At 37.7% G+C, this 72,089-nt stretch overlaps 1 pseudogene; it reads right to left on the bottom strand.

The window, feature by feature from the left end:
• Positions 1-47,018: 47,018 nt before the first annotated feature.
• Positions 47,019-47,893, bottom strand: LOC114495060 (annotated as a pseudogene).
• Between the last annotated feature and the right edge of the window lie 24,196 nt (positions 47,894-72,089).

Here is a 72,089-nt window from a genome sequence, read left to right as displayed (position 1 = left end):
CCAGATAAAATAACCTGAAGAACTTTCAAGAAAACCCAGGTAAATATCAAAAAGGACAGTCACAAAGATTGCCAGAATAGTCAGTAATATTTTTCAATAAACCTTTGGTAAATAAAGTCCCAGTTTGGATATACAGAGCTCTTTCATGGTAGAATTTAATAGTGGTTGACCTTTATCAAAATCACTGATGCCTTCCCAGCTCTGATTCTTGTGTTAAAGTAACCTCTTACCTGTTTCTCTCAAAATGGGTAAAGAATGATATATGTCTGTGTGTGTGTGCACCCACACACAGAGTGACAGGCTATGCCTAACATGGAGAGGTGAAGTTTCAAAAGAAAAAAAAGAGGTTACATGGCATGGGACATGAAGGAGTGAAGAAAATGTCTTCCACTTTTTAACTCTTCAGAACTTGTCACTATTACATGATTCTGTAAGTGATTTTACAAGTCAAAAGCCACAAAACAGAGCTTTTCTCCTACCCTGCCTTCCCCACAATTAGATGAACCATTTATTCAATTGACTGTGCTCTTTCTGATTCCCTAAGTGGAGACCAGGCAAGCCTTTGCTCACTTTCTCTCTTAATCCTTTTCCTTTTAAGAACCCTTTTTTTCCCCTTTGCCTTGGGGAAAGCTGAACCGATTAGTTTGAATTCTCCAGTGTTATTTGCAGATTGGAAAGGTCTCCCCAGGCCCAGAGGCAGAGTGGCAGCCAGAGCAACAGTGAGGCAGGCGGGGCGGGCTCCTGCGGTGTGAAGCTGCCAGTCCAGGCAGGCAGCAGCTGACAAAACAGCCAGCCAGGCCTGCTGGAGCTGGGGAGCAGGAGGGGAGAAGCTGTCAATCAGCATCACAGAAGGGCAGTCATGGAATATAATATCTGATGGAGCCCTGTCAGTTCCAAGACTTTAAGGTGAACCCTGTTTGGTCTCCCTGAGGCTGAAATGCTTGGTACCTCGGGGTTGTGTGCCTTCTCACTTGACAAGCATTGGATGTCTTCAATTTTTATACTTTCACACTGCTGAACCCAAGTAGCTAATTTAATGCCACTGGGAACAGCTAATGATGGTTTTTTAATGAGAACTATTTTTTCTACTTGAATCAAACTGCTGATATGCAATAATCACAGTGATGACAGCCCTCTCAGACCCATTCCTCCATGGTGTTGCCTTGTGTAAAAAGCCCTGTTCTGTGTGTTTAAATGCTTTTTGTGTGTCTCCTAAAACATAACATACAGGGAACTAGTCACATACAGTTAAAGAGCTTAACTTTCTTTAAATATGGCAGTGCATGAAATGAGGAAGTCATCACATTTATTGTTGATGGACTCGGACTCAACACTTTACCAGAGGGAGATTTTGTAGATAAATGACAAACCTTTGGGACCTGACAAAGCCCACATTACAGTGACATGTGATGTAATGAGACAATAGTTCATGCTACAAAATTAATTATTTCAATCATCAATGATTACATCTATGGTAAGGAGCAACCTACTTTGAGCAAGTCATTAAAAGCCCATTTAATCCATCTCCATGCTCATCAAAAACCTTAAACAGAGCAGTTAAACAACATCCTGCATCTCATAAGTGCCAGACAGGTGACTATAATGCTATAAATCCCTATTGCCAGGTTGCTGGTTAATGCCTCTGAGGTTATTCTACACTTCTCCTTCTATAGCATTATTGCTCTGAAGCTTTAAGTGATAGCAGCATAAATATTTCTCCAGAAAGAACCAGCTGTGTGGCTCTGGATGATAATGATTATTATTTATGATGGAAACCATTGGAGGGCAAGCTTTGTGCTCATCACTGTGTCTGATTTTGTAATGTCCTGGTTTGCATGGAGAACTGAGAAGCAGAGTGAATGGTAACAGGCAAAAAACAAACAAACAAACATGCAAATATTCAGTAATTTATTCAAGATTTGTGGCTATTTCAGTTGGAAAAGAAAACAAACTCTTAAGTGATTTGTCATTAAAATCTATTATACCTGAATATCACCTAAAGTATATGCACATTCTAGTAAACAGTTTCTTTAAAAAATGTATCTGTTTAGTTTCTAAGCTATCTTACTTTAGCTGCTTCTATAAGTTTAGTGACAGCTTTTAGTGATAGCTCATATTAAAGTTTTAATGTGATGTTTTCCATCACATTAAAGGTTATTGTATTTCAGAATCTCATGGTTTCCTTTGGTTTTAGTTAAAACCCTTACAGAGCCTGATGTGGCCCTCATTAGCATGGGGATGAAAGACATGTTCTTTTGCCTGCTTTCATCCAGAGAGGATTCATCTTCCCCAGAATGGTTACATTCTTAAAAGCTCCAGAAGGCTGCACTGTGACTTTGTCCTAGTAGATAGCTCAAGTGCTGTCCTGTGAAAGACTGATGATTAATCAAGATGAAAAGGCAGGGCTGGGTGGTTAGCTGAAGCATACATACAGGACTGATACAGTTTTCAAGAAGAGAAGTGGTTCTAATAAGGAAATGTTGCAAAACAGTGAAAGACCACTAGTTAGTGGTCTTCACACTCATTAGGATGACTATAATTTTAAAAAGACCAACCACTTTACACTTGTTAGAATGACTATTAAAAACATACCAGAAAATGGCAACTGTTTGGAAGGATGTGGAGAAATTGCAAGACTTGTACCATATTGGTGGGAGTGTGAAATGGCACAACCACTATAAAAAAACAGTATAATGGATCCTCAAAAATTAAAACAGAATTAACATATGATCCAGCAATTCTACTTCTAGGTATCTGCCCAAAAGAATGGAAAGCAGGGACTCAAACAGATATTTGTACCACCATCCTCATAGCAGCATTGTTCACAGTAGTCAAAAGGTTTAAGCAAACCTAGTGTTCATCAGTGGATGAATGAATAAACAAGATGCAATATATACATGCAATGGAATATTATTCAGCCTTAAAAATGGAGAAATTTTGACACATGCTACAACATGGATGAACCTTGAGGACATTATGCTAAGTGGAGTAAGTCAATCACAAAAGGTCAAATAGTGTGTAATTTTACTTCTGCCGTATCTAGAGTAGTCAGATTCATAGACACAGAAGGTAGAGTGGTGATGCCAGGGGCTGGGAGCAGGAGAAAATGGGGCATTGCTATTTAATGGGTACAAAGGTTCAGTCTGGATACATGGAAAAAGTTCCAAAATGAGTAATGGTGATAGTTGTACAACAGTGTGAGTGTACTTAATAGTTAAAATGGTAAATTTTATGCTATACATAGTTTACCACAATTAAAAAATACCAGTTAGGGGGTTGTGGGAAGAACTTCGTCCAGCAGAATCCTCCCATCCGCCATGGATGGCAAATAAGTCATCCCGGACACAATCTTGCTGTTCCAGCGGGAATGAGGTTGGCGATTCCCTCAAGTAGAGAAGGTCCTGAGCCCTTCTCCCAAACAGCTTTTGCTGGGAATGTTATGTGTAGGTGTATACAGCATACATACATAGCTCATCAATCAACGTCAAAAGGCTATAGTCATACAAAAACAGGTATTATCTATAGATAACAATTGAAGGAACACAGAGATTTGTCATAGGTCAGGGTCTGTTAGTCATGCCAATGCCAGAGGGTCTTTAAGATGTGGTTCATGAACTAAGGAGTTTACTCATTATGCCTTAAACTTAAACATCCGCTTTATACCGACAGGGTTATACAAAACAAAGCAGAGCAAGCTTCAAAGGATGCAACGTATTTATTAGGCCTGATTCCCACAGGAACCCTTGGTGTTAGAGCTTGGTCATGTCTACCACCTGCATTACTTGGTTTTCCAGGGAGACTTTCTAGCCCCTTTCAGAGCCTACCCTCATGGGGCTGCAGTCTCGGAAACCACGCAGAGTGGTCCTCAACAGGGGATAACCCACAGAGGGATCTATGACCACACATCGCCTTCCTGCCTTTTTTGAGGAGAAAAAGGAAGCAGTCACCTGCCAAAGTGCATGTTGCAGTTTTCCTCCTTCTTTTGGGGCTCAGTCTAGAGGGAAATATGTCTCATTCCTATGCTGTCCATGGCTGCCTGAAAGTGAGGTTTGAGGGAAATTATGAACAAGGACTTAAACTAGTCATGGCGACCTCAGTGAGCTTTCCAGAGCAAAATTTATCATTCACACCAGTGGACTCTGCCTGTTAGAAGCTGACTCTGTTGCAGTAAGAAATGGAACTTTCAGTTCTTAACCTTCATTCACTGAACAGTTACGGAATAACTACGTCCTGGCTCTATTATAGGTCCCACTTTGCTGGAGATCAAATCCCACATCCTCAGTAGTTGTGGTCCTTCCCCTCTTGCCCAGTTACTACCTACACAGATTGCCGTGACAATGGTTGATGTCTGTTGGGGGTTAGGGCTGTAACACCAACAAACCAGTGTCCTTCAGGGACATGTCACTGGTCAATGAATTCTAAGCTTTTAATTTTTTTTAAATTGCAGTTATAATTTTTGCTTTGCTGTTACAGGGAAACAAAAGCTTTATTAGTTTATGACTATTATTGAAAGATCTCGATGAATACCACTGCCTTGATACATATAGCCCCTGCAATTTAGGTAGCAGTTCTAGCCATTATCTTAAAGTGACTGTACTGTACTCCACCATTTTGAGGTTTATTTATTTTTTTCATCATTTTACTATAGAAACTTCAGGTCTAGTCTTTATACAGTGGAATTTCTTGATTTTATCCTCATTTTAAAAGTATGAACTATTTGATATATTCAAACAGGTAATATTTAATGATGTGTAAGTTATGGAGCATAATAATGAAACATGTCCATGAACCAACCATCCAGGTTAAGGAATGGAACAACACCAAGGCTGTTTAAACAACCTTCTTACTTCTCATGAATCCCATGTACCCACTCAAAGAAAAATACAAATTCAATTCTAAAAATCAGTCTTATTTTTCCACTGTATTTGTATATATCCCTAAGCAATGTACTGTTTTTCTTTTGTTTTGAATATTTAAAATGTTACTGTGTTACATATATTGCTGAAACTTGCTTATCTCACTCATGTTTCTGAAACTCATCCTTTTGACATGGGTAGCTATAGTTCCATTCATTTTACTGATTTGTAGTATCCCATTGTATGAATACACTACAATGAGCTTACCCACTCTCCCATTGGAAATGTAGGTTGTTTTCAGTATTATTTTTTTGTTTTGCTACTCTGAACATGGATGTGGTGAACCATCTGTGCTTGCCTTCTTGAGCACTGGGCAGAAGTTTTTCTAAGGAGCAGTTGGGAGAAGAGATGCTGGATTACAGTTCATGTTAGTGTCAATTATCTATTTTCATTCCTTTAAAGATAAAACAAGTGGAAACTGACTTTTAATTCTCATCATACATGCACCATTTCTAATCTGTTTCCCTGGTTTTTTGTTTACAGTCTTTCTAATCTGCCTTTTCTAAACTATGGTCCTCCTTTTATGCCAAAGAAGTGCCTTTCTCATCCTAGCATTTGAATATTTTCTCATAAAAGAGCTCTGCCTCCCCATATGGTACATTTCCAGTTGGTCTTCAAGCTTAAGTGAAGGTAATTACTGTCCTCTACTTCCAACACAACTATCTGAAAGGTTGTCAACTGAATATTTCCAGGGTTTTGTTTTGTTTTTAGAAATTAATTACAACCATTGAACACAACTTTAGTACTTATATTGAATAATTAATATCTGTAAAAAGAAGTAATTGTGAAATATGCAAGCATATTTAATGCAACCTAAAAACACTCTAGCCAAAATTTTAAAGCATCAGTATTTCAATTAGGCTTTTCATTCATTTAATCAATTTGTATTTATTAAATGCTCAACCTAGAATGGACACTGTGATGACTACTGGGGACATAGTAATGAACAAAGAGGCATGATCTAGAAGACAGGTAATAACTAAATGTGATTTGCCTCATGAGAAAGAGAAGTGTGATGTTATTTAAGACAATGTGAGGAGGGACCAACCATGTACGTAGGTACAGGGAGTGAAGGCCAAGGAAGCCTTCCCAAGAGAAAGGACACTCAGATGAGACTTGAAGGTTGTGGGATGATCATCCAGGTTAGAGAGGCCCCAGGTGGTAGGTGGAAGGAATGTTCTCAGTTGAGGGAATTACCCTAAGCCTTAAAGAGCTGTGAGAGTGAAGGGTGAGAAGATTTTGAGAAGGTACCCCAAAGAGGTAGGCAGAAGTTAGACTAGGTAGGATTCCACAAACAAGGAAGTGTTTTTGCTTTTTCTTCCTGTAGAAGGTCAACACAATGACTTGATCAACATAGTGTTTTAAGTCTATTATCTGGTAGCTCTATGGAGACTATATTAAAGGGGTGCAATTGTTAGTAGTGGAGAGACCTATTAAGAGTTATATTACACTTAGAGAGGAAGGGATTTGGCCTGGGGTGGTGGTTGAGGTAATAAAGAAGACAGGATGTATTTGAGAGAAGTTTAGAAGCTGAAGTCAGCAGGACATCAAGACCGACCACATGGGACCAAAGTAAAGATGAGGAAAATGTTAAGGAAACGTTCAGGCTTCTGGCTTGAACATCAATCTATTGCCCTATAATTAAATACAAAGCAAAAGATACACTTTAGCTTCTACTCTGGTACTAGTCAAAAAGAAACAGGGGTGTACTACTGGTACAGCCAGGAAAAATTGCCAAATGTTTCACAATGGAGATGATACTAGAAGTGAATAGTCTGCCTTTGAACCATTTGCTTAATCTTTTTCTCACATTCCTTTCCTGTCCATGCTCCTGTCAACCCACTTCACAGTCCTCCGCTGTTTCATCCTAAAACCTTCCCTCCTTCAGGGCAGGCCTCCGACACCATCTCCTCAGCAAAGTGGGTCCTGTTCTCCACACAAACAAATCATCTTTCCTCCTGAGGTTTCCTGGCTTTTGCTGCCTTCTCTTGCTGACACAGCTCATCATTACTAATGTGTTTTATTTACCCAATCTGATCGTAAGGCCTTTGAGGCAAGATCCATGTTTTACAAGCATTTCACAGTCCTAATCTCTGCTTCCTTCCACCTCTCGCCACTCAGCAACAGCGCTGGAACACCTGGCTCTGATTGATGTGCTATCAACATTGGTGATTAATCCAGAGACTCGGAACTTGTTATTTTGTCGACTCCTTGGTCACTCACAAAGAGATTTTGACTGTAAAGTTAGCAATATAATACCTCTTGAGAATATGTTTATTTTTATTGCTATTTGTAAAATAGAACAATCAAGTTTCATAGTATTGATATCTAGATAACCAAACACCAAGAACCTAAATCACTTGATGTTTACTTTTTTGCTCAGGATCAAAATGGAGCAAATAATTCTGGCTGGTGTAGCTCAGTGGATTGAGTGCTGTCTTGAGAACTAAAGGGTCACTGGTTCAATTTCCAGTCAGAACACGTGCCTGGGTTGCAGGCTGGGGCAGGTCCCCAGTAGGGGGCGCATGACAGGGAATCACACATTGATGTTTCCCTCCCTTCCCCTCTGTCTAAAATGAATAAATAAAATCTTTAAAAAACATAGCAAATATTCATATCTGTTGGGTTCTGGGCAAAATTTCCTATAGTAATTTAAACATCTTGTATTTCAAAATAGTACACGTGAAACGCATATTTTTCTAAGAGATATTTTATAAATGTGATTCATATCTCAAAGGAGAATTATATCTTAATAGCTCTGACCAATTGTTTTCTTTAAATGAAAATGAAATTACCTATACACATATATATTCACACATATATGTGTACAGAGTGTGACAAAAGTAGGTTTACAGTTGTGAGTACACAAGACAGAGAGTTTATTCTGATATTATTGTTTATTAATCATTGTATAATTTTCCATATGAACAACTATAAACCTATACTTTGTGTGCATACATACATACATGTTTCGTGCAAAGATAAGAGGCAAGAGCTAATTCGAAGTAGTGATGTGTAATTTAAAAACTTTAATCTATAATCGAAATTTTAAAGTTTAAATCTACTATTTTGGGCTCTTCTTTTCTCCTTATAGAAGAAACAGTATACCCACATTTTATAGTATGTATTTGTATTAATAGTTATGCACAGGCAACACGTATTTAATAATGTGAAACTACAGATCATCATTTGTTTGTTACATGGACTCAGCTGAGAAATTCTGAGTTTTTAAAGACACCAATGTCTCATAATTATATACTATTTTATTTAAATATTGGTATTACCTTGTGAAGAAAGAGTCTACTTTTAACAGTTTTATATAAGAATAACCAAGATTCTGAAAATTTAAGTGTCTGTTCAAAGTCACACTTGTTTATAAATTTGGAGAAGGGTGGTGATGTCTTGTCTCTCGGGCTAGCAGTGCTTTTCTCCACTACATTTCGCCGCTGCATCACTGCCCTGTCTTAGCCACATCTATGTAGAATCAGGCAGAACCTAGGATGACCCATGGAACCAATTTATTGTTTGAAGTCTTATTAATGGAAAGCATTCCAAATTTTGGTCTAGTTCTAGATTAAGATGGCTGAACCCATTTGATTTGTTTTTCAAAATATACAAAACCTTTAAGATATCATATTATTTTCTTTTGACACAATAGCATGAAATCTGGTAGGATTTTATAGTTTAAAAACCAAGAAAGACAACTATAATTCAGAAGTGAATATTAATTATTATATAATTTTCAAATAAATCATTTCTAATGTTATTTATATTAATGCATTATTGGTAATTACAGTTTATTAGTGAGTACAAACTTTCATAAGATATTATATTTGAAATATAAAATAATAATGCCTATAAAAAGGTAAAAAAAAACACCCCAAATGATACCCCAACATGAACTTGCACTTTGTTTTAATTAATTAGGGAATAGGAGGAGCTATACATTTCTTTTATACCTTTCATGAATTATTGAGATTCTTTGATAGCATGCCAAGAAAATGCATATGTATTTCATATTTAAAGTGTTATCTACCTATAAAACCTCATGTCATTCTAGCTGAGGTATGGAATCTTCTACTGAAAATGTTATTAATATTACTGTTTAATATTCAATATGTCTGTGCATTAGGAGGAAGAAGTGATTTTTTACACATGCATTTATGTATGCATTTCATGATAATAGTGCAAAATTTGTCTTAGGTTGTACATTCAAACCACCTAAAAGCAGACTTTTAGGCAAAGTTAAGGATGCTGAGCATCTGCCTCTGACTGCAGAGTGCATGCCATCATGCGCTCTGGCCATGACATTCCACATCAGCAGGCGCCAAGGGCAAATAAGATAAATGGGCCCAATGTGAATGGCAGAGATCCAAATGACATCTGAGTGGCATCGTCCTCCCTGGCTAGATTCTGTTCTCACACCAAAAAGCCTGTTAGTGAAATCTGGCCACCAGTGGTTTCATCCAGGCATAAAAAAATACAAAACTATGTGTAAGAAAAATCTGAAAGTATAAAATGTACATAAGTTCATGGAAACAAAAGATCTAAATGAAAGATAATACTGATAGCCCTTACTAGATAAACCTAAATATCTTTGTTCAAATGTGCCCACTTTTAGTAATTATGTCAAAGTGATTTCAATAGTTCAAGCTTAATATATCCTGCAGTCAATATGAAAGATAAAGTGCTGTACCAACACCCCAGTTTTTCTTTTATTTAGCTTTTATTTATCTTCCTGTTTAGTGTATAAAATATATACATTTTAACATTTATGTAATGTCATCTATAAAACACTGGTTTTATCTTCACTCCTGGGTATGAATACTCCTTGACTCATTTAAGGATATGAATTATACAAGCCACAGACTCTTCCTTCCCTATTACATAGGATGCAAGCTTGCCTTTCATATTTGCAATCTGTATGCTGAATAAATTGCTGTGTTTCTTTCCCTTGAAGAGGCTACATATTTCATACATATGTGGCAGTTGTAGGTACATATGTCTGCTGTAGGTAGAACTCACATTCATCGCAAGTAATTACATAGGGTTATAGTGAGCGAAATGAGTTGATAAAAATGATAATGCAAGGCTCTATATGTATTCATTTGCAATGATTTCCACATCAAGTTCACTCAGTTTATAAATCTAAACATTAGTTCTCTTGCTGTCAGCACTTCAAACTCCACCTGGGATCAGTCAGCCAAGCTGTGCTTTCTGCCTCCTAGAATCATCATGCAAAATAAAGATTCTGCATTTGGAATGTAGCTGACAGGTTGGTTGGTGCTGCACCAGACAAAAACGAATGCACTTTTCCTCCTCAGCTGTATAAGCTCCTCTGTTTCACAGGCTTATTTCTTTCAGTGAGAAAAGCAGATGTGACTTACAGAGCAGGGACCAGGAGTGGGGGGAAGAGCTACACTTCCATAAGCACATTTTTTATCGCAACACATTTTTAAAATTTTTTAGCTTGTCTTATAAAGCATTAAAATTTTCTCATGATCAACAGCTATTTAGGTCTGATATTGTTATTCCTGAAAGAAAAAACAAGTCTGTGCCAGTTTTGCAATTTAAATGAAGGATGTGGTAACAAATTTGCCAAGTAATCTATTTTGTTCAGTTTATAACTCTCTTCCTTTGAAATTTTACTTACTTTTGTTACATTCTAAGGCATTTCTTTCTTCCTTTCTTTCTCTCTCTCTTGTTTCCTGTAGTACTGACTGGTGGAATTTATCAACCTCTTCATCTTAAACATGCTAGTCCTGTTACCTCTGGGGTCTAGAATATTAAATTCATAAATTCTTTCCTACTTGAGGCTTTGACTGACATTCATTTATACATTTCTTCTTTTCTCTTGAATGCTCATGTTTTACAAAAAATTACCATTATAAGGTGGCACTTACCTTTCACTAAGAAAACCAGATACCTTGAAAAAAATAAGAACTTCAAAGTAAAGAAATAGTATTCAAAGTTAGGTTGCTCATTATCTATACCAAAGAGTTAGAGTTTGTTAAACAGAAATCCAGCCCACAGTGGGTTCTGCTGGGTATCTAGAATTATTGTTAAAGATGCAAGAAGTCAGTTCAGTTGATTACAAACACAGCAGCTAGAAACTTAGTTTATTGAATTGTAGGCATCATTAGCAAAACTATGAATGGGAATGGCTATAATGGGAACTGTCCCATTATGTATTTAAAGCTGACTTGAATCAGCTTATTTGAATCATTTTCTCTATTGTTTCTCCATCTCCTCTCAAATACGAGTTAGTCTGTTTATTTAGATTAGATAGAAGATCAAACAAAATACCAAATAAAAGTATGAGCAGCTGAACAGAGTTCAAAGTTACCCTGCTGTCAAAGATGGGAAAACAGACTAATAAAAGTGATACCTCAGCAATATGTAAAAATATTTCATTTAGTATATTAGCTACTACCTCAACACAAAATCATCCTGGAAAGTTCATATTGTTTTTTTTAACTCAGTAAGTTTATTGTTAAATTAGTATATATCTATATAATTTTTACCTTACTAATCAGAACATTTTTATAAGATTTTATTAAATCTTAAAAATATCTCCCCCACCAAAGAAAGTCTCCATTTAAAATGAAATGAAATATATGTCTCCTAATATGACTTATAGGGCCTATTGCTCTTGTACTGACCCTTTGGAAAGTTAGTTTATTTACTGGTTATTCTGGGCTATGCCTGAGCTTCTCACAGAAGCAAATTTCAAGAATCAAAAGCAAAGGCAACACCCAGCACAGAGGTGATGAGCAGTGCACTAGGGAGGGTTCACAGCCTATGAGTTCTCTTGGGTTGTCCCCACCCCTGTTTTCTCATGCCTTTGGGGTTCATAAGATAGTACCCTGGGGAAACACTTTTTCATTCTTTCTCTTTCCTTTTGAACAGCAAGATTAAGGATGCATTTGTGACTGTTTTCTAACAAATGCACACTGACAAGATCCGGAAACTGATCTCTCCATGGAATCATATGGCATTAATAAAAAACAAAACAATACAGAAATGAATTTTAACTGCTTTGGTAAAAGAATTAGAAATTTTAGAAGAATGGGGTGGCCTGGTATGAATTGGTGCTCAATAAATGTGTATTGAATGAGTGGAGGAATAAATTCTTAACCACCAATAACTTAAAGAACTTTTAGGAAAGGCCTGTGAGTCATACTTTATCCACAAAGACATTATTTAGTCACCCAATAATTACTTAACAGACACCAATCCCATCCAAAGCTGCAATACTACTCTAGGGAACACGAAGATAAATAAATTATAACATAAAACACATGAATAACAACTGAATGAGCACTATGTTTGCATGATTACTAGTATAAAGTGGAATGAAAATACTACAAAAGAGATGCAGATATAATAAGCACAAAGATAATAATTAGTTATTCTCTGTGCTGACTAGGGCACGTCTCCCACAGATTCAATACTCTTAATGAAATCTGCCACATTTGACTCTTGTACAATATGGGGGTTAGGAGTGCCAACCCCCTACCCAGTCAAAACTTCACATATAACTTTACACTCGCCAAAAACTTTAGTCATGACCTACTGTTAACCAGAGTCTTACCAATAACACAAACAGTAGATTAACACAGATTTTGTATATTATATGTATTATGTACTGTATTCTTATAATAAAGTAAGCTAGAGAGAAGCAACTGTTACTAAGCAAATCATAAGGAAGAAAAATACATTTACAATATTCATTTAAAAACATCCACATAAAAGTGGATCTGCATGACTCAAACCCCTGTTGTTCAAGGGTCAGCTGTACTTGTTAACTACCTCCACGAAGCACCTTTTCGATGCCAAGTACTTTGCTTCTACTATTTTGCATTCACACAACAATCCATCAAGGAAAGCATCTTTGTTCCCATTTTATAGATGCAGAAATGGAGGCTCAGCAAGGTTATGAGGAAATTTTCCCAAAGTCACAAATGTAACCAGCCCTGGAGCCAGTGCCTCACCCTGCTGCAGGAGAAGGACCTACCTAGTTCCTGCCTTTGCATCTCTCCTCTTTCTGCAGTCCAGGCCCGTCCAGCTGACTCTTAAAAGCTCAGGAGCTCCCCTCTAACCCCACCTAGTTCCTCTCTCTGGAAAGGGGAGATTTAAGAAACTCTAGTATAACACTGTCTTCAGCTCCAAGTTACTTCCAGGGCTTATCTGGGAGAAACAAGAGTTCTGAGTTTCCTCCTTGTTCCTAACACCAGTACTCATATGATATTTTTCACCTTCTTGTTCTCAGTGACCCAGTTCTACCTAGTACTGCTGCCCTGGCTTGCCCTGGTTATCCCTTTCTTTGTACTGGAATCCTTCCCTTGAACTCCAACCAGGAGTCGGAGGCACTGTACGTGATGACAAAGTTCACTTTTAATCTCCTAGCATTGCCTGCTTGGATCCCTTGGAGCTGTAGATTCTCTACCATGCAACTCGAGGCCTTTCCAGGCCTCTGTGTATGTAATCGGTTTACTGGTTGATTGGTTCTTGCTCATCTTTCCAGCCTTATCCCCATACCCTATACCTCAGTCATACTGGGCTACCTGAAAATCTCTGAGTCTCACCTGTCTACGTTTACCATTAGGACTTGGTATACATTTCTCCCTCTATTTAAAAACTTTTCTTCACTCTTCCTTGGTTTTCTGTGTCTGCCCTTATTTAGAACTCAATTTATGTATCATCTCTGTCCAGAATCTGTCTTGTGCTTTCTCAAGGCACCTTGGCTTTACTCCTCAGTCTTCTTACTAAGAAGAAGTTGAGGTCACCATTATTGCATCTCCAGAATCTAAGCCAAAATCTGGCACATAGTAAACACTTAAATATTTTTTCATTGGTATGAAACAACATGAGAGGCAATTTGCAAGGATCGTAAAAAACAAGCGAGCAGTACGTGAATGGCACTGATCTCCAGTTCCCTGTTCTTTGATACAGTAATTTCCCCCTTGATGCGCTATTTTACTGTCCTAGCTGGCTCTCGTGACTCTTTCAGGCAGCCCTGAGAATTTTAGTTCCAACAGATGAAAATTCTCCAGCACAGGAGAAATATTTCAACTCCTAGTTATTGCAAGGACTTAACAGGGTGCATTAGTGGTCTGCAGATGAGGAAACTGGAACCTACACAAGTGTCAGATGCTGTTATGAAGAGCCTCAGTTAGTGCAAGATTTGAATTTATGTTCGAGTCATATTTCTACCAAATTAGAATGTTGGCATTTGGGATATGTTGCTAACTAAGATGATTAAGTTTTATTACTAATAAAGTCTTAAGTCTTATGAATGACAAAGCATTTCTTAGCAATTTGAATAATTATTTAGGTAGATATATTCCTAGAAACAAAAAACTGTCTTCCACAAATGGAAATAATAAAAGTCACTGAATTACCTTATTGCATAATCTAGAAGGTAGCAGATTTATAGCTACCACTGTTGACAGGTCACCTGCCACCTCTCCATGTCCACACTATGGGCTATCAGTTTGCCATGTCTCTGAGCAATGCTATTCTGAGAAGGTAGAGAATCTCCATCTGGGAGTGGTGATGGCACACCCAGAAGATGTAATGAGTATCTTGTGTGGAAGGGAGCCATAACAAAAGGCCTAGAACACTCTCTGAAACACGGCAAGAGTTCTCTGCCCACATTCTCAAACAATTAGGAACATGCTGTCCTTTTACACTTTGTAGAAATCTACCATGTAATTATTATCCTTTAAATAAAACTCTCTCTTTTAATGGAAGGGAAGGATTTCTCTGTTATATGTTGAATTTGTTTTCCTCAAGGCTGAATTTGCATATACAGAATGTTTTTGTAAATAAACAATTCTTAACTGTTATTGGAAGAAAACAAAGAGAAGGTCAAGGTTTCTGGCACACACAGGCTGGCACTAACATTCATTCCACGTTCATTCAGCAGGGTTTTAGACCTAGATTCTGTCAGGCACTGTGCTGAGCACTGGAGATACTGGAGATGCTGCCATGAGCAGGGAGCCAGGCACCATTGCTGCTTCCAAAGGGCCATAGAGCCCTGGGAGGGGGGAGTGGAGAGGATTGGTTGCCATTAACCAAGGGGGGTTCTTCCTTTTGACCCAAGTTTTCCTTTCTGGTTTTAAAAGGCAAAATGCCCATCAAAAATAATACAAGAAAAAAAAAAAACCCTTTCTGTTACTTAGCTCTCCAATTTCCTTCTTAAATAAACTCATAATTCTCAGCTGGAATCTGCAGCTTCCTGACCCCCAGTGAGGGGAGATTCGTAGATTGCCACCCTGCCAGGGAAATGTGGACGCGTGTGAGTACTTCCCACTCTGTTTGCACTCCCCACGGAAACTCTGTGCTTGTATGAATTCGTGTACAGAGCGGAGAGACATTTCATTCTTGGATGCACTCGGGAAAGGTTTTAGACATTTGAATTATTCTTTGGTCTTTTTTTAAACTGTAAAGAAAAATACGTTTCATCCTATCAAATACATATTCAACCTCTTTTATTTAATTGAGCTCATGAGTCAGTTTCCTATTTTTATTTACTTATTTGGTAGTTTTGAGGAAATGTCTCTATTTTACTAACCACTTTAAAATCCTTCTTCAGAATAGGATAAACATCTGAGGCTAGAATTTAAACCCCAGAAAAGGTATCAAGTAAAGAATCTTTAATTTATGAAACTGAACAAGTTGACTTATCCAACATCTCTGGGGCTTTAATGGGGGATATCTATAATTCTCTGAATTGTATTCCTTTCACAGTGATATTTTGTAATTCCATTCTATTACCCTTGCTTAACATTAATGAGATAAAAAGCTCACATTATGGCGATTGATGTTCTTCAAATTGAATGCACGTTTCCATGTACAAAGCTGTCTGCTAAATTAAAAAACATAGCATGTAACATAGAATCATGACCATGGTCATCACTCAGCTGGGACCAGATAGCATTTTTTATCTATTCATTGGATTTAACAAGGCATGAGATGGAAGCAGAATACAAAGTGTGGGTAGATTATCCCATATCCCTCCTTTTGGCTAATTCTTGGCAATCTCAGCAAGGAAACTGAGGCTTCATGTTTCCATGGAAATAAACCTCAAGGTCAAAGGGGCATATGGAAGGTCAGACAATGACAAAGGAACATCTGAGAGGCCATCTGGATGAGTGACCTGACATAATTAGCTATTAATCCCACTCTGGGGAACAATAGAGCTGGCAGAGAGTGTGTTTGGGCTTTGATCGTGGTCTGGGTGATCTCATGGGGAAGAGGGAAAAAAGCCCCACTCGGTAACTAAGCAGATTACCCCGGCATGCTGTTAACTAAAGACGGGGTGGCCGAGGAGGCCAGTGGGATACGCATTTTACATATTAGACTACATTTCCCTTTACTTACCACAGGCCCCTCTAGGGCCATGTGGCTTTCGGATTAGCTTATGGGTAGCATTTTTTACAGTTTACAATGGGAAGAGAGCAAGAGTCCCAAAGTACCTTGCTTAAAATTCTCAGGCAACAGATGGGAAGATAGCTGGAGAGCCAACAGCATTAGCCAGCTTGGTTTACAGGTGTCAATATTTACTTAGCAAAGTTTGCTTGGGTGCCTTTTGGGAAAAGGCAGAGAGAATAGTTAATCAGTAAAACAATAGCAATCAGTCCATTGTCTGTTTTTAGCAGAATGGTTAGACTTATAAGTTGTCTTAAATGGTAAGAAGTGCTCATTGGCATCTGTCTTTCTCTTCGGCTCCTTTTTCATGTTTATTAGTCTTAGCTTGCTTTGATCGGTTACCCCCTCACGTGTAGCTAGGATCCTTCTATTTGAAGGGCTGGTGATGTTTTGAGATTGACTGTGCGCATTTTTGTAGGATGTGAACATGCTAGCAGTCTTTATAAATGCATGTATTTTAGCAACTGCTTGAAATCTCCCTCTGCTCCCCCACCCTGAAATAACTGACTATACTTGATATGTAAAGAATGGTGGACAGATGAGCTAGTAAATATATTGGATCAAACAAAGTCTTTTTATTAGAACAAGTTTCTGAACAATGAAGTTTAAAAATCACTGTGAGCTTTTTCAATTTTGAAACCAGAATCTGATTTGTTATATGGGCTGAGAGTGCGGAGATGGGTTGTATTATTGTCCTAACTTTGCCACTAATTTGCTGTATAATCATTTTGTGAACATTTTTTTAATCTGTAAAAAGATGGGATGTTTTATGTCAAGGATAGCAAATATGCTTTTCTTCCTTGCCATGCCAACTATGATATACTGGTAGTGGCTGCCCATACATCCACTGAAATTGAGAAAGACTCTGAGGGGTACCTTTACTTCATGGGAAAGAGTGATTAGTAATGTCTGCCATTGGTGTGAGAATAGTGGCAGGATGGACAGATTTGATTATCTAATATACCACTTCCAGTTCTATTTTGGAGAATTGAGGAGGCAGGTTATGTATAAAGCTGTTTGTAAAACTATTTAAAGTTGCAGCAGACATTATTGTTACTATTATTATTATAAGCAGAAGCAGCAGCAACCTAGGACTCCTGCATTGGGTCTAGAAGTTATGGTGATGGGAAAATCAAGTGAGTTTGGCTGCCCGTATCCAACTGTATTTCCAGAAGGAGAGTATGGGCACCTAAGTCATGGGGTCTACTGACAAAATCAAGATCTCAAATCAAGGATGACAGTTTTTTTTATCTTTTGCTCAGGATTTGTCTCCCTTATTCTGATTTGACCAATGATTATTTTTTATTTCTCTCTCATCAATGACAGGAAATTTCTGTGAAATGGTGCCATAATCAGCTATTACTCGGTCTTGCTTCTCTCTGTTAGAAAGGTGAATTTTGAAAGTACATCCTGAAGAATTTTAACTATGAATTCAGATGTATTTTGAATTGACTAATAATCCTGTATGGCTATTTAGAAGGGCTAGACATAGATTACACAGTTACATGTCCATGAAAGTTTTAAGTCCCAATGAGAAGAGCTGCCCAGATTTCTTTCCGGATTCTTTTCACTGAGAATGAAAGGAAACTACATCCATGATTTGGCACTTCCTTCTTGTCCCTTCACCCCATTATACCAAGGGTCTGTTTCTCTTCAGTGACATGTTAAATCACCTGAATAATTTACTCAAGCATTCTCACTGATGCAGGAGATTTCTGAATTGCCATCTTTGATTAAAAAGTACCTAAAGTTAGCATGAATATAACTTGAATTTTATCATCATAATAACTTGAATTATTCAAAGGAGTATCCTTAATAGCTTTCATTTATAGAAAGTCTATATGTGAGAATTTTACAAAGGGAGTTTCAGGTGTTTTAAAATATTTTAATACTCAATTTAATCTAAAATTCTGATTAGCTAATCACTCTCACCTTTAAGTAGGAGTTCTGGTAACCTAAGAAGTTGTCCACAAACACCCATGTTTGGGGAAGTGTTGAATTTTGCTTCCTGAGTCCATACTTCCTGGGTGCAGCTGCTTCAGCTCTTTACTAGAAAATTTGGTGAGTAAGTCATAATGTACCTCACATTATATTTTTAAATTTTTCAACTTTATTGAGGTAAAATTGACAAAAAACTTCTAAGATACTTAAAGTATACATTTTGGTGATTTGATATATTATGTATGTATATATAGCGAGGGAGATCCACCATCTAGCTAATTAACACATCGGTCACCTCACATATTTATCTTTTTTTTAAATGGGAAAACATTTAAGTTCTACTCTTTTAACAAATTTCAGTTACAGTGTTGTCAATTATGGTCACCATGTTTTATGTTACATCTTCAGATCTTATTCATCTTATTGTTAAAAGTTGGCACTTTCTTACCATCCTCTCCCTATGTACCCTACTTCTTATCCTCTGGCAACCATTTTTCTACTTGTCATTTCTATGAGTTTGAATTTTTTAAATTCCACATACAAGTTATACCATGTAGTATTTATCTTTCTCTGTCTGGGTGATTACTCTTAGGATAATCCCCTCAAGGTCCATTGACATTGTTGCAAATGGTAGGATTTCCTTCTTCCTCATGGCTGAATATTATTCCTGTGTGTGTGTGTGTGTGTGTATCACATCTTCTTTATCCATTTATCTATCAATTTTTTGTCTATTTCACTCTTTACTCTCTGATAGTTTCTGGCCCAGAGTAGGCACTCTGAAACAGTTATTGAATAATTATAAATGTGAAGACAAAAAAAATATGGGAAGTAAAATGATGCACATAATAGATGCTATCAATGTTTCCACAAGTTAACAAAATTTCTTAAGAAGAAAAAAATCAAGGAAGGGTGAAATGGGTAACTGAAGGGAGACTACAAAGTTGGAAATGTGCTATCAGGGCTGGTACTTACGACCCCTGCCTTTTGGCTCTTCCCTTCACCTACCCAGGCAGGACCCCTTAGAACAATCTGTGAGAACACAGGCAATGTCAGCATGTTTTTGCTCCAGCTCCAGGCCCCACTACCCAATCTTCACCACCAATGCCTCTCTGCCACTCTCTGCCACATCCCTGGGCACAGAAGTGCAGAACTCTGGAGAGCTAAAGATGCCCTGTGCTCAGTTGTGAAGGGGAAACTATTTCCTACATATGTGTCTCTGTTGAAGTTGTTATTATTATTTTTAATATTGTTATTATTATTATTATTTAAAATCTCTTATTTAGGACTTGTCACCCTTATTCTGATTTGATCAATGATGATTTCTTCTTTCTATCTCATCAAGCACATTTAACTTTCTGCTAAAACCTGATTCTATTTTTTTTAGTATGTTTTGCACCAGTGTCCAAGATCTCTGTCTTTTCATGGCCCTACTTCCCGTCCCTTACTACTGCATCATGTTGTAGGTCTGGGACCTCAGACTGCATAATTCAGCCAGCAAGCGTGTTTTATCTAGGCTTGAAAACTGTTTTTAAAACTGGGATATTTCACAGAAATCTGTGATTTTCTCATTTCTATTGAAAAATCGGAGTTAGCAATATTAAGTCTCCTTCAGCACAGATAGCAATCAGCCGAAAGGCTGCCATTGCTGTACTTAGGATGGGCATGCTCCCTTTCACTCGCCTATCCCCTCTGCCCCAGCTTGTCTTGACCACCTGATGTACTGTCTAGACCAAAAGGCACTGGAAAAAGAGTGGGGCAAGGGTGTGCCAAGCCACTTTCCCATCTACATTATCACTCATATCTACTCATTTGAAAACACCAACAGCAAGAATCTCCTACTCTATGATACTGCCCCACTCTCCACCATGCAGAGTGTATTCATTCATTCACAAACATTTATTGAGGGCCTGCTAGGTGCCAGACAATGGAGATTCAGCAGTGGAAAACTCAGGGGAGAAGATGGAACCAGGAACACAAATTTGGCAGTCTTTAGCATCAGATGGTGTTTAAGCAACAAGAGGGGGTACTGTCCCCAAGAGGCTGAGTGTGCATGGGGATAAAGAAAGAAAGGCTGTGTCCCCGTTTCCTGCGCCATCACTGATTATTTCTACTGCCTTTCTTGTGGCATTTTTATGATGTAGGACAATTATTCATTTTTCTTTCTACAATCATTTAAAAATTCTCAAGTATTTATTTCAAAATAATTAAAATCTATGGAAAGATTGCCAAATGGTAAAAGGGATAATCACATATCCCTTCGCTAGGTTCACAGATTGTTAAATTTTGCCATGTTTGCTTTCTCTTTCCCTCCACCTCCACTCCCTTATTTGAGAATTATTTGCAAATATCACTATGTTTCACTCCTAGATACTTCAAGACTTACCTCCTAGTGAAAAGGACTTTCTTCTTCACAACCACAACTAAAAAACTTAAAGTTGACACTATTATCTAATATGATTGACCCTATTCAAATATTCCCCCATTGCCCAAAGTTATCTAAGGTAATTATGTATTTTTTGTGTTTTCATTTGATTCAGGAGCCAATCAACAGCACTTGTTATATCTAGTTATTATTTCTTTTTTGTCTTTTTTAACCTAGAACAGTTTTCTCATCCTTGGGGAGGATTTTGGGGGTGCATAGAGAAAAAGTTTTGTGTTGTCATTTTTTAGAACTTGGACAGCACTTTTCAAAATGTTACTCCATTTGTATTTGTCTGACTTGGATGTTTCTTTATGATTAATTTAGTTTAAACATTTTTGGCAAGAATATTGCATAGATGAAGTTACATGTTTCTTATTGAATCATATAAAAGGCATGTGGTGTCAGTTTTTCCTATTATTGTTGTTAAATGTGATAATCTAGTAAGATAATGTCTCTCAACTTAATTTCTCCATAAACTTCTCCAAAAAAGCATTAATTCAATAATTCTAACATCTAAGGATGATCCTAACTGAATAAATTATTTGTACAGTGCTGATAAAATGATTACTTTCTATCATTCCTTCTATGCTTGTTAGTTAGATTTTATTAAAGAAAGCCTTTTCTTCCTGTCTCTAAAAAAACCCTTTTAAAATATTGAGCTATCAGTTTGGACACATGAACTTAAAAAAAAAAAACACTTAATGTGTTATTCCCCATGTCTGTCATTCTTCATTTTGATGCTCAGAAAAAAATATTTATTTATAAGCTATCTCTCATTAGACTATGAGTCTCTTGAATATGAGTCATAGAGTCATGTCTTATGGATTTTCCCCCACTGCCTAACACACATATGGAACCCTACATATATTCATCAAATGAATGAATCAATATAACTACCAAATTATCAAATTTGTTCGTAGCTTTTAGTTATTAAAGCAATGAGATACTATTTGCTATTTATAACAAATATGTTTTGAAAAGTATGAAAACATGTTAATACCTATTTTTTATATTAACACATTTGGGGGTTCAGAAGGACACTCATTATGTATTTTTTCAGGATAATTTAGTAACATGTATCAAAGTTTTTAAAGGAATAATTGCTAATGTTAGTATGGGAATGATTAGAGCTAAAATACCTCCAAGTTTATAAGGAATAGATAAAACACATTTTCTTTGACTCAACAAATTCACTTCTAGTGATATCAGGGACCCATTTTTGAGATATCAAACCAACATGTTACGTGGCAATTCCCTTTTTAGAGTTGCTTGACAGATGCCTCACCCAATAGATCAGTGGAATTCTATTGCCATGTGGAAGTGGGGTTGGGAGCTGCCAAGAACAAGGGACTCATTGCTTGACTTAAGTTTCAAAACAGAGGCTATTTAATCCCTTGTGAATTGATAGCCCATAAACAAGTACTTTTGATTTTCAAAGGCCAGACTTTAATGATAAATGGGAAAAGTTTGCACATTTCAATGAGTCAGAGCTTAAAGGTCTGACCACAGAATAGATGATAAAGCAGAAAAAAATCTAGAACGTTATGTAAGCCTTTCCTAGGGCTAGAGAGGGAAAGCCTGAGAGAGAAGGAGGAAAGGCAAGGAGTCAAAATGTGAATGTCCTTGTTTCCGCCCTTCGGGTTCAAACGTCACAGAAATGGGAGTGTTTTGAATAAAAGCCAAAGCATGTGTTCTGTTTTTCATGTGCTACCTTTTAAAAAGATTTGCAGAGTGTCCTGTGCCAACAGGAGAGTAGAAATGGCAACATAACTAGTTTAAGCAGAGAGGGTTAAAGTCTCCACGGGCTGTACATAACTGGCAATGAGCCCAAGATTGTCATAGGTCCAAGGAAGAATTCTGGGCATAACTGGGAATTAAAGTCATGCATCTTCCAAGGCAACATGGTCGTAGCAGGCAAAAGGACAATGCAAAGGGACTCAGAAGGTGAGTACCCATGCAAGAGAAGAGATCCAGGGTTTGATCAGCAGCAGGCTTCTCAGGTGTGGATGCAGCTGCAGGCTGGTGCCCAGATATCCGTCAGTTGAGGACCTGGCCCCACCAATTATCTCTACACACAAGCTGCACTGAACACAGAAGCCATCTTGGGAAGGAGGAGGGCAAATTTAAAACCTCAAGAGGAGCCCCAATTGGTGTAGCTCAGTTGGTTGGGTATTACTTTGCAAAGCAAAGAGTCACTGGTTCATTCTCCATCAGGGCACTTGCTGAGTTGCAGTTCAATTCTGGCTGAGGAGTGAATGAGAGGCAACTGATTTGTTTCTCTCTCAGATCATGTTTCTCTCCCTCTCTTTCTCCCTCCCTTCTCCTCTCTCTAAAAGTACATAAATAAAATCCTTTTTAAAAACCCTCAAGAGAAGATATATTGCCTAGATAGTTGATTTGAAATTTGAATTTTGAATTAACATATTTATGCTTGGAGAGGACTGTTAAACTAGTTACTGTTATCTTTCATCAGCTAATTTAAGGTTTTTCAATTATTGAGTGGGAATAGAGATTCCTCAGCAAGATCATGTCAATTCTAAGAGAACTAAGGAATTAACATAAAAGGTAAGAAATAAAAAGGGTAATTTTATTTTGCACAATTGATTTGTAGTAAAATAATTTTGACCCTGTAGCATAAGTAATTTGTCTTAAGGAAAGAATCAGACAAGCATAAAAAATGTTTACAAAGATGAACCCATCAGAGATATCTTAATATTAGATAGTGTTATACAATTTTATGAGTTACTAGGCAACATTAAGAATGGTATTGTACAATAGAATTATGTGTATTGATATGGAAATATATTCACCCACAGGAGTTCTTCTGTTAACCTGATTACCTCTTTTAAAAAAAAGATTTCTTCATCATTTCCACCCTCCTTGCCCCCACATTTTCTGAGTTCCTTGTTTTCATTCTTTAAAAAATGATTAGCTCGATTTGTAATTATTGCATTAATATTTCCATGTGTGAGTATGGGTTGTGTGTGTGTGTATGTGTCTGTGATACCCTCTAAGCAACAACAGTACAAATATTATATATATTTTATTTATTCTTCTCTACCTGATTCTCTAGCATAGTACCTTGCTTGTAGTAAATAACAAGTGAATGATCCTCTGATATAACCCATGCAAAAAGCTATATAAATTTCTTAGGAAAATGGTTTGCTATGATAAGCAGAAAGAATAAATCAAATAAAAGGATTTTAATGCTGGGCCTCTACTGGAGACCAATAGATCTCAGTGGCTTCCTGTTCTCTGGTTAAGAGAATTTCACCCCTGGTTGGAAAAGGCCCTAGACCTCATCTCAGCACAGTTCACAGTGGAGAGAAAGGGACTTTAGGACCATTCCTGGAGAGATGGATTAATGTCAGAGAGTAAAGGGCGATGCCACGGGGTGACCAGGCTGCTGCTAAAGAGAGGGTGACCAGGGAAAGGCACAATGAGAGTTGCTGGAACATTTAATGAATGAAGAGGGAATGACAGGGATTCTCACTGCGGGTGCAACTTGGATGAATGGGGGGGGCTGAAGCTTCAGTGACTTCACTCGTGAAGCTTGCAAGCATGGAAGTTATTACAGGTGTTAAAGATCGTTACTGTTGTTACGCCATCTTTTAATTTTATTCCCAGGTTAGCGTATTCTGGCAAACTCAATTGCATATTTTCAGAAGAAATTGCCCCCCACACTGCTCTTATGGATTGGGTAGCAAAAAATAATATCGTTTGCACCTTTTAATTTTTATAAAAATAATTCTTTGGACTTATAAATAGAAAGTCTAATAATCAGAGTAGTACTAAAAAGTTACATGTGAACTGGCAAATTAAGTCCATTTTTAATATATATAAATTTTACTATTATCTTTTAAATAAAAGGAATATATGTTTACAATGAGGAACATTTCTCATGTACTCAGTTTTAGGCCTGTTTTGATATTTTAATTCTAGCTTTCTTCTGTTTGTAAGGGAAATAAAAGAAGCTTGGAGGCAACAAAACAAATACAGAGGGGGGGATTTTTTAACAGAAAAGGGGGGATTTTTTAACAGAAAAGAGGGTTAGCATTAAAAGAGTCTCTACAAGCAAGGGAAGTTCAGTGAAATAGCACAGAGGGCCACTGAGGCCTCTTTCCCATTGGTACAATGGGAAGATGGCCCCAGGCCCCAGGGTCCTCATGAAAGCGCTTGCCACGTTTGGTGTGTCTGTCCTGCCTCCTCCTCATTCTTGTGCCCTGTTCTTCCTTACCTCCACCTGGCATAGCAGAGGCCCGAGCACCAAATGCAGCTGATTTCCTTGTTTACACACACATGCGGGCGTGAGCGCGCACACACACACACCTCTTCCTCTGATGAGAGACCCTTTTGGAAGCAGCAGACTTTACTGAAGATTCTGGGTGGAAAGAGGGTGAGGGTGATTTATATAATAGAAACTCAAACCACTTAAGCTTAACTATTAGTCATAAACCCTTTACCACGCACTCTCAATTTACTCAGCTGTCCCTTATTTATATTTCCCCCTCATCCTCCTTCTTTTTTTTTTCTGGTCTCTTCATTCCTCCAAATTTTAAATGCAGAACGGTTTAATCCCTTTTGTTATTTATCCTCTGTCAACTCTTGCTGCCATAGATACACTTTTTGACTCAACAAGCTTATAAAACTATTTCCAAAACAGTTACTTCCTTCAAAGGAATTTTAACACCAATCATTTCAAGGAATTATTTTTTCTACTCTGCTATAGTTAGAAATAAAATGAATATATTTATATATTACTATGATTAAATGTAAATGAGGTAATGTATAGAAGAGCCCTAAAAATAGACAAGCACTAATTCATTTATTTATTCATTCAAGAATAGTAATGTGGTAGATTATTCTGAAATTGAAAATACAGCATGGAAAAGCAAAGCAAAGGCCTTGCTCTCATGGAAAGAAGACAAACAATAAACATAAATAAATTAATATAAAAATATGTCACATGGTGATATGTGTTATGGAAAAATAAAGATGGGTGTAGAGCAGAGGTGGCAAACACAAGGCCCGAGGGCCAAATCCAGCCCTTTACCTTGTTTTATCCTGCCCAGCACCTTGCGTCTACCCAGCGGCAGCACCGAGCTCCTTGCCCCTAGTTAAGGAGTAGTTAGTTACATTTATACAGTCCTAAAATTACATTCCGCCCTTTGAAGGCAACCCTGAGACTGATGTGGCCCCCAGTGAAAATGAGTTTGACACCTCTCTACACTGTAGAGAGTAATGGAGATATGTGTATGACATTTTATATAGGATTCAGCAGAGCCCTGGAGAAAGCGAAGATGTGAGCCCTGCCAATATCTGGGGAAGGGCTCTGGGAAGTGGAAACAGCAAATACAAAGGCCTTGAGCAGGAACATTGGGGTGTTTTGTTTTAGAAAAACTTCAAGGAGATCAGAGTAGCCAAAGCAGACTCAGTGACAATCAAAGTGTCCAACAGCCAATCAGATAGGGCTTGTAGTAAAAATTTTTAGATTTTACTTCAAGTGAGATAAGAAGCCAATAAAAGATTTTGGAGTTCTGGCATGAATTTTGTTTTTACATGGCTGCTGTGGAGACACTAGATTGAAGGGGATGAAGGCAAGAGACCAATTGAAAGATCGTTGGAACAGTGTAGCAAGAGATAATGATGGTGGCTGGCACCAGATGCGCTAGTGATGAGGTCCTGAGAAGTGATAAAAAATGAGGCTGGAATTTCTGGCTAAATCAGCTAAAACAACAGAGTTGTCACTTATTGCAAGAGAAACAGGTTTGGGGAAGAAAATCAAGAGTTCAGTTTGGGGCATGTTAAGCTTCAAACATCTAGAACCTATCAAACAGAAGATGTCAAGTGGAGAACTGAACACAAACTTCCAGAATGCAAAGGGGAGGTTGGGTTTGGATATGTAAACTTGGGAATCATCACCATATAAATGCTTGAACCACAGCATGGTGGTTGCTAGGGGGAATGAAGGGTTGAGAGAGATGGAGGAAGGTATGAGGGGATAAATGGTTGATGGAAAGGGACCTGACTTGGGGTGGTGAACACACAATACAGTGTACAAATGATGCATTGTGGAACTGTGCACCTGAAACCTGTATAATTTTATTAACTAGTGTCACCCCAATAAATTCAATAAATAGGAAAATAAATAAAGCCATGGAACCGGATGAGACCACCCAAAGTATGGTCCCAAAGGCTGAGCACATAAGAGGCTCAGAAGGTGTGGTTGCTATTGAACTCAATCACTTGTCATCCCAATGAATGAAACAGGGTAGAATCTATGAGAACCTTTTCGCTTTAATTTTTGATTTACCCTATTTTAGAAGTGAAATTTATAGTTGAGAGTCTGGGAGCACTTAAAGGAGATACTGAGTCTCTCATTCCTGCAAGCTTCTTTTTCTAGGTCATCTGGAACCATAAATGGTGATAGGAAAATGGAGACTGTGAGAGTGGAATGTCCTCAAGTAAGGTTGGCTGAGAAGGGGGATGGGGGAGGGGTAGCTTGAGGAGACTGTGGGGCAGAGAGAGGCTATTTTTAGGATGGTAAAACTTAAGGTGCTTAAATGCCAAGGGAAGGAAACATCTGAGAGGAAGTGGTTAATTTATGAGAGAAGGTATCATTGGTTAATGTAAGGTTTCTGAGGGATTGAGAAAGATTAATTCCAAAGCACAAATAGAAGGGCTGGCTTTAAGAGGCAGAACAGCTCCTCTGCTGTTAGACTTAAATGACAGAGTAATATTTGAGTGGATAGATACACCATCCTTTCTGTATTTTTAAACAAATTTTGTTTCTCCCTTTTCTTTCTTCTTCCATTCCCTCCCTCCCTGTCTATCTGTTTCTCTCAGTCTCTGTTTCTCTTTCTTTTTCTTTTAAATATGTATGTTTTTAAAAAGATTTTATTTACTTATTTTTATAGAGGGAAGGGAGGGAGAGGGAGAGAGAGAGAGGGAGAGAAACATCAACGTGCGGTTGCTGGAGGCCATGGTCTGCAGCCCAGGCATGTGCCCTGACTGGGAATTGAACCTGTGATGCTTTGGTTCGCAGCCCGAGCTCAATCCACTGATTATCTCTCCCCTCTTTACTCATTTAACTATTCTAGGCAACTCTAGTGTGAATATTTCTCATTATAGGTAGAGAAATGAACATTTACCACCAGCTTTCTCTAAACCTGATAACAGTGGATTAAAACAATATCATTGACGCTTAGTACCGATATCCCTACCATTGTAGTTTCAAGCTCCATTTGTTCAAGATGCTGTCATTTTGACCTTTGTGAAAGTACCTACCATCCTGATAACTGGTGTCTATTTATATGTCAGCATTTATCACATGCATTATATTATCATCATAAACTAGCTCACCTGTGTATCTCCTCCATTCCCCATTGATAACTGACTTCCTACCTTCATAGTAGAAATATTTTTAGGAACAGTTATAACTATTAAGTTGTATAAGAAATTAGAAGTAGAGAAATATGAAACAGTTCACTTGGGGCTAGACTTTAAAAGCACCAAGTTATAGCAGAAAATTAAATGGCATAAAATGAAAATATTAGCATGCTGGAAAACTATAATTATTATGAATGTAATGTAGATTTTCTTAAAATTCCTCATTTGTTTATTCTTGTTTTTTAATGATTTTTCATTCATTCAAATATTTTAGAGTGTGCTGCGAGCGAGGCCTTGACCTTGGACCTGCGCACAGGTGAATGGCTGGTCTCTGCTTTCTGCTCTCCAGGGCGTCAGGTCTCAAAGACTCGACATGTCAGCTAAGAAGATAATAGTACAATAACATACTATGATAAGGGCTACAGTAGAGATAGGCATATATTAATTAGACTGTGCCCATTAGGACATTGCCATAACCAAGACCAGATTACAGTAGCATAAACAAATAGAAGTTGATTCTCTCTTACTCAGTAGTCCGAGCACTGACAGCCTGGGGCTGCTGCTGCAGCTCCACAGTGCTGATGACTCAGGATCCTTCTGTCCTACTGCTCTGCCGGCCTCACCTGTTGTGTCTATTTTTGTGATCTGAGATGACTATTCCAGCTCCCTCTATGAGGACTACAACCCAGCAAGCAAGAGAGGAGAAAGGGACAGGGAGGACACCAGCCATCCTTTAAATGATCTGAAGGTGGCACATAGCCCTGTGGTCATATACCATTAGTGAGAACTTTGTTACACAGACACACTAGGTGGGCTGGAGACGCAGCCTTCAGCTGAGTGGTTATGTGCCCAGCTGTACTCAGGATGGTGGTTCCAAAGGGGGAATGAGCCTCTGCCAGCCTTGGTGAAAGAAGAGGATTTACAAGACAGTGAGGTTTGAGCTGAGAATATATTTTAAAAATAGGGCCTTGGATTAAATTGCATTTTATTAATGACAAGTGATTTCCCACACAATATTCAATATGATACCCACAACTGTCCTGTTAGGTAATCAGGGTAAATGTGATTGGTCCTATGTTAGAAATGAAGAAACAGAGACTTGGGTTAAATGACGTGATCACGCTCATGTGTCTAATATGTGATCCTAAAATAAAACCTGGGTTTTCTGACTTCTCAAATTCAGTGCCATTGCAGAGAACATAGTAAAATCTGACTACTATAGAAATGAAATGGTACTTAGGTAGAATTATGCCTTATTTCCATAGACATTCTCTATTTGTGGACTCCTTGTTGCTTCAGAATAGCGGCATTCAAAGACAAGAGGCTGTAAGAGTAATTGGAATGATGAAAGAAGAAATATGAATAAAATTTCTAATTTTCTGCATGTAATTCTTACTGAGAAAACTTCCAGATTTCTAAACAGTTTACCTCAGGAGAAGGAAAAGGGGATCAGGGCACCTGAGGAGTGATGGTAACAATTCACCAGCTCCCTGGCCTGGCTTTCTATTTCTGTTCAGTGTGAGTCACTCCATTTACTCAGACGACTCTCACTGCCAACTGCTGCCCTTCAGGGAGGCGGTGGCTCTGGGAACTAACTTGTGAGCTTTGCTTTCACACCTTCCACAGGCAGAAACTCAGTGGCAGCTGCTATGTGCAATGTAACACTGGCTGTGACCGCCTCTCTTAAACTCTATTTCAGGAGTATCCTGGGTCCTAAAAACCTTGCAGACACCAAGTTTTGTCAGCAGTTGTCATTTATGCTTTTAGTATCTGCCTTGCTGTGGGGTCTTCATTTCATAGTGCACATCAGTGCATGGATGGCCTCTGTCACCCATACTCAGCCTGTTTTCTGAGTGTTATTATTTCCAAAATAAGAGAAGAATTTCTATTCAGTTTAGTGTTTAATATTTTTAGCATTAGTAAAAAAAATGAAACCCAAATCTGTCTTATGATGTGTATGCCTCAACTTATTTTGGAAGAATACACAATAATCACATTAGTCCCACAACCCAAATATTCCACATGCCTTTCTTCATCTTGTGCTTAAAGTTTTACATTGTAGAATGTCTTTTTTAGATGATATATATCAAGAATATTTATTCAAATGGATTGATAGATCCACTAAATTTAATTCAAACCACAGTAAAGTGTGGTCAATGCTGTAATTAATTCATGACTGAGAAGTGATGAAGAAGATGAAGAGGAAAGTGAGTGGAAGATTGAATAACACCCAGAACGTCTGTTTCCTCTGGCACCTGGTATAGTTATGAAAAAGCACACTTCCAGAGTAGACTTTCCTTTTACTGCAGACTATTTTTGCGTTACAGTAATAACCTTTGCCTAAACCCTATTCTTCCCTCCACTGCTTTTTTTTTTTTATTAAGAGAGGAAAATGGCATATTTTCACAGCAGGAAGAGCATAGCTGCCAATCCACAGGAGCTCCACCCCCAGTTCTCAATACAGAGAGCCTGAAGAAAAGCCTATGGACATTTCCTAACTTTTGTTCCACCTAAGAGATGTGATGGGTAAGGAGACAATTCTAATCTGAGAGAGGCTTGGGTTTCTTGTCAAAAGACTTTGAAATCAAATGAAGGCTTTCCATCTCCTGCAACATGCTCCTCATTTCCGTGTGGGGATGTTTTTCCTCCTCTTCGCTTTGGTGTCACACTCTAGGGACCGCTGTGGTCATTATCACCATCATCATCATTGTAGGACATGCAAGACTTCACAGAAGCCTTGATCTTTATACCTTGTCCCCAAGGGAGGATATAGTTTTCCTTTATTCCTGTTGTTGGTCAGTTCTCCTCCCCGTGTAATAAATAAGGTCAGCAGGCTGGTCAGCAGCAGCCCTCCCTCTATTTGTCACAACTAGTTGGCTTCTTTCTTCTTCCATTTGGCTTGAGACCTTCACTCACCCCTCACTTCCTTTCTTATCCTAGTTCACTGCTTCACAATTCTCCTGGCCTTTATTGAAATTCCGCCAGATTCTACAGTACTTTATTTTCTCTAATTTAAAGCTTAGAGAAAAATATGTGACTTTTAAAATCAAATTTGCTCAATAGCGACAGTGGAACTATTTTTCTGAAAAATAAAAATGGTTTTTGGACACTTTGTTTTTCTTCATTATCTATCCATTTGTTAGTGATTTTTAATAAATCATAAAATTTAAACTTTCAGAGCAATCGACCAATGGAGAAGACCAATTCCCACATCTGAAGAAGGGAATATATGTGTTGATTACCAGATGCCCCCGTGTAGATCATTTTAGTTAGCACTTACAATGGGAAGTTGTAAAAATTACCAATTCATGAATTTGTATTACTACCCAGATATAGCCCTCCTTAAGAGTTCTCCTTAGTTAACAGAACTAGGGTAGCTTATAACCTTCTGTATATTTATACATGTGTACCTAATAATTACAAATGAAAACAAGTTTTCTCTTCCTTTATAGAGGAACAAAGTGTTGATCAAATAAGGTTACTTTAACTTTATTATAATCTCTTATTCACGCATACATTTTCCTTAAATATAACTTACCAGTTTAAATGTTGGCATGCCAGAAGTATTTTTCACTGATTTTTATACATACATGTATATAGAGAGATTTATATAAGTGCAGGTGTAGATATAGATATAAACATGGAATTGCAAGTTTCTTTGCTTGAAAAACAGTCAACAAGACAACATCCTCCAGCATTTCTATTTGTGGAAAAATGGCTAGCCTGAAGGAGCAGGTACTTAACGTTCTTTGCAGCCTGTTTGTCATGCTCTCTCAGATACAATCTTCTCACGGATGCTCTTTCTTGTCATCTAGGACTCAGCTCAGACATTACACACCCGGGGAGCCCCTCTCTCCTCACCCTTTAAGGAGTTTCTAGTTCCTGGCTCCCATATGCTCTTTGGTATTATTCTGATTCATTTTCTTCATGATCCCAATTTCTTTCGGATAGTTCTTGTTTATTTTTCAATACTTATTTATTTTGACTAGTCACAACTACAATGTTCATTTCATTTAGTTACTTGTTTTGTCACCACTCTGTCCTCGGTGCCTAAAATGGTGCCTGGCACTGAATAGGTGCTCAATAAAGAAACATTAAATGACTGTGTGGTCTCAGTTGCCATTGCTGTTGAGGTCAGAGAAAAGATACGGAAGTGGTACAAAATTGGGGGGGAGGGGTGTCTCCCAGGCAAATGTCACTGGAAATTTCTTTACAAGCCACAATGTTTTGTACCACAGGGGTAAAATAATTTCAACTGTCCTTATCTGTACTTACTGCTTTTAAAGAAAAATGGGAGACTTCTTAAATTATGTATGAAAATACATGAAAAAGTGATTTAAAAATACAATTTTGAAAGAGAGATGCAGAAATAAAGGGAAAAAGAGATGACACTGCTGAAATTGTTAAAGTTAAAAGATGTATTTTAAGAAGTATTTTAAAGTTAAAAGATTACTTTAAGACTTTAAATAATTTTTAATAAAAATTATTCTTATTTTTTTTGAACTAAGATAAGTGCCTTTCACTGAGGAAAATTTCATTTTGAAGCTGATTCTCACAAATCATATTTGAAACCCTACACACGAGAGAACCTTTCTCTTTCCTTGTCAAGTCTGCAGAACTCTTTGGAGGGTTGGGGAGACCCTCACACGTGGGTGGGGAAGGTCACTGCTCTCTCTTCCTTGTTACTTTCCCAATGGCCCTGCCCTCATCTTGGGCCAACAGATGGTCATGGTGAACAGAGAAATAGCAACCGGCAAGAGAGAACCAAGGCACTGAGCCGAACTTGCTCCAAGTATAGAAGAAGATGGGCAAAGGCTGAGATTCCAGTCTGAAGGAGCGCTAGAAGCCAGAGTAAGCAGTTAGGAGACTATACTTTTTAAAAAATTTTTTATTCAAAAGAGATATTTTCAGAGAAAGTACACAAATCCTAAGGGTATAAGATGACGTTTCACAAACTGAGCAGCCTTATGTAACCGTTACCCAGGTCAGGAAACAGAACATGACTGGCACCCCAAAAGCTCTCTTGGTGGTCCCGTCCCTCCTCACCAAAGATAACCACTCTCCTACTTTGCTTGTTACTATACTTTATGTACATGGAATTTCACATGATGTCTTATTTTGTGTCTGGGGTCTTTCACTCTTCATCACATTTATGAGATTCATCAGCATTTATCACGTATTGTGTCTGTTCACTGTTGCTGCTGCACAGTGTTCCATTGCTGAATACAACACAATTTATTCATTCTGCTGCTGACAGGCAATTGAATAGCTTCCTTTTTTGGAGGAGGGAGTGTGGGCTATTCTCAATAGTCTGTTATGAACATCCTAGCACATTTCTTTTTCTGAAAGTACACACAAACACACACATATTATTGTTGAATACAAAGCTAGGAGTAGAATGCCTGGCTCATTGGTGTGCAGACATTCAGATTTAGTAGATAAGCCAGTTTCCAGAGCGGTTGTCTGTACTTAGGCTCACATCAGCAGTGTAAGAGAGCTCCAGATGCTCTGCCTCCTCGCCAATATTGGGCATTTTCTGTATTTCTCTTGTCATTCTGGTGGATATATATTGAATGGGGTTTAATTTACAGTTCCCTACCTTGTCTTCAACTGCTCCCATCAAAAGGTTTTGATATCATGCCTGATTCTGAAGCCAGGAGTGAGCTACCCAGGGGATTACATACAGTATGTGACAAGAGACCAAATTCATTCCAAGAGAATAGAAAGGTTAAAGGTTTTCGGACTCATAAACAAAGAGAAAAAATAAAAGAGAATGGCAACTGAATCGACTTTATTTTTCTCCCAGTAGTTCATCAGACAAGGTAGAATTCATCTTTTCAGATAGAATGACACCCTCTATCCTAGTTAAGAAAAAGAGAAGTTGATTCTTTTTAAAGAATCTGCAGTTTCTGATATGGCTTCAATATGACTTTAAGTTGTATATAAAATTCAGAACAGTAGTTAAGTGATGAACAGATCTGTGACAGACTTGGTCCTCACATTCCTGGGAAGCTCATTCTAAAGAATAGGAATCTGGAAACTCACAAATTAGTGTTCTTGACAAGGCTCAGAAATCACAGGTCTCACAAATACCTCTCCATGAGTACTGTTTTTTGTCTTTTGTAATGAAAACAGATATCAGTGGTGGCAGCTGGAGAGGAAGCATCTTTATTTGTTTCTTTCTGCTATTCTCTTTTGCTAATGTGTCAAATCATAGATTAGACTTATTTTAGTCATCCAGATGGAAATATCAAACATTACAGCTAAAATATTGGGGCTGCCCAAAGAATCATAGCCCTTGGTTTCTTGTTCTTAGAGACATTCAGTGGAACTTGGTTTTTGTCTTTATAATTGTCCAGCTCAGAAGGCACAGGGCTATCAAAATCTCTTCACTTAAAAAGTCAACTAAAGTACTATAATTATATTAGATTGTTGCATGGGGCCTCTCTATTTTGGCAAGTTTTTGTGAGCTACAAATTTTTCAAAACAAAATTAAAAACATCCTAAACATCTGTCTTCTAAGATAGAGAATTTATAAAAATATTTTTTTGGATTCCAAATCCACAGAAATAAATTACTTTGGATTGCAAACAGATATAAAATTTTCTGCAATTTTAACAGCAATCACATGCATTCCTTTAGGTTGAACATACTAGGGAAACTCCTATCCCATGTACCTATTAAAGGATTTTTGCGTTAGTTGGAAGTGCTGACATGCTAAACTGTGGAGCTTGGCATCCCAAGTACTATGTTGAGATGGTGGATATTTGATAGTGATTTTCACTGCTTTATTTCTCCAGCATGAAATTGCCACTTAGCTTTCATAACGATTTTAATGAAAAAAATTAAGAACATAATCAAATAGTCTGCAAACAAACCAGCAAACTAGTTGGATATAATGGGCTATGGTAGGTCAAGTACGTTAGCCTTACAATAAGAAAGACAAATAAATAGAATTATTTCTAAACTCCCATGAGACATTGAACAGGAAAATAAGACCAAATTATTCATCTGCCCCCTTAGCTTCTAAATTATTCCCAATTTTAGTTCTTCAGACTTAACTTTTTAAAATAAATAACCAGATTTTTAAATGTGAAAATGGAAAACAATTAAATACTTAATAATTTTAACTAAAATTGCAAATGATATGATGAAGATTACGCAGTTAGGTTTCATTATGACCACTATGTAAGAGAGGTTTCTTTTTATAAGCTAAGAAAGGAAACAAAGAAAACTAAGAAATTAATTATGCTTCACTTATTTTTGACATATTAAGTTTTTCTTTAGGAAAAGTCTACTACAAATTTCTTTGTCAAGCTTCCTTGCTTTCTGGCAACTCTCACAGATTTTTTTTTAAACACACTTGTCTTTAGTGAGAAAAGGCAAAAGGCAAACAAACAAAAAACTAGTAACTAAGTAAATACCTAGCTGGAGATAAGCACCTCATAAAAAACGATAAATATACTACCAGACATCAGGATGATTTAGTGGAAATGTTATGCATATTGTAAAACATATGTGAATTTATCCATAGGATAAAATAGAGTGTCAGAAAGCTAAATATTCCAACCAGGTAAATAATACATGTGAAGTTGGATAATGTAGATAAATTCTAAATATGCATAAAATATAACCAACTAAGTACACATTTACTTAAGAGGCCCCATAGAAATGTATACTAGACTATTCACTAATATTCATATAATATTAGTATGGAACATATTAAAGGGCATTTGGTCACACATACGAAACACACGAAGCCTGTGAATGAGTGCTATATATCAGCTAATGTTAGCTTTTCACCAAGGAATGTGTGACTCCAAGAGAGGTAATTACACATCACGGTAGAAGGAAGCGACTAAAACATTATCTTAATAAGAAACTGATAATTGTGACAATATGATAAAGTTATAAATATGCTTGTTGTCAAAGCCAAATAATTAAAACTTTAATCAATTTAGGAACCTTGAAGCTAATGATTGAACCAAATTATTTTTAGGTAAATCTGAAAGAACCACAATGTGCACATGTTACTTTCACTGGAGGAAACTTGCTTTTCTTTCTTTTGTATGCTGTATATATAATTATATTTAAAACATCATTCATTCATTCACTCACTCCCTTATCCAATCGCAATGAACAAAATGACAGAAATCCCTATGCTTATGAGGATAGAAAACAAATTGTAAGACATACAATACAGTATGTCAGATGGAGAAAAATAAAGCAGGAGGGAAAGTGGAAAAGGAATGGTTTGTGATGAAAATAAGAAAGTCAAGGAAGTTGACGTTTATGAGAAAAATAGAAGGAGTAAGCCGTGTAACTGTCTCAGGGAGTAATGTTCTGGGCAGAGGGAGAGCCAGTGCAAAGACCTTGAGACAGGACAAACTTGACATGTTTGATGAATGGCTAGGAGGCCTGCGGGGCTTCAGTGGAATCAAGTGGAGACTCAGAGAGGTGACGGTAGACTCTAGGCGTACTGTAGGCCATTTGAAAGGGGTGGACATTCACTCTGAGATGGAGGAGCATGTTCTCTTCATGGAAAGCAAAGCTGAAGGTAGGGGAACAAAAGGGTCAGAAGTTAGTCAGGGGGAAGAATTGGCATTGGGGGTAGGAGGACAGCAGAGAACACAGCTGGTTAATCTGTAGCTTATAATTATCCCCAAACCTGCATTCATGTGGACATGTGAAATAATAAACTAGGGGTTCTATCTGGAAACCTGAGTTCTGTTCCCAGCAAGCACTGATACCCCTCCTCCATTCCCCACAAACACAGCACCCTTTGGTTCCTCTTTATACAGTAGAACAGTGTGGACAGGTGGACCTTATCTTTTTCTTGTGACTTTTCAAGTCGGACCTCCCCAACACAAACAATAAGAGGCAACAAGCAAATACATCACATAGGTCATATTTCTTCACCCAGACACACCTAGCAGAGTTTATTTTGATGAAATACAATTTAAAAACAGTCTATATCCTGTTAAAGTTGACTTGCTGTGCACTTTCACTCCCTCTGCTGGCTGTGAAGAATGTGAAAACCCATAATTCTCACACTGGTCTACTAGGAGCATTAGAGAGTCACCTGCCAGACCTGGGTGTACCATGGTTTAAGCCAGAGAAGGAAGAAAGTCAAGCAAGCATTGGGCACATAACAGATAAACCAAGGAGGGAAAGTTTCTCTGCCCTGCAGGTGGTGGAGCTGCCGAGTCATGCATGTCACCCTCCCCTTAGTCCCCCCCACCCCCCCGCCCCACACCCAGTGTGGAGATGAGGAGGCTGAGTTCCAGAGACTCAGGGCCTTTCTGAGCTGCAAGACCTCAGGTCACTTGGGACAGAATCAGGTCTTGGGGGAAATGCTCTCAGTGCTTCTCATAAGTAAGAAACTGTCATGGATAGTGAGAGTGTGCTGTTAGTGAGGAGTTAATGTGGCTTTATTTGGAGAACTCCTTTCTTGTGAATTGATTGTAATTTCAAGGTCATCACTGGTGGGAGGAGGCCTATCTTCAGTCCTTAAAAGGCTGAAATTTTTTCTTCCTTTATATAATATTAGGGTGGTAAAGTTAGAGCTAAAAGTCATTTCAGTTGTTCTCTAAACTCATTAAATGAGTACTCTGATTGAATTTTAGAAATCTAGTTCCATAAAAATAAACAGTGAGTCCCTAAAGGCTTTCTTGAGTCTGAATGCCATATTCCTCTGTGAGACCTGAAGGGAGTTGTCACCACCAGCAAAGCATTTATTTCTGAGTTCTCGTGTGTGCCTGCTGTGACCTGGATGGAGTCCTAGGCCAAGTTAACTAGAAGAAGTTTGGACATAGTTTGGGAAGTAATTAACTTGTATATTTATTGCTTTAATAGTTCCAGTATTTCCTGCTTCCTCACATACAATGACTAACAGCCAAAATGAAAGCAGATCCATTTTACACACCACCACATTTCCAGGAAAAGCCAACAAATAGGAGAAAAACATGGTCAGGGTGTTTGTGCTATGTTGTGGCTCTACTTACCTTTGCAGGAGGTAGAGGGCTGGAGGGGCAGCAGGCTCCATCCTCCCCGCTACAGGTAACACATGAGTAACTCCCCGCTACAGGTAACATGTTGGTGCAGGTGGTTAAGGAGAAGAAAAGGCCTGGTCCTTGTTTCTTGTGAGCACCGCTGGCTGCAGGACTGATGAAGTGGGTGTTACAAGTCAGTCCCATGGTGTCTTTTGCCTTCTTGCTTGTAAGACAGTTATTTGTATACTTTTCCTGTCAAATAACTAGATTTTAAACTCACCGAGGGCTGAGACAGTGTCTTATTCCTTACAGTACCTAGTTTCCCAGAAAAGGTATTGGAGCTTTTCTAAGCATACCAGAAACTATGGATTACCTTTACTTAATAATAATAATAGCTTTATTTGTTAAGAATTCATATTTCATGGGCTATGCTCAGCTTTACAAATATTTTCACATTTATTTTATACAACTTAATGAAGTAAGTCACAGTTATTTGCCCCTCTTCCACAAATGAGAAAAATGAGGCTTAAAGAAATTACTTGCTCAAAGTTGTCTAATTAAGGACTGTGCCTCAAACCATTTACATTATCTTTGATTATTGTCTTACAAAATGACCTGGCCACATGGAGCACTAGTACCAGGAAAATGGGGTCTCATTTATAAGTCCCCTATAAATTAGAGTATGATCACCTTTGGATTTACAGGGATGCCAACATCTGAAATGCCTTTTACATTTTCATTCATTTAATAAAAACATCTTGCTGTGAGGTGCACAGATAAAGAGATGGCTGAGATACCTCAAATCTAATGATTAAATCATTAAACTCTGGAATGCTGAAGGCTTAATTAGATGTATGTAAAAAGCACCATGGCAGCTTAGAACAAGCGGCACCATATTCTACCTGAGGCTGATCTAGTCAGCCGTCCTATTTGAAGGGAATCTCAAAGGGTGGCTGAGAAGGACATGGGGGGACAGAGGCACAGTGACAGAAGGACGGCTTGGGGAAAGATAGCATACGTCCACAGAAAGTTGGTTACCTAGTCTCCCCATTCAGTTCACACTTCTGGACAACCTTAGTGAATGCACACTTCTGGACAACCTTAGTGAAAAATAGCGAAGAAACCCAGGTGCAGATTTCTAAGTGCTTTTGCAAATGGCCAGACAATTTTTCATTGGTTTTGCCATTGGTCTCAAAGGAACTGTGTGAGAGGAGCTCAATGGATCAGAGCAAACGAGTCCCGCTCCCAATCCCATTCCCAATACAGAACCACAACCACACATCTTTTTCTTTAAAACACAGAATTATCGGAATGTCATTGGGAAATCATGGAATTGCAACATTTTTTCATTTACTTTTATTAAGGTAATATTGGTTAATAACATTATATAAATTTCTGGTATATAACCTTAGAATTTGATACCTGTGTACTCTATTTTGTGCTCACCATCAAAAGACTATTTCCTATCTGTTACCATACACAGGTGGGCAAAATAGGTTTACAGTTGTAATACAAATAACTAATACAATAATTACTACATAATACACAAAGAAACTCTGTGTTTCGCATACTCACAACTATAAACTTCCTTTTACCCATCCTTGTGTATTTGGTGCCCATTACCTGTTTAGCCCTCCCCCACCCCTCTTCCTGTCCGGCAACCACCATTCCCTTATCTGTTTCTATGAATTTGTTTTTGTTTTGTTTTGTTAGTTCATTTGTTTTTTTGTTTAATATTCTATATAGGAATAAAACTATATGGTTTTTGTCCTCTCTCTCTGATATATTACTAAGGTAATACCCTTAACATCCATTCAGGTTGTTGTAAATGGCAATATTTCATCATTTTACACACACCACATCTTCTTTATCCACTCATCCATCGATGGACACTTAGGCTGCTTCTATGTATTGGCTATTGTATATAATGCTACAATGAACATGGGGATACATATATAATTTAAATTAGTGTTTTCATATTTTTCAGATAAATACCCAGAAGAGGAATTGCTGGCTCATATGTATTTCCATTCTTAATATTTGAGGAATCTCCACACTGTTTTCCACAGTGGTCGTGCCCATTTCTCATCCCACCAGGAATGCACACAGGGTCCCTTTTCTCCACACCCTCACATACTCATCATTTCTTGTCCTTTTCACAATAGCCATTCTAACCTGTGTGAGGTGACATCTCAATGTGGCTTTGATTTCCATTTTCTAAATAATTAGTGATGTTGAACTTATCATTTGCAAATATCTTCACCCTTTTGGTTGCAATTTTGTTGAACATTTATTTTTGGCTATTGTGAAGCAGTAAATGCAAACTGCAAAGTTTGCATTTGAGAGCAACCTTTATATTGGTTTAAATCTTCAGAGTTGGCAGAATGAAAAAAGTACAGTTTTTAAAACTAGTTTTTTAAGGTATACTATATAATTATGATTTTGATGTTTTATTTGATGTTTTATGATATTTCTCTGACAAATTTACTTAAAATACATATTTGTCATTCTTTTGTATTTAAAAGTTATGTTAATTAGTCCTTTAACTAATGTTTGAAATTTTTTGGTAAAGCCTGTGAAATCTGACCGTTCTGTCTTCAAATTATTTTGACACTCTTTCCTGACCACAACTTTCATTGCCTGTTGTTATTTTCTTAACACACCTTTTCTCATGTGAGACTAAAATGCTGTCCTAAATGTAAATGCATATATAACCTGTTAAAATCTCTATATGATTAAAATCTCTATATGAGATCATATCTATGTGAGCAGACCTTATTTCAGCAGATGTTAGGGTGATGTACATCGATTTCACGGTGCTCTGGTAAAACATTTCCTGGACACCATCCTCACTTAAAATGATAATTAGCTAAGCACCCAAACTCTATAGCTTTATAAGTGATTTCACATCAGTGAGTTGGAAAACTACTTCTCAAAACATATTTGTAGGTAAATATTCTTTGAAAATCTCTAACCATAAGATTTAGTATGTGATCATTATTTGTATAAATTTTTAAAAGACAAGATGAATTGTTGCACATTTAACATTAAATAACAAATACAAATAATATATGTGGGTTGTAGGCTGTACAATTTTTTTTTAGCAAATGTTAGGTCTAACTTCCCTTAATAAGTTCAGTTGAAAAAGTCACGTTTCACTTGATAAAAGAATATACCACTTTCATGGTTCTCCAGCAAGTCAAAGGGCCTGTCCATTTTCTTGACATTGTATTTACTTAAAAGAGTTTATCTAAAGGGAAAGAGCAAGGTTGCAGGCAGCTTAGAACAATGTTGTAATTGTCACTAATTAAGTGTCCTCAGCTGTGTCTATACTGGGCCACTGTTTACTTGCCTTACACATACTCAGCTGTAGGTAGATAGTAACTACACTAAAAATTCCTCCACTTATTACCTCCCTTGTTTTCATTTCTATGTGGGAAAATACTGACAACTATGTCACGTTTGATTTGCACACTTTGTTCTGTAACTAGGTAAATAGAAGATACAACTATTCCCCTTTATTTTGAATCTTCTCTATAGAAAGTAGCTCAAAGTTGAGGGTAGGATGTGGCAGTAGTTCATGGACTGGGATCGATTAAACGATTCTGAGGAATGGAAATTCAGAATGATTGCACCTGGATTGGTGCTACACAGGTGCTAATCCATCAACACGCTCTTGAACATGCTCTTTCTAACAATAGCAAGTGATTCCCAAAGCTGGCTGCTAGTTCAACCAGCATCCAACCACCAACAAAGTTAACCCTAACCCTTATGGACCTAATCCATTACTACTTAGCATCATACTTTAACCACCACCACTTTCAGCCTTAGAGACATAATGGGTTCATTTTTGCTACCTTGAAACATTCTTAAACTTTTTCTGTCTAAGTTGCCATGTTTGGAAGAAGGATGATGAAAGCCTAGAACAGTGTTCTCAAACTTTAAGGTGTACAGAAATCTCCTGGGGATCATATTGAATTCAGGTTTGGATTTAGTAAGTCTGAAGTGAGGCCACAGAGCCCACACTGGCTCCAGGTGCTAATCCAAGACCAGGCATCGAGTGCCAGGGGCTTGCTGATCTCTAGTGAGCCTGTCACATCTGACATTCTCTCATAATGTCTTTGCTTGTGAAATATACTTTATCCTAGAGTATAAGTTCACAAGTTACTGATTTGTTTTGATAACCTCATAGGATCTTATGATGCCAGTGATCATGATATTGAATGAGGAACTAATTCAACACTTAAACTATTTCCTAAAGCTTCTAAGTTCATAAATGTACAATAATAGTAACTGTTGGAATTAGGTGCTAAGTCTGTATGACCATGATTTTATTAGTAAATATTTGTTTTAAAAATTTTAGATAGCATCTTCATTATCATTACCACTTCAGAACTTCACTGGGCCATACGAAGTGTCTGTTGGTGTTAGCTCTTTCATTTTCTTTAGTGTGGATACACATTCTGAAAAAACTTTCAAATATTTGTTTGCAAAATGTTTTATTGATTTCATTTTGATGCTCTTATTTTTTTCAAGATCCCCAGAATTCTGGACATCTTAAATTTTCCTTCACTTTTCCTCCAGTCACGTTTTCCCCATGTACCACAATACCACCCTACTCAAGTTCCCACAGACAAAACTAGATAGAATTTTATTATAGAGAACTCTTCTGAAGTCTTTTTATTTAATTCAGTTTAACAGGCAGGTTTCTAAGAAGAACAGAAATACACTCACAGAATTTAAAAGGCTCTGTGGTCTCTTGTTTTAGGGATGTTATTTTAGCATCTGTACTCAATTTTAAAATCAACTCAATTACTTTATATTCTTATGATTTTAAAAATCTTGAACAACATTACACACTTTAGTCTCTTGGTTTCATTGTACCCAATGCTATATGATGATATGAAAGATCTTGACAAAAATATGTATTTCGTATTTTTCTTTGAAATTAAATGCCATAACAAGCAACCATTTTTTAAAAAAAGTGTTTCCAGCTTGTGCAAAGTATAATATGAAGGGCTGGAGTAAGGGCTTATGCGGATAATGCATTCATGATTGAACTATTTGTATATTAAATATGGTTGCAAGATGTAAATTAACTTAAGCTCTTGAAATTTATGGATGAATTCAAAAATGTAAATCTGCTCATAGAAAAAAGCTATTTATCTCATTCGTTTGTGTGGTAATTGATGGTTCATAATGAAATAATCTGATGCACAGAGTCCGGCTAAATTAGCTTGCCTGTAATGCACTATCTTGAAGTGACTTCACATTTTCATTAGAGCCTTTCTAATTTCTAAAGCAAAATTAATGCAATTAGTGATCAAATCAATACATATTGATCATGAGTTTCTTCAATATGGCATGAAAATATCAGGTCAAAAAGAAAGGGTTTTTTAAAATCATAGCATAATATAAGAAATTTAAGTTGTGAAATAAACAGCTTTGTGCTGTTTGCAATAGTAGCTGTTATTTATAAGAAAGTGGTAATATGACTTTTACTATTGTTGGGTGAAATTCAATGTACTGCGTATGCCCCCCACCCCTTCTCCTCAAAACATCAATACTGTATTCATTGCCCATATGGATTTTTCTCCCCATAAATATCTAAAAGCAATTTTTTTCCTCATGGTGCAGAATTTCAGATGACTAATTACTCAAAAGTGGCTCTTTCTTTTTACATGTAAATGTAAGCAAGATTTCAGGAAGAAGTACACCACCACCAAGCCCTGACCCAGTAAATGTACCCGAGGTGGGATGGGCTGTGGTTAAATATATGCAGGAAAGAACTTGGAGCCCAGAATACAAAATCAAAACACATTTGTGGAAATTAAGGGACTGTTGCTTTTCTACATACTAATCAGCTTATTTCAGTGTGAAATAAAATGATATATTCAAGAAAAAAATAAGACTTAGTCCCAGTAGTTCCTCCTACCCCCTACCCAAATGGATTCTGAGATGTGTTCAACTGGTAGGTCTACTCTTGAGATTGTGAGGGGAAACTAGTGATTAGCTGTCTTAATTGCTCAACTTCTTGTTCTAAAAGTCACCAGATTATACAGATCCTGGGGGAAAATTTGAGAAAAGGATCATATTGTTGGGTCAAGTCTGCCTTTGAGATCCTCCAAAGGCTCAGCTGGGGAGGAAAACATGACCCAAAGTAGCGACAGATTGCAGCAGGGCCAGACAGTCTGCTTCCTCTACATCCTGAGGACCTGCTAGGGCCTGCACCACTTTGCCCAGGTCATATTTCAGGACTGTATTTCCAGAAGTTTTACAGTGTGAAAATAAATTCCCCTTTCTGTCTGTGATAAAATTCAATTGTTTTGTATTCAAAAAGGTAATTAATTTGAAGTTTTTTTACAATTTTCACACCATGTGAACATGAATAAAGCTTTTCATGTTCATTTATAAAGGGCAATTACGAAAATGAATGACAATGACAGGTGTACAATTTATTTTGTTTATACATTGGTCCCATTTACTTGGAAGTGATTTCACAGATTCTGGTTGAAGTTCAGACATTTATTTACTGGTATGAAAGTCTTTGGTGCTCTGGTGAGAATACCTGGCAGAATTAATTTAATGTTCTCACCAATGTCACAGTGCTTGAAATTAGAAAGTGTGTTGGTAAAAATAATAGGTTTACATTCACCAAATCATCTTTTAAAATTCTCCTGAGAAAAACAGTGCATATGTTTATAGGTATTTGTAGAATACTATTTAGAAGAGCAGTATCCTACATGTGTTATACTAGTCACTGGTTCTATGTGATGTTTTGACAAAAAAAAAGGATCCATGGATAAATATGCAGCTTGGAAATGCTTCACATATTCTATCATATTTTGGGGAAATTTACAATGCATATGAGCATAATGAAGGCCCTAAGAAGTTCTGTGATAAAGAAGCCTCTTGAATTGTTTCTCTCAATATTTCCCAAATTAATTTGGCCACCCAGTTCTTTCTCCCTAAAATCTATTAATGTACCTTTAGATCTGCTTTGGGTTGCTCTTATTTGGATTTGATAAATGGCAGAGAAGTTACAAAATCTGAATTCTGGGGATATGCTGAATGACAACCACCACCTCACATTTGATTTTGGCCAGTAGGACAGAGCTAGCAAATCCAACTCATGAACATACCTCTCTCCTTATTCCTCAGCCTGAAATATTTCAATCAAATCAGCACTTTAAAAAAGTCACTAAGACTGACAGCTATTTCCAGTATCACCTTATTCTGTAATCTCCCACTTTCTGAGAAAAACCTACAATAGCTCTTTAAAAATTTAAATAAATAATACATAGTCCTTATAGAGACTATAGATAAGTAAAAGGAAGAAAGTTACCTGCAATCTCTGTAAATAACTTTGTGTATATGTCTGTCTTTTTATATGAATATAACTAGTTATTACATTGGATTTTGCACATGCTATTTCATTACCTCCTTTTTTCACTCAGTGATGAGCAGTGAATATGTTTCCATGTCATTTGTCTACAACGTCATTGTCTTTCATTGTATCCCCATGGCATGCCTTTTAAAAGGCACAGACCTGCAGTCAGTGAACAGCCATCTGTTTAGGGGTTTCTCTATGTCTTGGAAGGTACCTGGCAGGGCAGGTTCTACCTCTGTGGGGGGAAAATCAAGGCCAGAGCAGAAGCTGCAAATGCTGCTCAGGTCTGCAGTCATCCCATCCCCCTTCCCCCAACTCATCTTCCCCGCACACCTTTCCTGGCACTGGGGTATGTGGGCCTCTCTCATAAGTTGCAGGAGACACTTGCCCTGTGAGGTGCATAAAGTACTGCCCTCCCTTTGCAGTTCTCTAGGAAAGGGTAGCCAGTGTCTCTGCCTATCAGCACCCCTGGAGTGATCTGAGCACCAGTCCAAACCCACTAGGTGGCTAAGGCTGCTCTAGAGATGCCTAATGGCTAATACCATGTCAAAGGGGCCATTGAATCCCCTAATGTGGCCCTGGTGGCTGGTCCAACTCTGGAAACCTGTGTGTTGCTGCTGTGGACTCCAATCCTGTGTAGCCTTCACAGGAGCTAAGGGCAGGCCTGATTTGAAATGACTTCTTATGGACTTGCTGTGCACAGATGCCAAAGGTTATAAGAATGCTTGTAATAAAACAGGGGCACATATAACTAGATTTTGTAAGGAAATGGAAACCAAACTCATTATCTTTTTGAAACCAATAGACCCCAGTCTGAACTAAATACTCCCTCACATACATTTCCCAACTGTTTTTGCATTCCTACCATCCCTATCACCCCATAGTATTTGCCTGTTATTGCTCAGACATGTGAGCACCTGAGGATGTGCTGCCCTGTCTTATTTAATTTTTTAATTTTTATAATCAAGCAAAGGCCCTAGACACTAGTTTTGGAACAGAGAGCTTGGGTTCTAACTTTGGGAAGGGGTTAAAAGCATGGACTTGGAAGTTCAAGTCTCAGTTTGCTGTGACCTTGTGCAGGTCATTCAACCTCTCTGAGTTTGGGTTTCTTCATCTTACAAATTCAGATGATAGTAATACCTGTTATGCAAGGTGATTCTGAGTGATAATGAGTTGGTGTTTATAATGCACAAAATAATGCCTGGCAAATAATAAATATTCTATGGCTATTGATTTAATTTAGTCATGTCAAATTGCTCCCAAAACCTGTTTCTTTTTAAAAAAATTATGCTACCTTTTATTATTTTACAATATATTTCAAAAAATGATGTCACAGTTACCTCAACTGCTCTATAAGACCTTCATAAACAGAGTAACTCCACCTGTAGCCTCTTTGTTTTTTACCACTCAGTGGGGCAAAACATCCAATAAAGTGTAAAATGCAGCATACCCAGTCATATCACCTAAAAACTTTTCATGATAACTTATTGCAAATTGCACTAGACAGTTCACCACTGGGGAAAACAGACTCCTCATTCATTCACATAGTCCTTACACTGAAAATTGAAGTCACTACTAAAACCACCTAGATAAAAAGTTTCAGCTGTGCTCAGCCAGCTGGCCCCACCCCCTGGGTGGGAGGCAACCCAGGACACTTCACTTTCCCGCTCTTTTGTGGGGCTCTCATCCTCAGTCAGGCAGTCAGGACACGCTGTTGTCCTTCCACAGCTGTGTCCCGAAATGGCACCAGCATCTCTTCTCCACTCTCACTTTTCACCACTTGCTGAGCCTTTATAACCTCGGTTGATGCTATCACAAGCAGAGGCTCTGCTTTCAAATCCTAATAGATTCACATCCTTGAACAGCCATTTGAAAAGTAAAGCTAAAAATACCTTAATTTTTAACAGAGCCTCTTCACATAAATTTCTCTGAGATGTATCACCAAGACCATCTATATGCAAAACCATTGTTTTGGCATGTTTGTTTGTAGTTCCCCCCACCAAAAAGAAAAACTGAGCTTTCCTTGGACATGAATTCATCTCATTGAAACAATCACTGTTTGCCATACTGGAAGATTGAAGACTGTCATAGATTTCAGAGACCAGCAGTTTCATTTCTCCTGGAGTTGCAGTTGTCTGTATAACATCTTTCAAGCTTAACAGCATATCCAGTTCTCCTTTCGTCTTTTCTCTGTGAGCACAGCATTCTGCCAAGTATTGAAGAACAAGCAGAGCCAAGTGGATAACTGGGATGTTGGGATGGTCCATAAATAAAATAAAGCTCGGCAGACATCCCTGAATCTGGGCAATGGCTCTTCTGCCTAATAGATCTGCCACTAGATCCCATAACTGGTTAACTAGTGGTGAGTGTGAGGTTCTTCATTCAAGGTAGAAAAGGGAGAATTCATCTCCTACACCACGCTATGGACAATCTTCTTAAATTTGCAACAATAACTTGTGGCCTCAGAGCTTCTGCATGTGAAAGATTCCTGTGCAGTCTAGCTGGATAGTGCCGGCTCAGGGTCCCTCATAAGGCTGCAGTCAAGGGCACAGTGGGGCTGCTGTCATCTAAAGACTTGAGTAGGAAAAGATCATTCTCCAAGTTCACTTACATGGCTGTTAGCAGCATTCAGTTTCTCACAGGTTGATGGACAGAAGGCCTTAGTTCCTTGCTGGCTATTGGCCAAAGGCCTCTCCATAGTACAACTCACAGTCTAACGCCTGACATCTCCCAGGATAAGTGAAGGAGACACGAAGACAGAGCTCAAACCCTCTTTTTCTTCATAGGTACAAGTGAGATAAGTATATCTTTCACAGGTATAGTGGAAGTGACCAGCACATGCCTGAAAATGCTACCGGCTCAGTGGGCACTTTCTGGGCCACACTTGTGATCCACTGTGTGTACTCATAAAAGTTCTGGAGGGGCAAACATGAAAGTACACTAAAAACTGCCCTATAGCAACTTTTGAGGCCTCTTGCTTCTGAGGCCTCTTTTCTGCACAGCTGTAGTGGCCACAGAGTTGGCTACTGCAATTATACCATCTCAGATCACTATAGTTATTTTTCATGAAGGGAGATTGAATATGTACATATGTACTGAGTACTCATGTTAAAACAGTAGGGAATGATCTCAGTCCTGTGTTTCCTCAACCCTTCCTCTCATAAGCCAGGACACTTCGTACTGTAGATAAGAAAAGAAATCATAGCTGGGTCGTCAAATTGGAGACAGGAAGGAAGCCCATTTTTAATAGCATTGAAATAGGAGGTGAACCTAAACCAACCATTGCTTATTTATGGCTGTAGTTATTTCTCTCTGGTACATCCCCGAGGGTTACTTTCGGTTGTTAATTGGAACTTCTAAGCCATTTTTATTTACAAAGTGTTTTACAGTCATTGGTATTGATGACTTATAATTCCCCCATGAGTTAGGTGTCAGGATGAGGCATTGACACGGGCTCGACTCTCAGGAAGCTGAGACGTGAGGGTGGATAAATCTGCCTGCCCCTCCCACATGGCAGCCATGGGTCCTGGTTTGCTTTGTTTTGGTTTGCCTATTACCTCCCCCATGTGCTCTAATAGCAGCTACGATTGGATTCCTGGACTCAGGGTCTTCTGAGGAGGGACTAAGAGAAACAGTGACACAGAATCCACTTAGCAATTCTTTGCTTCCTTCTGCTCCCCATTAAAACAAATTGTCCTCACAACTCTATGTCTTTCGGCACACTTATTTTGTTTTTTAAGGAAGTAAGACAAATATCTGCCTGTTTATTGTTAAATTTGTAGTGCCAGTCATGACAAGCATAAGGATAGTAACACTTTTGCCAGCAGGGTGCTTATCTGTTTTACTAGTTCAGAAGGACTTGATTGATGTGAAAGACCAAGGTCTCAGTAAAGATAATTTAGCCATTTCCATACAGTTTATGCTTGTGTTAGTTGTATCCTGCAAGGGAGTCCCAGGGGGTGGCTTCGCTGACCTTCCCTCTAAAAGGTAACACATAGGAGATTCCTAAAGGAACCATCGTCTAACAAGACTAATGATGGCTTCCATGCCTATTATCATTCAGAGACATAGAAAGAGGCTTTAGAAATGCAGTACCACATTCCTCCCTTGATGTTCCACATGATCTATTAAGGCGTTATGTGGCAGATAAATTAATCATTAAAAACTTACTGTTAAGTCTTTACAAATAATAACCAGGTGTACCTTGATTATCTTTGATCTCAATATATATTTTTTCTGTTACCAAAGAGATGATACACAGCAGTTTGTTTTACTGACAACTAATCTAACAGAGTCAGAAAAGAAAGCTGTTTTCCTCTAGCATTCTTTCTGTATTTTTTTTTAAGTTAGAAGGACTGAAAAGAAGTTCTTCACTCAGTAATAGCTCATGACAGCCAGGATCACTTTTTCACATTGCTTTGCTGGGGTGTGAGTATGAAGCATCTTCTCTGTTTATTATCCCAGCTATCCTTGCATTTGATTTATTTATCCCATTTATTGCTACTTAGTATTTAAAAGTTCTGATCAAGGAACACGTTCCACATCTTGTGTGCATTAGGTGTTCCATGATACACAGGATTCCACTCAATGCCATCACTTTGGATTGAGGTGGATTTTTTTAAATAATGTGTTTTTCATCACATTAACCACTTCCAGAGCTAACATTTTCCAAATTCCAAAAAGGAAAGAGAAAAGATGATATAATAAAATAATGCATGTGCAACTATCAAGGTAGATAGTTATAAGACAAATGAAAAATGCATTACAACACAAGACAGGCTCGGTATCACAATTCTTAAATGTTTTAACATGCTTCTGGGGAAACTCACACTAATAGAAATTGTTTGAGTAACTGCTCCATTCAAAAATGTGGTGCTAGAGATGAGTGGTAATAGGAAAGAAAAAAGTGTTCCTCAGCAGAGAAAAACTGTTTCATAAAGAAATTTAAGGAAAGAAGGCAGTTGGTTGAAATCCTTGTTCACGCCACAAATCTCTATAATCTACTCCATTAAAAAATACATGTTTTTATCAAAAGTGAGTTTAGAGAGATAAAATTTTTGACTTGGCACTTCAAAATTTAATTTGAAAATCATTTCTACAGAGATATTTGATTTTTAAAATATTTTGTTCACTGTCTTAAGGACCGCTTTTTGAGCTAGGTATTAAAAGATGATGATCACTTGGGAGGGGAATTAAGATGACTTTTTCTGGCTTGTTGACTATAATACATGTGAAAAAATGTCTTTATTCACTTTAAATTCTGAGCAATTGGTGGTGATAATATCCATTTTTACTTTTTAAAAGTTTATGTTGAACATTATTAGTAGGAAGCAACAATAACTATGCTTCATGAACACTTATAACAATAACATACTCTAGAGCTTGTAATATTTCAAGAATGTTGATATAGCTTAATGTTTTCTTTAAAATAAAAATTATTCTTGAGGGTTCTAATGGTGTTATTAATTATGATAATAGCTAAAATTTATTAAGCATTTATTTTGTATCAAGACTGTTCTAAGTGCTTACATGTGTTACCTTGTTTTATTATCATAACATCATAATTTAGTAAGTGTTATTTTCCCCTATTTCTACAGGCACAGAGAAATGAAATAAATTGCCCAAGAACATGTGACTAGTAAGGGGTAGAGCAGTGTTGTGTGAGACATTAGACAATGTTCTCTGCTGAACAAATTATAAGGCCTCAGTGCTGTAAGTTTTTCTCTTTCTTGGTAAGATTGACAGATCATTCAATGCCACTCTGGCATTTTAGAATGATAAAATTCACGTCCAGAGAAGTTAAATGATTTGCCTAAGGTCCCACAGTCAGTTAGTGGTAAACAGGGAAAGCCCTTTGGCACCTTACTGTGCTATCTGAATGGGGCCTCTGGCAGCCTGCAGTAGCCAGAGTGGTGCCAGGGATGAATGGATCCCACTCAGAGAGAAGGAGGGAAGGTGATTCATTGAATAAACCAAGTAATTTTTCAACTAAAAACAAGACACACACTGGAGTAGAGTAAGAGCATGAGTCAGGACCAGACCTAGGCAGCTGTATGGGGCAAATGGCATTTTTCTTGGGTACAATCCTTGCTTCTTAGCTCTACTCCCTGACCCATTTTCTGCACCATTTAGTGGCTTGAATTCAGTTTCATAATGTTTATGCTGTCTGAGGTCCAGTGTCCCTGTGAGGCCATCTTTTTTAAAGTAAATCTTTAATAATTCCTTTTTGGAGACTTAAAAAGAGAACAGTTAAAGACAATATTGCATGTTGATCTTTTAAGTATTGTAGCATCTAGAGAGAAAAATAATTTAACATAAAAAGGTTTCTTGCATTATTCAATTGAGATAATGTAAACAACCAACTTTTTCATTTGTGAATGTACCTAATCCTAAAAAGATAACAATTTTTGAAAGAACACTTACAATATAAATAATATTACATATTTACTTCAAAACAGCCTATCTTTGACATGTTCAACCATGGTCAGATTTTTTAAATAAAACCAGCTCTATCTGAGACTACTATCTAATATTGTAGCCTTTCACCCATTAATGGAAGCATGAAATGGAGATAAAGTGGAAGCATGGGGAAGTTATTTGCCAAAAGAGTAAAATCAAAGTGAAGATGGAGCCTTCCTGATTTCCATTTGCATGAACTGTTAGGCTGATATATTTAGTAATAGTTTCATGGATGGTAGTAGATGCTGGGGATATATAACTCTTGAACTTCAGACTAAAACAATTATTTTGTGTGCTTAGACTTCTGGACTAGTCTGACTAAACTGTGGTTTTCTAGGTTTTTTTCCCCCTCTAAATGAGTGAGTCTTCAAGTGGAGAACAGAGACTCACGAGCAAAATTAATGTCCCTCATGTCTTCCTTACATTCAGTAAACAAGAAAATGGAGAATTTCTACCCAAAGAGGGAAGTCACTTCTCTTTACTAAAGGAATAAAATCATTAGATTTAGTAAGAAAAATACAGGACACTCAGTTAACTTTGAATTTAAGATTAAATATATATTTATTTATTTATTTTAGCATAAATGTCTTTATGCTTTAAATGCTTTTAAATGCTTTTAAATGTCTTTATTTACTTTAGTATTACATAAATATATCCCATGAAATATTTAGATGTCCTGCATTTTATCTGGCAACTCTGAGGAGGGACTCTCAGCCCACTTCTGGTGGGAAAGAGGCGTGAACATCATTCCAGTAGCCTGTGGGGCCCCCTGGAAACTGCTGCCTCATCAGGCCTGTGGAAGAACAGCACCTCTACGAACAGATCTTGGTTAAGTGCAGTACAGGCACTTGTTTGTCCTGTTGTCTCAGGCTGCACTGGACAGATGGTCATTGGGTTTTCTCCATGTATAGGGCCAAATTCATGCAGAGGAAGTGCCCAAGCATTCAGGAGCTGGGCCACTGAGACAAAAGTGATTCTTCAATCCTTTTACACTATATTGATGGAAGCCACTATTACATTTTAAGCCTCACATTGATGTCTATATTCAAAGTGCTGCATTGTAATCCAGTTGCATTAGCTGGATTATACTCAAGGTCTGCCAGCTTCATCTAATTTAGGGCATAATTTGCTGACCAAAGAAATAAATGTATTTTCTGTGGGCCCCCTGCACAGTCCTCCACAGGGGATTTTCCTAAGGAAGCTTCCCAACTCTGTGGTAACCAAGTCAAAATCATTTGTCTTTCTCAGTCTTGGCTTTCTTCCCACCCTTATACAAAGTATAAGACGTGAAACACTTGAAGGATAAGAATTAGTGGAATGCTATCATAACCAGTGCAAGAAGGGATGGTTTATCCAGCAAATACTCAAATCAAAATCAGTGCTGATTTTTTTAAAAAATGGTAGTTTTTCAGAATAATCATTTTACTCCCACCCCTGACTACTTGTGATTTTTTAAAATGTTAGCTTGAGAAAGGCACAAAACACTTATAATCATTTTAAATGTGTAACATAAAAAAAATAACTTGAAACGTCACCCTGATTTATTTTTTTAAAAAATCTAGCCAGTTATTTTAACCAAGGAAGAGAAATTAACACAAACTGGGATAAAAGCTTTTGACTTGTAGTGTGAACAACAATAAGATTCTCACAAATCAAAACAGTAAAAGGCATACTAGTAGCATTAAACAAAAGAGAGAAGCCAAAGAACTATTATCAAAAGCCATATTTTTCAGCATAGCTGTTTTCAATGGCTGAATGTTCTCCGTCAGCAGCATATGAAGGGCGTGCAGTGACCCCTAGCTGAGGAATCTATATTGCTTCGTGCCCTTCCCCCACCTGACAGACAGCTGATGTCTGGTGGCCTCTGCCCAGCACTCCATTAGCTCCCAGGAAAGAGCCACTCTCCATGCAGCAAAGCGCACCTCTAATGTAGCCTCTCTCTGCCAGCAGTCTGTGTCTTTGTGTGTTTTAGCAATCAAAACTCACATCTTCTTGTCTATTTTTTTTGAGTGATTTGTTTCTCTACCTACTTTACATCTTAAAGGTGGATACTTAGACAGATAAAATGGTCCAGAGCTTTTTGGAAGGCAGTGACAGGCATGAGAAGCCTGCATTGCTCTCTGGAAATCAAGTGCATTATGAGTCAGGGCCTAGATAATCAGCCCAGCGTGTACCTGCAGGCTTCCCCACCAGTGGCTTCTCACTAGACCATTGTTCTATTAAGTTGTTAGAAATTAATATGATTGTCTATATGGGGAAAGCTTTTTTTAAAAACCTTGCAAGCCAATACACCAAGATAACTATCTGGGGAGTGAAGGACTTCGGTTGATTTTTTTAAATTGGTATTTGCTATGATTTTAAAACATTCTAAAATGAACATATATAATTCATAAGTGAAAATAATTAATTACACTTTATCTAACAAAGCAGAAAGAATTTCAGTTTGTGTTTTCTGAGTCCATGCCTCTCATTGGGCTGCAGGAGTTCAGTATAAACTTGTTACCTTTGTGGGCTTCTGCAATAGAATGAATTCATTCACACTACTTTGCACTCGTGGTTTCAAGGACCTAAATAAAGCAAGAGAACATAGCTTAAATTGCAAAGGTCCCCATTATCCCTGCAGTCCTAGAGACAGGGTATGAGTGGATGTGGCCTGGTGGGCTCTGTACCACCTGGGATGAGCTAGCTTGTGCCAAATCATGAGATAGCTGAAGACCCAATGTAGAGGTCACTTTCAAACATGTAGAAATGGATCCCTTAAGTGAAATGCAATACCTTTGGTAGTATTGTCCAAATATATTCATTTTCCTTTTCCTGAGTGTTATGAATCTCCAGGACCATATGCATCTTGTCCAGTTTTCCCACAGAAGTTTTCTGGCACATAGACATTCGCTGAATTTTTCCTGAGTGAATGAGTTATGAGATTGAATCAAAATTAAAGCATCAAATCTTATCAAGTGCATCTAGCACAAAGGACATCTGATCGAGGACATCTAGCACAAAGCCCAGGACGAGAGTGGTCACTCAGGAAGTGCCAGATGAATGTCTTCCTTGTAGAGTTCAGGTTTTTCTTTCTATAAATGTGTGCACTTTACTGTAAGACAGTATTTAGCAAACTGCAAAACTTGTGCCTTTGAATATGTTAAGAAGTGATTGGAGGAATCAATTTAAAAGTTCTAAGGCCAAATAAATTTGGGAAATGTTGCTTAACTTATTTTGCCCTTAGAAATTTTCAACTTAGCAAATATTTGAGAAGTACAGGAGTAAAGCAACTTGCTTAACCATTTAAAAATATTTTTACCTTTATGAAAGTTATAGGTACACATAGTTCTACAACACTTGTTATGAAAAATAGAAATCTCTCCCACAATTTTCCCTTTTCCTGTTTCTCAAGAGACATGATTGATTCTGTTGGTATTTATTTCAATATCTCTAAATAACCCTAAACAGCACCTTGGTTTTTGTTTTTTGTTTTTTTTTTTGGTTTTGGATATTATCTATTGAGTTTGACAATGGGAGTGTTAAAAAAGGGCTCAGGCAGAGCCACAAGTGTCAAATAGTGCAGGCTGGAACTACAGGTGGAAGGACTGGTATGACACACAGAGATTCCAGTCTCTTGGCATCACATCGAGAGGTGTGCTTGGGCCAGGCATTGCCAGACACACCCCGGATGTGCTCTAGAGAGAGACAACTCCATTGCTTGTTACTTTTTTGTCTGGGGGCTTTAGGAGGGGGATTTGACAATGGGGCTTCATCCAAATGAATGTAGTGCTGCCAGTGGAGGTCAACACTTTGTAGCTCCATGCCAACTACCTGGAAAGTCACACACCAGTTTTGATAGACCCTACGGGGAGGGAAGCATTAGTTCCAGTTGACTCATTGCCAGGTAACCAGAAAGAACCGTGGGGTGCACCAGTGGGCAGCCCTGCAGGGTTCTTTTATCCCACTGCCTCATCCTCCTGGTAGTTATTTCATATTTTGATTATGCCAGTACTTGGTGTGTTCATTATTATGAACATTTGAAATGCTATTTATGGTTGAGCCATATAATACCCTTTGTTAATTTCTTCTCTTGTACAACTTTCAGTTTTTTTGGAGTTATTATATTGTTTTATGTTTGCAAAGTTCTCTGTACACTCATCACTAATTTATCCCCAAACTCTCCCTCACTTGTATATGTTCAAACACATAAAGCATTCCTTGGTTTTATCTTCCTGAAGACATCTCTCCCAGAACCTTAGGATCTGCCGTAGTCTGAACATCTTGCTCTCAATGCCTGTCCTGCACTTGTACCTTAGTTTCTCATCATTACAGTGGTCACTGTTGGTACCCTGCCCAGTCAGACACTCTTTTGCATAGAGGGGTAAGGAGGACTGGGAATCTAATTTTCAACCAATCTTTGTGTTCAGTCCCATCCTCAGTTATAGTTCCACAGATAGTTAGTTGCCTCTAACTGTTGAGTACAGTAGTAACTGTATTGCTCCTCAGATTCCTCTACTCTTGACTTGGGATTTAGCATTTTCAAGTGTTCTAAGTCATTAATGACTCATCCATTTGCTATCTAGCTTCCCAAATTTTGTTTTTGGGTTTCTTACCAATTTTCTTTGTCTGATGGGTTTATGCTTTAAATTTTTTTCCCTTACTTTTGTTTTAGTGGGAACAAGTGGAGATAATTGCAGTGAGTGAACCCATCACCTTTAACCTAAAGCCCAAATTGTGTGTTAAAGTCATCACTTCTTTTATTCTTGGAACACCTATTAACATTTCCCATGGAAAGTACAATATTTATGTAATGGTGGTGGTGATGATGATGATGATGATGATGATGATGTTGATGATGATAGCCAACATGTATTGAGTTCTTATTGGTTTATAGGGAGTGTGCTAAATACTTCATCTTTTATTTCCACTAACTATACAGGCATTACTGCCCTTATACCCAGGCATGTGAGTCTCCTACACCAAGCCCTGCACTTCAGGAATGCCTTCTCTGACAACTTTTAAGGCCTCCTCTTGGGCTTGGGACCAACCAGGGTTGGTAATGCCACCAAACCAGGGTATTGCAAACTCTAATTAGGACCCTACGATCCCTGACTCTTATTTTCCCACTTAGAGCACTCTCTGACCCTCAGTCCCTTGTGTTATGTTGACCAGATCCCCTAAGGAGCCTTGCAACTCACTTCAGTAGAATCATTCCAGAGCCTGGTAGACAGTCTGGTTGCAGTGGGCTGTCCTGGTGAGCAGATCCAGCTAACTAGAACATTCTTTCACAGGATCATGTGAGATTAGATCAGAAGAATGGGGCTGACATTCTATTTTGGGCTGACTTTCACTCAGTCCAATGTGCAGAGTCTTGATGTGCACTGATAATACAGTAAGCAAATATGTATGTGCTCCTCTTCTCTACCAATATTAAAACTTCATTGATAAATCACTGTACTCACAATGCCTATGAAGATTCATCCTCTTGTATCCAACTGTCACTCCAAAACAAACATAAATCTAATTTTTACCCAGAGTATACCAGAAAAATGAGAATGATACATTTTATGACTATGTTAAACTTACCTTTGAGAGTATAAAATGGAGCAACACATCTTCCAACTATGTCTCCTCTTCAACTCTTTAGGCTGCAATCACTGCTTTCTTAGAATGTTACCTATCTCAACATTGACTGTGCCTCTGTCTTTGCACACTGTCCTCAATGGCAAAGAGGCAAACAACGTGCTGGCACAGTAAGAAAAGTAGTCCCTGCACACTGATAGGGTTCCACTGCTGATTTAAGCTGGTTCTAATCATTGGGTGCCCTGTGCCATAGTAGTCATTATATAATATAAATACCAATTCTTGTCATTTCATTTAACTTTGTTTTATTGTTCTTGTCGAACTGATATAACTGAATGAAGTATTTTGTCTAAATTTGTCAGCTGAAAAGTAAATGGCAGAGCAGGGGTGTTACCCCAGGGATATCTAACTCTAGAACTTGCTTTCCGGACTGCACTCTACCACTTCTAAGGTCAACAATACTGACACAAAGCATAGATAATTTTTTGCTCACAGTTTTTTTGGTACTCCCCACTACAATTTATTAGCTGGTTGTATTATACTTGTGTTATAAACACTCTGATAGTTCCATGTAGCTGAGGGAGAGCATAAAATGGATATGTATGAAACAGTAAAGGTCCCAGAGCATGGTGTAGTGACAAGTGCTTTGGCTTTTGATTCACACCAGAATGAGCCCAAATTCCAGAGAACTACTTCAACTTTCCAGCTATCAATTTCTTTATCTGTAAAAGGAGAATATTAATATCTCTCAGTAATTAATAGGATGAGATAAAATTACATGTGTAAACTATAGTGACTGTATATAATAGGCCTTCAATAAGTGTATCTTGTCTTCTCCAACTCCCAACACATACATTTAAGGACATGGGTAATTCCGGTTTATAGACTTATCTAGAGGAACTGACCTCTGACTGTCAACACATACCCTTGTGTTTTATCAAAGATATATAAAATGAAAGAATCAGGAATAAGGCACCTATGTCATAGATTCCCATCTTTGTTTATTTAATTTTGCCAAATGGTTTCATTCAATGACAGACATGATTTTATAGAAAATTTGTCAGGTATAACTTATGGTTGAGATACTTTTTGAAAAAGTGTTCAGATCTTGGTACAAACAAGAAAAACAAATCACAAAACAGTTTTTAAAGAGGAACTTCAAAACTTTCAGAAATAAAAAAAAGGATGAATTTTTAAAATACTGATAATTTTGAAGATCTACTTTTGAACAATTTTGTGCATGAAAGACATAGTGAGGGCAAAACTTATTTTTTATGATAATTTAGCTTTTCATGAATTTGCAAAAGCAAAGTTGAAGAGTTTGTTGAGATCCAAATGTCAAGAATTGTAGACAGCAGCTGATTAGTATTACCCTCACATTTCCAAGTACAATTGATATATTAAAATGAGCTAATATATGAATACTAATTTTGGAAGAAAACCAACCAGAAATTTTGCTACTATTCACTGGCATCTGAGATGTCCTCTTCCCTTTCCTGCCACCACTTTCCATTTGCAGATCATACTATAATGGTCACTAGGTCTATGGCAGGAGTTTTTGACATTCAGGCTCTGCTGCTTTCCTCACTGAATATGAGTGCCAATTTCTCATGAAGCTCTCTGCTCTCCCAGGACTGGCCATGTGTGGAGAGGACACAGTGATAGCTCTGTAGACTGTATCTGGGAAAACACATTGGCTGAATGTCTAATTTATGAAAAATAGTATTTTAGTGTTGGATAGTAAAAACTGGGGAGACACTTTTTTGGCTTTTGTTGGAGCTAAATTACCTAAATGTTTAGTCTTTTTCCATGGGAAATTAACTGTGTATTTTTATTTTTAAAGTATTTTTTCCAATTTATTTCCATTATTAAAACCTAAGCCTTCATGGCAGTTGTGGCCACCTTATTTTACCCTCAGAAATAAAAACATTCAGATTCAAAATTATTATATCTGACTATAATTTACAGAACAAAAAGATATTTCAAAAAAGAGAAATATAATATCCTATAAGCATTGTAGAAGTTTTCTTTTAATTTGTGCCTCTAACATATACTTTGCATGGCAGATAACTTCTGTAAAAACAACTCAATAGACCTAAATTAGGACCATACCTTTGATTTAACTGGAATATAGTATTCAACGACTAAAAAACAATGAGGTTATGTTTTCTCATTAGTCCTTTCTTTCATAAGGGAGGTAGAGAATTGAAAATTCAACTCTTACTAATAAGATGCTGGCTTTTGGCTATGTACCTTTTGAAAAAATAAGAGAAATTAAATTATAAACCAAACCAGCCTTTAAAGTCATAATGAAATCATGTTTACTTAAAATGTATGTCCATGCACAAGCTCAATAGACTGACCATAACATTGTCTAGCACAAACCAGAGTCAGAGAGAAAACTGTTTATTGTGTGGAGTCGCTAAACATACATAAACCTCAAAACAGACGACAGATGTGCAGCAGCTGTTCATTATCTCTGAGGAAGAGGGAGTCTGTATTTTTTGAAATTACTTACAAGCTGCTTCTTGATTAAGCTTAATATTTTTAGGGGGGGTGGTAAATAAAATTAAGCACCCATGATCAGAATTAAAAAATACATATTCATTTATAAAAACACTCAGATATATCAGATTATCAAAATGCTTCACACTTTAATCGCAGTGATATTCATGAAGGTCCTGTTACATACAGTAATCATAGCAAATACCCACCCAACATTCACTCTGTGCCTGGCACCACTCCAAGTATTTGAACTCATTTCATTCTCACAGCTCCCTTCGGAGGTAGGCACTGTTTTCATCCTCATTTTAATAAGCTCAGAGAAGTTATTAACTTGCCCAAGATCACACAGCTAGTAAATGGTATTGCCCAAATTCAATATCAGCATTCTGACTCCAGAATCTCCCATGGGTAAACCATCACCTTGTACACTACTGTTCATAAAATAAAATATAGATCTTTCAAGTGTGTATGTGACAATTGTTTCCTTAGAAGAGGAACTTCCTGAGTAATGGGATTATAGTCAGGATATGTTTGACTAAACTATGGAAACAAAATGACATGACAGCATTATATGCCCAAGGTCGGTCAGCAGGAAGCTTCACTCCTACCATTTCTTAGCAACCTAGACCTTGGTTGTCTCTGACAGAGGTGAGGAGGTGGCAGTGGCACAACAGTGTATAAATACCTCAGAACAGAAGTGTCACATTTTATTTACATTCTCATTTCATTGGATGAAATTAGTCAACTGATCTCACCTACCTGCAAGGCTATTGGAAATGTTAGCAATGGGAAGAAAAAGTATTAGGAAAAATAAGTGGAACCAAAGAAGAATGCAAGATTGCAGGGAAGCATTTAACTACTTTAAATGTTTACACAAACTTAAGAGACACAGTATGTCCAAACTTCAACAAAGCATTTGATGACAGTGTGAAGACAAAGAACAATGGCTGGAAGGTGTTGTGGTGAAAGAGGGAGGGTGGCTGCTAGGGAAGCCGGCTAGCGGCGGGGCAGACTTCAGAGAGACCTCAGCCCGGTCATCTGTTCTGATACCCAGAAACGCCAAATGACTGGCATGTTTGAAAGTTCTTCTCTCCCTGACAAGACTGATGTTTAAATCCAATTGCCAGAGTATTGATTTATAATGAGACCTATAAAAGTGGAGCAGTCTTTTTGTTTTGTCTGATATATAAATTCTGTATGATATATAAATTCTGTATAAACTACTATATAAAGTCCAACTGTATATGGTAAGGGCAAAGAAGAGTGAGTTAGATTATTTTGATCATCCTGTCTTAAAGCTAGGAGAGGACTGAGCTATGCCAGACTACAAAGGCAGGTCTGGGTGAAAGAACTGGTGAGAATGATGTGTTGGGACCCAGCCAAGCCTACTTTCAGTTGGTCTGCCTTCACTGCTGCTAGCAAGCAGAGCAAATACACACCAGATCAAAGATTCATGAAGAAACAAGTAGTTGTGCCCCCCCACCCCATGGCCCATCTCTGGTCCTTGCAGAGACACAACTTGTGGCTGAAGCAGATTCTGAGAGCAGGTGAGGTTGGAGGATCCCAGAACTTTGAGCTCACTGCCTTCACGCAGTTTGGGGCTGGGGAAAAGTAGAGGTAGGCAGGGGGCATGTCAGCCATGTCATGAAGACTTAACATCTGAGTTCCAGACTCATAATTTATTTTTTTAATTTTGGTAAAATATACATAACATAAAATTTATCATTTTAATTATTTTAAGTATACAGTTAAGTGGCATGAAGTGCATTCATATTGTTTTGCAACCATCACCACTATTCATATCCAGAACTTTTTCAACATCCAAAATGGAAACTCAGTACCTATGGAATCACAGTTTTTTGATACATCCATATAACGAAGACCTAAGTACCCCCATGTTTTATTTCATGTCTCCCTGCTGTCTTCCGTAAGACTGCACCCATTTACATCCAGGTACATCTGCCTTGAGAACTGAATGTTCATGTCTACTGGTTAAGGCTAGAGACAAAACACATTTCTATGCTCCCTGACTCTTGTCTCCTCATATGAATGCCTCCTCCCTCTCTGGCCACATTCTTTCTTCCAACTTAGTGTTTATAACAAATTTGGATGGTAAATGCAGTTATCCTGTCTTAGTCTATTGAGGATGCTATAACAAATTTTCAAAGACTTGGTAGCTTTTAAACAACAGAAATGTGTTTATGGAATTATGAAATTCTGGAGGCTAGAAAGTCCAAGATCAAGGCACCAGCAGGTTTGGTGCCCTGTGAGGGCCCAATTTCTGGTTCATAGACAATGAAACTTCTGCTGTGTCCTTACAAAGAGAAAGAAGGTGTAAGAGAGCTTTTTTGGGCCTCTACTACACAGGCACAAATCCTGCTCATGAGGGCTCTGTCCTATGACCTAATCACCTCCCAAAGGCCTTACCTCCTAATGCCATCCTATTGGGCATTTCAACATATGAATTTAGGGAAGGGGGGAAGGAACACAGACATGTACACCATAGCACATTCTTTATAGGAGCTTATGCCCTCTTCACAGTAATCACAAATACGGGTTTTTTAAGATACCTCAGTTATGTATTTACAGATTACTACCACAGAGGCATAATCTTATTTTTATATATTTTTTTCTTATTTAATTCTGAAAGAAAACTTGATGTTAGAATACTTTGTTCTTCCTTCATTTATTACCTACAGATGCTAGTTCAATGAGGCGATCCACAACTGGTTGAACAGCGCCAAGCCATGCTGACGGGTAGATGGAAATCAGCCGGGAGTACAACATCTAGAGGCATGCTCCAGAACTCAGTCCTTGACCTCGTTCAGCTTAGTAGTTTATCCCTTCCTTAGGTAAAGCTATAACATGAATGCCAATCAAACTGTTGAATAACTACAAGCTGAGGAGGAAATGCAGGATTTCAGAGTCAGTATCTAAAGAGATCTAGTGGGCTAAACCGATGGGCTGTATCTAACACGGTGGGACTGAAGAGTGGAAAATGCAAGGTCCTGCATGTGGGTCTCAAACTGCAGCTACCTAAGGGCAGGGCAGGGACGTGTGGAGATCGTAAATCCTTACTGGCATGGCTTTGCCCTTCTATATTTCCCAGCCTCCTTTGTAGTTAGGTTTGCCATTGACTGATTCTGACAGTGGGATGTGAGTGGAAGTGACATATGCCACTTTTAGGATGAGGTAGTTAAAGATCAGGTGGGCCTTTCTCACACTGTTTTTCTCCTTTCTGCCAGCAGGGTGGTGTCAGGGAGATCATGAGGGATGGGATGGTGGAGCCACAAGAGGAAAGCAGCGTAATTCCCTAGTCACCTTTTTGAAGTAAGCAATTCAAACCTCGTTGGAAAGGGTATGAACAAGAATAAACCTTGTTCCTATTAAGAAACCATTGAAATGTTGGGGTTGTTTGTTTACATCTGAAAAACATTTAAGGATTTCAGTTGGCAGTGAGTTTATAAAAGTCAACTAGAACGATGTTTCCCGTTCTCAACTCCTCAGCAGCATTCAGCCACCAACCCTCCCTCCTGACAGAAACACTGATTTCCTTTGGAAATCCCAATATTCTCCAGGTGTTTCTTCTGTCTTACCAGCTGCTTCTTTCTCTGTCTTTCTTTGTATTCTTTTTTTGAGGGCTATTAATTAATGAGCTCCTCTAGGTTCATTGTTCTGGCTTTTCATTCGATGTTTGTTCGTATGGATTCAATTACCATCTATATGCAGAAGACTCACACATTCATATCACTACCTGAGAACACTTTTCTGAGCTTCAGGCACACATAATCAAACTTTCGACTTGATATTTCTTCGTGGACTTTTCAATGACTCCTATAAACTGCACTCACAAGTTTTCATCCCAAATTTGGCCTTCTTCAAATGTTTTCCACCTCAGTGAGGGGCACTCCACCTCTCCAGTCACATGAGACAGAAGCTGTGAGTCCATGAATCCTTCCTCACACTCATCCACCTCTCTGTCCCCCACCTTACGTGATCCATTGCCAAGTTCCACCAATTTTCCTTCTAAATATTTCTCAGTTCCATTGCCTTCTTACCAGCTCCACCAACCCCCTTTGCCACTTTCTCTCACCTGGGCTGCTGTAATAGCCTTTTTACCAATCTATGTGCATATGCTTCAGTGCCTCTTCAATCCACTCTTTATGGTAATTGTTTTAAAATTACATTTTCATCTCCTTCCGATTTAAACTCCTCATGGTTTCCCATTTGTTGTGCTTGGATGAAGATAAAACACAGCTTCAAGAATTTTGCATGATCTGACACCTTCTACTTACAGGTGCATCTCACTTCCTGCAGGCTCCTCCTTTTTTGCTTGACTCCTGTTGGACTTCGTTCCATTTCTCATACTTTGCTGGCTTTTCTCCTACCACCCCCACTGCACATGCTCTTCTCTAAGAAACTTTTGCCCAAGAAACTTCTCTTTCATCTCTTTACTCTATTAACTCTATTGTCCTTCAGCCTTCTGCTCAAAAGAAGCCTTTTTAACCCTCCTGATTAGTTCAAAAATTCCTGTTATAGATTCTTATAAGACTGTCTACTTATTCTTAAGAGTTGTCACAGATGCAATTTTATAATTTTTTTGTGTGTCATTATTTGAATTCTCTCTGTTATTCACTAGAGTTTAAGCTCTATGAAAGCAGGGGGCATGTTTTCTTTTCCTCATTTTTATATCCAGCACCTAGTATAGTGCCAGACATAGATTAGCCTCTCAGTAAGAATGCCAAAGGAAGAATGAAAGTGAATAATGAAGGAAGAAAGGTGAGAAGGAAGGATGGAAAGAGAGAAGGGAGGAAAGAAGAAAAGAAGAGGACAGGTCAATCTCTTTTCTGTTGCTGTCAATGTGTACCTGCAGCACTGGGTTAGTTTCTGACAGCTACATTTTGAGACAAAAGCTAACTAGAATATACCAGAAAAGTAAGGGGAAGCCAAGTTGGGATTCAAGAACCAGACAGATATAGCATGCTTTTTATAATTTCTTCTAATCAAGAGATTTTGTTTTAAAGAAATATATAATGTCTATTTCATGATGTAAAATACTGAAATCATTTCTTTTTTTACAAATTAAAGCATTTAGAAGGAAAACACAGATTTGTAAATAATCTTCAAAGTATTTTACTGAACAAAAATACATGCAAAAATTCTGCAGTGTCTCCATGTACATGTATTGATTGTCACCTTTGTCTTCCTTTCCCTGCTTTCTATTTGTATACAGATGTAGTAAAAATAATCTGCTTTACTAAATCTCATGAATAGTCTCCTATAAATATCTGTGGTCTAATTAAAGGGAAAATTGTTCATAATAATTGTCAAAACCATTGTTTTATTAGTAGAATTACTGCCTAATTATTTCTAAGTTTGATTTTTTTGGCTCTTGATAATATTGCATATAAATATGAAATTTATAGCCATTATAGTCATGAATTAAGAGTTAAAATTAATTAATAACCAGACTAGCTGATAACTGTGAACATTAATAAAAGTGACTATAAATTATAAAGTTATCTGTTGTGGCTACATATGGGGAATTGCAAATTTCCTAAAAGTTGCTAATATTTATTATATATTATAAGCAATAGTTTGAACTTTCACAATTTTTTCATTTGTACTTTTTATACTTTAAAATTCCATGATACCAAATATAGCCCTTTCACCACTAAGAAACCTTTTAACTACATACCAGTTGTTTTTTATTTGTTTTTTTCAACACTAGTGAAAGTAGAAAAAAAATTAAACTACTTAATTCTGGATAAGGAAAGGATATTAACCAAATGCAAGAAAGGATCTACGCTCCCTGCAGTGTGAAGTTCACAGCAGAACATTAAACTGAACCCATCTCAACTGGTCACCAAGAACTCAGTCAGCGACCACACTGAGGGACCAGGAGCAAGAGCTGAGCTCCAGCTATGGCCTATCATGTCGTCAGGAGAGAAGGGGCTCTCTCTCTGTGTGGGGAAGAGGCCTGGATTGAAACATTGGTCACAAGAACATGGTTGAAGAGCAACTCTGAGAAATCACATAGGATTGTCTCCCAGCTTCAGACCTTCAAATGGGTAAAGGCCAATGATATGGCAAAAGGAAGAACTGGACTTCAATTACTGATGAAATCCCATGGGATTGTCTTCAAACCCAGTTAAAGTCAGTTCCGATACTGGAAAGATAAAAGAGTCTGAAGGAGCCTGCATCACAGATTCAAGAGAAAAATAATTCAAATGAACCTTAAGTGAACAGAAGGAATTTAGAGTTGTTCAGGTAGTGGGCAGAGAAGAAACTGAGAAATTAGAATAAAATGATCACATGGACGCTATGAAAGTCACATGTGAATTCAGAAAGGTAATCATGTTAAAAATACTTTTGTCTCATTTACATTAATGTATCTTATGAAAGTGTTCTGAAGAAATGAACTTTGACAATAAAAATTATGTGGCTCACTGAGCCAGACCCTCTCATTATCATTCTTGCACAAATCTGGCCATTGGCAGCAGCTATACAGAATGAGGAATGAAGATTTCAGGTTGCAAAAAACACTTCTCAAATCCCATTCAAGAAATGTTTTACAAAATGCATTTGGCAATCTTACCTTAATAAATACATTTATAAACCTGGTTACCAGGTAGCAAGAGGTGATCCTGTTCAATGTTTTCAAGAGGTTTGATGATTGGCAAATATAGTATAAAATTTGCAGCGTTACTGGGCTATGAGTATACTTACACTGGATAAATGAAAAAGCCTAGCTTGTGCAGTGAGCTTCATTAATCCTGACAGTCAGTATGAAGACTAAGGGCCCCCAGGTTCAGTTTTCCTATCAAAACTTTGGGGTCAAAATTGTTGGAAAAAATGTTTCTACTCTCACCTCTCTTAGTTTTTAAGGGAGGAGGTATCAAACTTATGAAGCGTCAAATCTTTATCAGTTGACAAGATTAAAAGAAATTCCACTTTAAAATACTGCTGGTAACACACTCTATGATTTGTTTTAAAAATCCACTAATGACATTTTTTGTGTGTGTTTTAATAGCCTATATCCTTGTTGGCTTGAAGCACTTATATGCTGCTTTGCAGTAACTCTTGAAAGTATACATGTAATTCAACCCTGAATCTGAATCTCTAATCACTTCATTTTGACATGTTCTGTTTAGTGTGTTCTGCCAATAACGTATTAATTAGATGTGACCCAGTGGTTCCAGGTCATTGCAGGAAAGCAAACAAAGCTCCAGGGATTAATGCTAAGACTCAACCATCTTCTTGGCTGCTTTGGAAGACAAAGGAAGTGGAGGCCTAAAGTAATTCTCATAAAGACCAGCTACACAAGAAAAAGAGGGTTGGGGACACATGCATTGCCAAGATTATATGTCTCTATGAATTGCTTACTTTGCCCAAGTCAACCTACTCACAGTGGTCTTACCAATGCCTCCTACACAATGTGCTGGATTTCTAAGGAAACCATAAAGGACTAAATAAACAACTTTAATTCTGAAAAACATTTGGTACAGAGAGTGCACTGCTAAAGAATGGAAATGAGTGTGGAAAACATTTGTGCACTACAGCAAAGAATGTAACTCACTCACTTAAAGGAAAATTATATCACCTGTCCCAGTCACATGAGCACTTAGTTGGGAGTAATTGTTGCCCCCAAAATACATAATACAGTGGTATGTCTCATCTTCATTATTTGTCACTTCCACAGTGACCTCACTGGGGAAAATCCATGTTTATGAACAACATTGATTTGAATCATTGATTTAAATTTATTACATTTAAAATCTTTGTATATATAAAAATGTAGTGAGATCAATAGGTTTTATATGTTTATAACACTGATCATTAAAAATGAAAACACTAATGAAAAATGAAATCTCTGTAGTGTATTTTGGTTTTTCACCCTTCAAATTTTAGAGAAAAGGGTGTCCTGATCTTTTAAACAATTTCTCTGTCAGAAACACTGATTTTCTTCTATATTCAGTGCTGGGCAAGGATGTGGATGTTTTTGCTTTCCCCAACATGTGGTATTGACTTGGGAGTCAAACTTAAATGGGACGCAGATGTTTCTTCCCTTAGCCCTCCAAGTCCTCTTTCAGGCCTGAGGTCTCTGGGTTTTCCTTAGGCCAACCCTGCTTCATAACTCAGCACCTTTTGGAGTTGCTTGAAAAGAATCCACTATCCCCAAAGCATTTTTGAGATATGCAAACTTTGAGAGGACAGAAGGGAGGCTTGCTTTGCAAATTCCATAGCAAACAACTTAAAAAGTAATACAAAATCCTCTAAGCCCTCTTCTTAGAAGTATGCCCACCCTTTCTCTTTTTCTAACCATCTTGGCTGGATTTTTTCTTCTACTTCTGGATCTTTCCTTTCCAGGAACCCCCAAATAACTTTCCTATCTTTTGTGCAGAGCCATTCAATTCTGCCCATCTTTCATGATAAACACAGCACATTCAAACACAGCATGGTATTCAGCCAGAGGGCCCTCCAGGTAACGAGACCCACGTACTCTCTAGGGCAATTTATCGACCCATTAGGATCTCATCTTCCATACTAAGAAGTTCATCCAAGTGACTTTTTTCCTTCTAAAAATATACAATGTTCTCCCTAAGAGGGATTCTGTAGAATAAAAATTTCTCCATTTCTTTTAACAAAACAGTCACTTCCCTGATTCAGCAATTCCAATAGACTGTAACTATATGGCAAGAAATGCCAGAGGATGTGACAACCTACAAACACATCCATCAACTTCCTGGAGATTTCTCTTCTAAAAAAATACCAAAAAGTCTAATTTCAATGTACAAATTGCTATATATTTTTGGTCTATCTAGAAGACCTGGTTTTAAATAGATATTCACATTTGAAAATGACCTCTGATCACCTGTTATCATTCCTCCACTCCATTCCCCAAGTACCTTATTTTTTTAGAAGAAAAGCCTCAGAAAACTCTATATCTCATAAGTTACTGTCTATAACTGCATGTTTAACTGATGTAATAAGGAAATCAGCACTGGATTATGAATCAAAGAAGGGCATTGGTGAAGTAATGAGGAGTGGGGGTACAAAAGGGTGTGGGGTAGGTGGAAATGATGCCTGTTTGATTTTCTAATGGTGTGTTGTGATGTCTCGTTAACTGGGCAACAAAAAGGACTTACACCACTCATAGTCGCAGATTCAGGACGGCTAGAGCTCTATCACTAACTGCGTAGCATCAGAGAGTTACATCATTTTTTGAAATCCAACTTTCTCACTGTAAAAGAGGGATAACTAATCATGCCTCAGAGCATTATTACATCAACTATGTGAAAATTTTGCAAATAAAAAGACATTAGTACGGTGCCACTGGATTTTCACAGATGCGTAAAGTAAGCCTCATCTCCTGCCTAGTCTAACTCAGGGTGCCCCTCTGCCAGCTCCCCAAGTCATCTGTGCTTAACACTCAACAATAGTCCATGGAAATTTCTTTGATCTAATTTTTCTAAAAATTTGCTGGCTTAGCTCCAGGGTGATGTTCTGTTCTTTCCTAAGCCCTGGGCACTTTTGTCCCCAATAAAAACAGAAAATTATGTTTTATTAATATTATTATAATATTAACTTTTATTCTGGTTTTAAAAATAAATTAAAACACTTTTGTGAGCCCCTAAAAGTATCTTGGGGCCTAGTTGCTCTGCCTACTGAGTTTGATGAACGAGCCAGTCCTGGTGAGCTGCTTGGTCTTGTTTGAGGCTCCAACTTTTCGTTTGTGATACTTTCTCTCCAGGAGTTAAGGAAAACTCTCCATCTCCTCTTTTCTTTTTCTCTTTGTTGTGCACATTAATTTTCTCTAATCTCTCTCCACAGGCTCAATCCCCTTATCCTTTTATCATCTTGGTTGCTCTCTTTGGGTTCTAGCCAAGGTATTGATGTTTCCTTTCGGTAAGAGTAAACTTACATGTGATACCCTGGGCCACCTGATACAGGCCGTACTGAATAAAGTGATTCATTTTCCTCCGCAAACATGTGGAACTCCACTTTTTGAAGCTTTCTAAGTGCATTTGTGCTTTCTAATTTCTATTTGTTTTTAGTAGCTGTCAGGGCATATTTAATTTCTTCTGAACTCTTACCCTCAGCTTTTACTGCTTTCCAAATGTCATTGTTTCATTTGTCCCTTTTTTGACTTCACACACAGAATACCCTCAAATCAATAATAAATCAGACACTTAGCCATGGAGATTCAGCATACCATCACCTGTCTCCAAAGTGTAGCCATTAAAAAAGAAAGAAACAACCCAAGGGATCCAGATTTTAAGAGGTATTACAACAGAATGGCACATGAAATGTAACACAATAGACTTTTCATTGGTTCTCAGTTTAGTTTAGTAATCACTAAACTAAAATACTCACTTTCCATTTATCAAAGAGCTAGTTATAACTAGTCTTATTCTATTTTATTTTATCGACTATTTACTTATTCATTTATTATTTATTATTTATTTTTTACCCTCAACTCTGGACATGCTTATTGATTTTAGAGAGTGGGGAAGGGAGGGAGAGAGAGGGAGAGAAACATCGATGTGAGAGAGAAACATCTATCAGTTGCCTCCAGTACATGCCCTGACCAAGGGCCGAATCTGTAACCTAAGGCTGTGCCCTGACCAGGAATGGAACCCGCTGCCTCTTGATTTACAACATGATGCTCTAGCCAACTGAGTCACACCAGTCAGGGCATAATTAGTTTATATTTTTATTTTATTCCTTGTTTTTTAATTTGACATATTTAAAAAGAAATGGTTTTCCTTTGTTTTCTTCACAATTTTACTGATGAGCATTGGATTAACGTCTTTAAAAATTAAAATGATGTATTTTGATTTATACTCTGCCTTATTCCAAAGAAAGGATTTAAGGTGGCTTACAAAGATGCATGACATGGCAACAAAAGATAAATAAATTCAAACCAAATTAAGAAATATCAAAGAAAAATAATGATAAGGAAATAATTTGGAGAAAGATATGTATGATAACGTGAGTGTACACTTTTGCTCGAAACAGGCCACAGATTTGACCCTAAGCTCAGTTTTCAAATGCTAGGTAAAGCAAATGATGTATGCTTCATCCTCCTCCCCAAAAAAACAATAAAAATATTTACTAGATTACATACCTAGGATAAACAGATATAATATCAAATGACTTTTACACAGCAATGACTCCTTTAAAGGGAAGATAAAGTGTTTATTATAATGGATTCCTCTGCCCCATCTCTCTCAAACTTCCCATCTGCTATGTATGAATTCTCAGTAGCACATGGAAAATTGTTAATTATCTACAGCCATAAATTCTTACCTGCTTACTATTTTTTTTAATTTTTTTGTTTATTTATTTTTTAGACAAAGGGGAAGGGAGAGAGAAGGAGAGGGAGAGAAACATCAATGTGTGCTTGCCTCTTACATGCCACCTGCTGGGTACCTGGCCGGCAACTCAGGCTTGTGCCCTGACTGGGAATCAAACTGGTGATTCTTTGGTTTGCAGGCTAGTGTTCAATCCACTGAGCCACACCAGCCAGGGCTCTTACCTGCTTTTTAAAAATCACCAGGACTGCTAGGCTGTGCACTGCCAACCTAGAAGATACCATTTACAGATTACATGATGAAATGGAAAATTAGGAAAACCCAGAAAAGTGTCAAGAATATATAGGAGAATATTAAGATGTCTCTTAGTTAACAGAGATAATAACCATTAACACTTTGCTCCTTTCCAGTTTTATCTCTTTAAAGATAAATTCCTAAAGTGAAATTCTTGCATCAAAAGATATGTATATTTTTAAAACATAATTTGTCAAATTATCCTTCAATCTGTCATATATTTGGGTGGCCATTTCAGTTCTTCCCTGATAACTTTATGACTCAGTTTCTTTATTTATAATATGAACATAATATTACCTTGCATTAATGACATTAATGTATTATATCAGTTTCCTAATTCATAAAATGAAGATAATACTACCAAACAATGACCTTACTACTTCGTAAGGTTGTTTTAAATGTTAAATTAATTAGCAACATATCGAGTACTTGGAGCAATGTCATACGCATTTTGCTACTATT

The sequence above is a fragment of the Phyllostomus discolor genome, chromosome 4, assembly GCF_004126475.2.
Source record: "Phyllostomus discolor isolate MPI-MPIP mPhyDis1 chromosome 4, mPhyDis1.pri.v3, whole genome shotgun sequence".
Taxonomy (NCBI): Eukaryota; Metazoa; Chordata; class Mammalia; order Chiroptera; family Phyllostomidae; genus Phyllostomus; species Phyllostomus discolor.
The sequence above is the reverse complement of the archived record's forward strand: the minus strand, read 5'-3'. Positions and strand labels throughout refer to the sequence as shown.